This window comes from Homalodisca vitripennis, unplaced genomic scaffold, assembly GCF_021130785.1.
Source record: "Homalodisca vitripennis isolate AUS2020 unplaced genomic scaffold, UT_GWSS_2.1 ScUCBcl_2401;HRSCAF=7124, whole genome shotgun sequence".
Classification (NCBI taxonomy): domain Eukaryota; kingdom Metazoa; phylum Arthropoda; class Insecta; order Hemiptera; family Cicadellidae; genus Homalodisca; species Homalodisca vitripennis.
In genome coordinates, this window is record NW_025778517.1 from 1 (window position 1) to 66,997 (window position 66,997).

General features: G+C 33.1%; 2 protein-coding genes across 2 annotated transcripts; both read right to left on the reverse strand.

Annotated features, from left to right (window-relative positions):
- Positions 1–3,109: 3,109 nt before the first annotated feature.
- Positions 3,110–52,953, reverse strand: LOC124372014 (ryanodine receptor-like). Its single transcript, XM_046830388.1, has 23 exons — positions 52,889–52,953; positions 43,449–43,602; positions 42,649–42,772; positions 40,623–40,827; positions 38,623–38,741; positions 37,220–37,330; positions 35,897–35,999; positions 35,647–35,782; positions 33,904–33,985; positions 32,033–32,196; positions 29,843–30,032; positions 28,695–28,810; positions 27,852–28,009; positions 26,817–27,128; positions 22,151–22,309; positions 21,023–21,238; positions 19,003–19,115; positions 11,839–11,932; positions 11,531–11,700; positions 7,990–8,065; positions 5,887–6,066; positions 4,391–4,467; positions 3,110–3,308 (listed from the first exon to the last, which is right to left on the reverse strand). Exons 2-23 carry the CDS (start codon positions 43,555–43,557, stop codon positions 3,125–3,127), a joined length of 3,198 nt encoding a protein of 1,065 aa, XP_046686344.1. The 5' UTR covers positions 43,558–43,602; positions 52,889–52,953; the 3' UTR covers positions 3,110–3,124.
- An 11,321-nt stretch (positions 52,954–64,274) lies between these two features.
- Positions 64,275–66,499, reverse strand: LOC124372015 (ryanodine receptor-like). The gene is made up of 3 exons (XM_046830390.1): positions 66,453–66,499; positions 65,461–65,552; positions 64,275–64,379 (listed from the first exon to the last, which is right to left on the reverse strand). Exons 1-3 carry the CDS (start codon positions 66,497–66,499, stop codon positions 64,303–64,305), a joined length of 216 nt encoding a protein of 71 aa, XP_046686346.1. The 3' UTR covers positions 64,275–64,302.
- Positions 66,500–66,997: the final 498 nt, after the last annotated feature.

The window sequence follows — 66,997 nt, forward strand, 5'->3', positions numbered from 1 at the left end:
CATCCAGTCTATCAATATTTATGTCCCCCATAACAATTACTGATTTTGATTGTGTTTGCGCATAGTCAAGAATATTAGATATTGATTCTATTGATGACTCTGCTGGACCTCCTGGTGATCTATAAATTCCTAGTAGGTAAAACAGGTGGTTACCACAATTTACAGAGATCATGGCTGCTTCACATACAAATTGTCTACAGAGACTCGAAACATCTATATTCGTTGTTTTCATTTCTGTTAAAACATTCTTGAAGATGGCTACTCCTCCCAATTTCTGTTCTTCTCTACTGAAGTTTGCTAACAGTGAGTATCCAGTTATATTAGTATTTCTCAGTTTTGATGAATTTAATCCATGTTCAGTCAGAATTAAGAGAGATGGTTTTAGTTTCTTGTAGGAGTTGGGTTAAATGTTCTGTTTTATTAGCCAAGCCTCTAATGTTTTGGTGAAGAACTGTTATGACCTTCTTAAGTTTGCCCGGTTTTGATTTTGAAATATTCTGCTTTTGTAACGGACATGGGGTGTTATGGTTTCTTCTAAAAAAGAATGTTGGTGTGAATTGATAAAAGGGATTTGGATGTCTTCTAAGATAGTTTTCTTATGAGTATCAGTATTTTTTAGGTTTTGTTGTCCAAGAAGTGTTTTATAAAAGTCAATATTTTCTGTAAAAAATTGTTCATGTGTTTGTCCAGTTTTCAAGATCCTGGCTGTAATTGGAGGTTTTATATTAATTTGTATTTTGGGCAATGTCCATACTTGATAGGTGCTCTGTTTTTGTGACGGGGTTTGACTATCTCCCCCACTCTTCCCTATTAGCTGGTCAGTTGTTACTTGGGCTAAGCCTTGTGTCGTCACTTGATAGGTGCTCAGTTTTTGGGGTTTGCAGTTTTCTCCTGGAGTCTTTGGACAATGATTTATTAGCATTTTCGTCTGCTGGGGGTATGCAAGGCTGTATATGGTCCGACCCCAGTGGTGTTTGTTTGTTTCGTGTGTTGTATGCAGAGTTGATAAAGATTCTTGATTTCTGCAGTTGTGATCCATGTCTTTGTCGCTTGGGGATTTTTTCAACATCAACGGTTTGTGTACGGTGAATTTTTACTTCTGAGGATTTGATTACTTCTTCAGTTTGGATTTCTGCAATTTCAAATCCAGAGATATCCGTTCTGTTTTTTGATTTAGGTTTATTCCCTGAGAAGTTCTGTTTTCTCTTTTTGAGCACTGGGTAGGATCCATCAGAGTACTGGTGTATTATGGGTTTGACTACAATAATCTCAGAGTGTGTGCAAGTCAATGAGGTCGACTCCTTGTTAGATTGGGCAGCAGATAGCAACGAGCTGAGTGGCTGACCGTGTTTGATTTCAGGGACATATTTTGCAGTGGCTTCCTTTGCTACAGGGGTCTGAGAGCTGTTTGGTTCATCAATCTCATTGAGTGTCACACTGATGAGTTCTGAATTAGCAGTTGATTGTGTGGATAGAGTTTTAGTTTGGTTATCTGATATTTGTGGGATTTGGTTAAGTTTCTCCCCACTTTCTTTTTCTGTAAGTTCTTCGTTTAGAAATGAAACTTCTTCAGAAAGATTTTCATCACCTTCACCTTTATTTAAGTGTGGCTCAGAGTTAAGAGCCAAGGTGAGCTCTAAAAATTCAATCCTTTCCATCAGTTCAATATTGCACCTTTCCAGATTTTCTTTTTCTAACTGCAGTTTTTTAACATTAGTATCTTCTTCTTCTCTGTACAGATTTATTGTTTCCCTCAAGGATTTAATTTCTCTCTTTAGTTTTTCTATGGTATCTGTCTGCATTTTTGACATTTTGTCATTGATTTCTGATGCCTGTTGGTATTCCTCTTTGGTGGTTTTAAGGGAGGAGCAGGCAAGGTTCAAGTGTTCTTCATAGTATAGCTTATTCTTGTTAGCGACATCTTCTAAGCTTTTTATCTTACTTTCATACGCACTTTGATCCTTTTCTGTTTGTTCCTCAAAATCTTCTAGCATTTGTTCTTTGTCTTTAATTTTTTTGAGAAGATGGGATTTTTCTATGCTGAAATCCTTTTTCAGGTTATTAAGTAGTTGATTGAAGTTTTCTATTTGCTCCTCTGAGGCTTTTAGTTTATCTTCTAATTCTGATTGAAGAATGAAATATTTCTCGTTAAGGTCAGAAATCTGTTGTTTTAAGCTATTATTCTCGCCAAGTAGCAAAGTTCCTGCTTCTGCAGCAAGACTTAGGGAGGTTTCCAAGTCCTGGTTTTCGTTTATAGTTAGGTTTAAAATTTTTTCCTTTAACTCTTGTTCACTGCATTCATAATTTGTTTTTGAATCATGGGAGTGTAACTCCAATTTTGTATCTGTCAATAGTGATTTTTTTGCTTCATCTAGTGCCTTTTGAAAGTCAGGCTTTAAGCTTTGATTTTTTGGAATTTCATTTTCAAGAAAGTTATAAAAAGGGAAAATTTCTTTCTCACTACATATAGCTGTTTGGTGAGTACCATAGAAAACTATGTGAAATCTTATTCGAGTTTTTAGTTTTTCTATTTACAAATGTTACAAGTAAACAATGAAGTCAATGTTTCAAAAGTTTTGTTTAAAACATCTTAAAGATAGATCTTAATAAGAACACACAAAAAACACCAAAGAGTATGGCTGCATAGGTATTTATTTATTAGGATCTAACTTACAGAAAAATGAAAATGAATACTAGAAACGATATCTTTTGGTTCTAAATAACTGTAATTGATCTGCTTACAAAATACTCTTTTTCTCCTCCAGAAAAAAATTACTTTACCTCTTAAAATGAGGTAATATAATAAATAAAAACTTTAAATGTTAAATAAAACAAAATTCACATCTAACATTTAAAATAAGCATTTCTCATCCTTCTATTAATAAGTGATATTTCATACCAACACCTCATACCAGTTACCTTGGAAAATAAAAATTAACTTTTTCATATTGTTTGTAGTTAGAAGGTTACACCGCTTAAATTTTTATTGCCATATGGATTCAGTTAAAATTTTTGGAAAGAGATGCTGCACAAGTTGAATTATCAAACTGGTATTAGCTTTTATCCACAATAATATTAGTAAATTAATTTTTTACTTTTAAAAAGCAACCTGTTGCTTTTTACCTCAGAAATAGAGAACCGAACAAGACTTACCCAAATTATGCCCTTCACAGGTGAGCTGGATGAAACGGAACAGAGTGCAGGTGAACTCAGCGTCATGCATGTTCTTCTCTCCAGCCGCTCCTTCCGAACCAACACCCAGACCCTCGGCCTTCGTGTTGCGTTCAAACGCATCCAGATCCAACACACTGGCAACATACAGGCATGAAACTTCTCTCCAGAAAAATATCATGCATTACTCTCATACATTTGTATACTGGCCAAAAACTTGATCGTTGATTATTGATTTTCATAGGGTGATACATTATTATTGATGTTTTAAATTGAGAGTGACTCTCTATGGGGATTTTAACCTGATCTTATTTAAGTTTAGTATTCATGATGGATAATTTACTGCTTTAAAAAATCAATAACTTACTACAAAATAAATGAATTTCATCATTTATAAAGCTTGGGTTTATGACTTTTATTATACATAAATAAACATGATCTGCCTTTCTAATGATCACAAAGATTGTAAAACTGATTTCAAGTTCTTTTAAAGATTCCTTTTTTCGTCAGATTCTGGAGAAAAGTATCAGTGCTATTATCTGGATTTCAATAAATAAAAAATTCATAATCACACAACTTTATTACTTAAACAAGCACAACAATAACACCTATTAATTGGTTTTATTACATAGTAAACGGGCAGTGCTAGACATTAAATACTAGATATAACCAGTGGTGTAACTAGAACTTGTCTTTGGGAGGTGGGAGGGGGAGAATAAATCTGATTAAAGAACATCACACAGAGTACTATGGAATAATTCAGAATAAATCTACATTTGTACTGATAATAAATTAAAAATGAATTAATTATAGGAGTAATTCAAGGTAAAACATTCAACTTCTTTATTTCAGACAAGTTAAATTGATGTTATATGAATATTTTATTTATCATTAGGGCTGGGAGGTTCTATTCCAATCATTCCCATCCTTGTAGTTACACCACTGGGTGTAGCTAATATTGTTGGGATAGAATTTGCAACGCTTAAGTTTGATTTAAAAGCTCTTAAGGATGGTTTCCCAGAGTACATTGAAAAAAATAAAAGTTATTTGATTATATTCACGTAGTAAGATTACAAACTTTTTTATTTCATGACTAGAGTGTGATTAAATTACAATTGTGTATATTTAGAAAAATAAAATATTCTAAACAGTTTGTACACCATTAATTTGTAAATGTAACATAAGTACAAAATTAAGTAGAAAGTAATTATAATTGTACCTGCATGAATTCATCAGACCAGCAATTGAAGTAAAGAAGCCAACATCCTTTTTCTCCTTTAAGTGATTCAGCATTCCCTACAAAATATAATAATTTTTTACTATAAAATTAACGATAACAAGCTTTTTATATTCTTGTTCTTAGGCTTTCGTGATAGGTGTCATAAATAACGTCAATGTCTTCCGGTTAACACTGTGTCAAAACATTACTTAAATAATTATCTTCTTGAAATATTTCAGCCTCAATGTAGAGAGCCATCTTCAATCAACAGATGTAAAACTGAAACTACCAATAATAAACAGTAGTCTGTACAGGTGAGTTGAAGGAACGGAGCTTTCTTGTGATTGGCTCCAGTTTAACCAACAACCAGCCATGACCAAGATGGCTTCCTTATCACTGGTTGCCAACTTTTGGACAATTTAATGCTAATTTTATTGTTGAAGTAATTTTTGTTCATGATTATTTCTAAAGTTTCTCTTATCCCTATTGGATAATAATAGTAATTTTCATAAGTACTTTTATTTATTTATATACATATACATTTATTTATTATACATATACATATTTATTCATATACATAAATTTATTTCGTCAAACTCTAAATTGCATGTTTGGTCTTGAAATGAAACTAAGTTCTAATATGGCAGATTTGTATATTTCTTGATGTTTTGTGTGTCTAATATGTTCACTCACTCATGCGAATACTTAACTTTTTGGCCTCCCAATGTAGACTGAACGCAATGGCTCTCCACAGTGAGGTTGAAATATTTAAGCGAAAAATCGTGTAAGCAATATTTTAAAATGATGTGAACCAGATTACTTTGATGTTAGTTTTTTTTGAAACAGTAATCTCTCTTTTTACTGTACATTTATTATCTCCATCATTCCATTAAACTCAGGAAGTAAGCCATGTGTATGATCTTATTGCTGCCATACTCAATCAAAGTATTATAGAAATTATATTTACTTTCATATCTATATTCACTTTCATCCTTTCCATCTAAATTAGGGTTAAGTGAAAAAAAAGGAAGGTGATAGGAAGAGATTGTAAAATTCAGAGACAACAAAATTTTATTAGCTTAACCTAATCTAATCTCTAGATTAAGATAAACAAACAAAAGGTAACTGACTACTTCGAATCGTGTATACTAAAAAATCAATTAAAAACAAATAGAAGATAGTACGACAATAATTCATTCTTTTTTTGCCTGGAATGGTAATTAAGCTATAAAGTAGGCTGATTATTGAAGGTAACTGACTCTGGTAATATATTGATATGAGCAGGATTGTTGATGCAGCAACTGAATTTATTGTAAACTTAGCTATTCAATATCGCGGAGATTTTGCATTTAAATAACTCCTAATCCAAACCTATAAACTTTGATTCATCAATTTTAAACTGTGTAAATATGTTCCCCCTCTTCCACTTGGTGCAATCCCTTGTTACAAACCTAAAGCACTTCAAAGACAAGTTTTTTAAAAGAGTGCAAGGTTACCATCTGAATGTCAATGTTTCCACCGCGGAGGATGGAGATGCCAAGCTGCAGTGTCTTCATTACCATGTCACTGGGTACACCCTTACACGCAGAGATGTGTAGCAAGGTCATCTCAGCGACTCCACGGTTTGCCAGCCTGGCCTGGTGGAACAGCAACTTCTGCTTCTCCATTTCTTGTTCCTAAAAAAAATTTGTTTAATTTTACTTTAATGTATAAGATTAAATTAAAGTTTGTTGCATTAATCAACTGTAGACAGTCTTACCTGATTCTGTCATGCAAAAAAAATAAACACATTTCTGACAACAGATAGTAATGTTGAAAGGCTTTTACACCCACACCTTGTTAATGAACTTTTATATGTAGCTCATGTGTACATTACATAATACGAGATACAAAGTACCGGGTGTTTATAAATGAATATCGGAGTATTATCACTTTGTAGTTTATTTCACATATAACTTAAATTATAATTAATACATCAAATCAAAGAGTAACTCAAACAGTTTTGTTTGTTGTCACCAGTGCACATGCAGTGATTCCTCCGTCATCCGTTAGAAAGTGCTAATAGCAAAAACGGCGACTCGTGATCAGAAGGCTTTTCGTGTTCTGCGGTTTGCAAAGACTGAATCTGTTGTAACTGTGCAACGTGTGTTCCAGATAAAGTTCGGTTGTGATCCTCTAAGTGATAACATCCATAGATAGTATCATCAGTTTGAAGATACTGGATGCTTTAGCAAAGGGAAGATACAGGATGACCAACAGTTTAGTGAAGAGAGTGTTGAGCAAGTTAGAGAGACTTTCACATGAAGCCCACAGAAATCAGTTCAGAAGACTAGTAGTGAAGTCGCAATTCCAGTGACGATTGTTTGGATAGTTTTACAGAAACTCTTACAACAAATTCCTTATCACTTGCAGTTGTTACAGGCTCTAAAACCTGCAGGCTATGGTTTACGTTCCAATTTTGAAAACAAAATGTTGCATGACAATGAGGATTTTCTGGATCATGCCATTTTCAGGGATGGATCAACATTTCACATCAGTGGACATGTAAACATGTCCTCAGAAAACTCTCATAAGATGGTACAATTACAGCAAGACTCCCCTAAATTGAATTTTTTTTGTTACATATCTAGACAGAAAGTTCACAGACCTTTTCTTTTGGAGAAGGAACTGTAACTGATATTTCTTATTTTGATGCTCTAGAACTATGGCTATTTCCTCAATTGGAAGAGGACGAACTACAGAACTTCATTTGGCAGCAAGATGGTGCACCACTTCACTGGCGTACCTCAGTTCAAGATTGGTTGAACGTCACACTGTACCCACCACTGGATTAGCTGTGAGGCCTAATGACAGGACTTGTTTTGCATGGCCTCCACGTTCACACAAACCTGACGCCATGTGATTTCTACTTTTGGGGATTCAAAAAGAATTGTATGCATGTGCCTCCGCTACCAGCTGACCTACCTGATTTAAGGAACAGGAATCAAGCAGCTGGTGCAACAATCACTCTAGACACATTGATCAACGTTTTGGAAGAACTCAGCTATAGACTTGATGTGTACCATGTGTCAAATGGAACTCAAATTGAACACTTGGAAGTTTGTAGGAATAAACTATTTGAGTTGCTCTTTAAGTTCGTGTATTAATAATACTTTTAAGTTTTAAATACTAAAATCTTAAAGGTGTTTAAACCCAGACATTCATTTATAACACCCAGTATTATAATATAGCAGTTTAATACTTACACAGTTTACGTTTAGAGTGTTTTAAAACGTTTAAAAACAAAGTTGGATTTTGATAAAGTAATCACTCACCATTAATACATCCATAGGTGTTCTAATTGTCCTTTTACGGGAATGCAAGACATGCTGACAAAATTTATGGTAGTCAAGTTTTTTTAGTTTTGTACAGTTACTACTATGAGGAAAACTACTCTCATTTTTAATGTATGAATGAATACAGTTTTAACAATGACATTAGTAACATTTTAAACTAAATTATATATTAAAATTTTAAGCAATTACTTATATTTCCCTCAACACGAATGTTATACATCAAAGACACAAGATGAAGTTTAGTGATATGTTATTTTAACTTACATGAATGGAAGCTTGCCCCTCCCCTTCTCCTCCTTCCTCCTCATCACCACCTTCTTCTTCTTCCTCTCCACAGGATCTGAACAATAAGGCATTTTAAATACCTGAACAAGTTATTAAATAAATCTATTTTTACTGATAAACCTTACTAGATACTCCAGACGTCTTCTTACTGCAGTAAAAAACTGAAGTTTTGCTCAAGCATTGTAAATGGTTAAGGACTGTCCTGGAAAGAGATAATTTAAAAACTATTTTGCCTAAAAAATCATTAGATAGTATTGTAATAACACTAGCCTCATATGACTGGGATAAATTCATGACCCAGCATAAACAATGTGATGCAGTTACATTTTTCAATAATTTTTTTCAACCATTAAAAATGTATTATTTTATTTAAAAAAAAAACTAAAAAAATCAAATGGAAAAAATTATAATATATCAGGAAATGAGTGGTATACCTCAGATTTGTCTGAAATGAAAAGTAATCTTATATACCTTCATAAAGTTGCAAAACGTGATACCCAGTTATGGCAAAGTTTTTTAAATCTAAAAAAAAATTACAGACAAGCTATTGCCTTAGCAAAGCAACGCCATAATGAACATTTTATAAATACAAGCAAAAATAAATGCAAGGCAGCCTGGAAAATTATTAATAGCAACAACTGTTTTTCCAATGCCAGTGATGATAAGCCTGGCATTAGTCCTGACGTTTTCAATCACTATTTCATAGACTCTGTTCTCAATATTAAAGCCAACTTAGACAATGCAACAATTTCTGCAAGTGATTTGTTAATAAAAAGTAATATCAATAAACCCTCTCAATCTTTTCAGTGGGCTAAAATAACATCAGATCATATTCTAAATTCAGATCAAAATATGAAAAACTCTGACAGCTGTGACGTTTATTGTATGTCTAATAATATGATAAAGCAAATAACCCCTCACATTTTGTCTCCATTGACACATTGCTTTAACCTTTGTTTAAAAGATAGTTATTTCCCCGAGGAGCTGAAAATTTCAAGAGTTTGTCCGGTTTATAAAAAGGGACTCAAAAATAAACCAGAGAGCTACCGCCCGATATCCATTATTCCGATTCTTGGCAAACTGTTGGAGGCTCTAGTGCATGAGCAAATTAGCAATTATCTCGAAACTAACAATCTTCTTAGCTCTGTGCAATTTGGATTTAGGAAAAATTGTTCCACTTTTCAAGCTCTAGATAAATTGTTGCGGGATGTGTCTCTGGCTTTGGAGGATAAGGCCTTTGCTCAAGCCACTATGTGTGACTTGAGCAGGGCTTTTGATTGTGTAAACCATAATGATCTTATAAGGAAGTTGGCATATTACGGTTTTGGTCAAATGCCGATTTTATTTTTTGAGTCTTACCTTAATAACAGAAAACAAAAAGTTTGCATTGAGGAAAGCTGGTCTCATGAAGTAATCGTGAAGTACGGAGTCCCGCAAGGATCCATACTTGGACCTTTGCTGTTTTTAATTTGTATAAATGATCTGCCTACTTAAATTACAGCTTCAACCATCCTTTATACAGATGACACTACATTTTTAAATATTAGCAAAGATTTAAGTGAACTTAGTTTAATTTCAAAAAATTCTATTTCAGATGCTTCAAATTGGTTCACAAGCAATGGTTTCTTATTGAATGAATCAAAAACGCACAATATTATTTTCAGTACGAGGACAGTTGACAGTCGTAACTTAAACATTAGTCTCTCAGACAATGTAAAATTCCTAGGAGTATAAATTGATAGAAACATGAACTGGGACTCTCATATTACGTATATTTCTTCTAAATTGTCAAGAGTAGTTTACCTCCTTAGGCGACTAACCTTTTCTGTTAGCACCAACTATGTCAAAACCGCCTACTTTGCATTTTTTCAATCAATACTTAGATATGGGCTGGTTGCATGGGGCAATGGTAGTAAGATCAATGACATACTGATCCTCCAAAAAAAGGCCATAAGAATTATATCCAAATCATCTAGCTTAGAACACTGTAAACCGCTATTTAGATTACTAAACATTCAAACTGTCATAAACCTGTATCTATTTGATTTAATTCAATATATTTTCCAAAATCCAAATTTAATAAAGCCCATTGGTGATACCCATTTGCACAATACAAGATGCAAGAATTTATCAAAAATAAAATTCAATAGATTAAGTAAAACTTTAAAGAGTCATCAGGTACTTTCCCTGAAGGTTTATAACCATCTGTCACATTTAATCCCAAAGTTTGACAAAACACTTTTCTTAAAGAAATATTATTTATGGCTTTTGGAGAACCCATTCTACTCTGTAGAGGAATTTTTCTCCAATAAGTCCGTTTTGTTTTAATAAGATTGTGTTATGTTTTCAATGCAGATCCATCGATGTAACTACAGTGGTACCATTGTTATTTACTGTATGGTTCTTTGCATTGCCAAATAATGTAAATTATTATTAAATTACATTAAGTGCATTAATGCTGATATTGTTGATGTAACTGTGTTGAAACTTTTAACTTTTAACTATCTATGTTGGACTTGGCTACCAGAATATGCTGTATTTATGACTTTGTCAATGATCATGAGATTTATACGACAATAAAGTGATTTTGATTTAGACATATCACAATTTTATGAAAAGAAGTCTATATTCTTTTTACATATCTAAGCTGGAGTTAATTCAATGTGAATGTTGAATTTAGTTCCATTGTGAATTCTGCTTAGTGCAGTACCTGAAACAGAAGGTTCTACACATCTAGTTCTATATATGGCTGTGTTATGTGTAGAAAAGTCAGTTACTCCTCAGTGTTTTGAGATCGTGTCTAAAACATTGTACTGCACTTAATTGTGTACCTGATTAGACAATTGAGAACACCTCTTCACCTAGATTACACTGGATATCTGCTGGATAAACCAGACAGATCTTTATTGTAGTCTAGGTGCCTCTGATGTCAAAACGATGCAAAGAGTTTGTTTTGAAAATCTTCTTCGCCAATTTATTTTGGATCTATTTAATCAGATGCAGATTCTAGATTCCAGAAGTCGAGTCTGTGACAGTGTCTGATTTCCGATGCTGCACAATGCCAAAGATGAAATGCAATGACATAGCCAACCAGGGGATTAAAGGGGTCCGGACTCCCCAAATTTTCATGATTAATATTATTTAAATAATTCAGTATTACTGACATTTACTGCTGAAAGATAGTTGTCAACATTGAAATGGGTCAAGAACCTTTTAAGGAACAAAATTGGGAATGAGCAGTTGACTGCACTCGCCTTACTTTCTGTCCACTACAGGAAAATATCAGTCGTCTTGACCCCCCAAAACTTTCCTGGCTACGTTCTTGAAGAAAAGGAGCTAAATTCAACATTCATATTGCATTCTACAGTTTTCCTTATACTTAAAAACTGTGCAAAATTACCAGAATCACTGCTCAGTTTCCAGTTAGTTATTCATTCTGCCAAAATCTATGCTTGTGTGAGGCTCAGGTTACACTTTAAACCCCACAGCTTTCCAAGCGTGGTAACATGTTCTGACTCACTTGGCAACAATCTCAGCATAGGACATGTAGAGAGGGTCCTCCTGCAACGCTCCACTACGTTCAGTCATGGCTCCTCTACAGAATGTCGTCACCAGCTGTGTCAGAGGGTCCGGCTTGCCTTCGTCCTCCTCCTTATCACCCTTCTTCAACTCTGAGTCCTCGAATGATTGCTGAGGGATGACAGAAATGTCAACAGTTTAAAAAATATTTATGATAATAACACATTCCAAATATAATAAATTTAATAAGAAATGTGACTTTTTTAACGAAATATTAAGTTCACCTAACCTTATAGTAAATTAACTTACTGTCAAATCCTCCACCATGACTTCTTGACCAACGTTTTCTTCTTGCAACCACATTTCACAGTAGGTGCGGGCGAAAATGTTGATTGCACGGTGCCTGGAATATAAGGTTCAATCAACATTAACAGTTATTTTAACTTTAAAACATTAACAGCTCTTTTAACTTTAAAATAAACTCCAAAAAACTGGATTATATATTTTATTATCTAAATTAAAAAATTAATAACTTAAAAAAAAAACGAAATACTCTCCCTGTTTTTCATGATGGCCCTTAAGTTCATAGAGGAATAGAAAACAATTTGTATTTTATAACTGATTACAAATGGATTAAGAATTAATAATAAGGCCAGGCCTTGTTACACAAGACAGTGTCGATAAATTGAAAATTACAATAATTGGCTTTAAACATACATAACCGAATTTACAAGTGTGAATTAAATCAAGATGAATACTTAATTCATAGGCTATTCCATACTCCAATTCCTTAATTAAAAAACATTCTCTTATTACAGAGTATATGGAATTATGTACAAGATCTTATATTACCTTGAGTATATAAAAAGACATGTTCAAAAGTTCATTAATGACAATGAATTACTCATGGATGAGTTGAAATGATAAAAGTATTTAATACTTGTTTCGAATTGTATGTTTCAAAACTGACATGAGATCTGGCACCTGCCCTTTTAATCACTTATCTAAAATTACCAAAAAGATAGTGATGAAATCATCAAAATCATATCTAACAATAGAAATTTTGTTTGTTAAAAAACAGTTCTTGGAATGAGGAGGGACATTTACGTTATGTAATAGTGACGTGATGAAATCTGTGTTTAACACTTTATTCCTAATTCATTATATGCCAATTTTTCTTTTATTTCAATGATTGAATACATTAACTTAATAAGTATCCTTGCTTACCTTCTTTTAAGTGTTACATTTAAGATTATTTCATACACTGAGCATATTGATTACTAACTAAAAGAATAAATATTAAGGTAGATAATCATAACATACACTTAATAAACTAGCAATCCAATTTGGATAGAGTTGTGTTAAGGGCCTACAGTATTTATATCTTTAAACTAATAAAGACAAACTGATATATAACAAGGTTACTCCTATAACATAGAGTAAGTCTCCAGCAGTATCATCTATTGATGTAAATGCAGTTTTGATGTTGAGTATTCTGAAGAAACAAAATATAATTGAGGTAACAAATTAACATTTGTATACATTGTTAATAATGAGCTAGAAACAAAATATGATATATGCTTGAGATTAATTAATAAAATAAATCAACATCAATCAGATGTTTAAAATAAAGTAATGTAGATTCAAGGTGCCATTCTTGTGGTAGAAGTGAGTGCGGTTGCACAACACTATGATTAGTACGAGTCAAAAGCCAATGTGAGGTGGTGCAATTGATTTTAGATTTGGAAGACGTTTATTTGTTTAAGTCATATAACAACACACTTATTGTTGTTTATACCACCAATAACCTTGCATTACAACAGTTAAAAGCTTATATCTCCGTTATTAATTGACTGATTTTTATGTTTTGGGTGTCAAGATGTAGCAAATTGAAAAGTAAATGTAGCAACTTATTTATTATACCTTAAAAATTCTTAATCTTATTAATTTTTTACATCCACCATCTTGAAACTTGATATGATAATGAAATATTAAGTTTTGTATTGATTTGAGACTGCAGGAAAACAAATTGTGCCAAACTGGAGTTTAATCTTTCAATAAAAACTAAACGATACATAGACAGTAAACTAAGCATTTCTGATCCATGTTTATGTAACATCATCTTTTTTATGTCTTGACACAACGAAATCATTTCTGAAATATTTTCGGAGAGTTTGTCAACATCCTTAATGCATATATTAACCTTGAGAACTGACATGAGTAAATACGGAGTGCAAACGTTAACTTTACTGAACTGGCGATATTTCAGTTATTTTTCACTTGATATATTTAAATGGTATGCTGTTCAATTTGAAATAAAATTTCCTAAAAACATCAATTTTGTAAAATGCTTGTGTTTTGAGTTACTGAAAGTCAAACTTTTTCGATGGTTGCCATCTTGAAATAGTTAGACATAACAATTTTTAGTAGACATTAATTACGTTAACATACTTGCAAATTTTGGTAAATGTATCGTGTAAGAGTTTTAGTACAAATCTTTTAACAAAATACACACATGTACATACAGACAGAATACCAAAAACAAACCAAATATAGTTAAAAATGAGTTTACTATAACCATAAGAACGAGCCACTAAAATATCTGACAAGAGTTCCGAAACACCCTTACAAAATAACTTGAGAAGTATTTATTTCGAAAAGAACCACTATTGACCTGGGTAGTGTGTAGAGGGGCTGCGTGCGCAGACAGGCGATGGCAGCTCTCTTCCTTGCTGCGGACAGCACACGTCGCCAACCGGACACGTGGGGCGGCGGCTTATTGGCATGCTGTTAGTAACACTCCACACATCAACAAAACTCACTCTACTATATAAACTACATAACACACAAGCATACGAGTACATAACAAACAAATATTAGACATGTTACACCAGGCGTACCTGCCTGACATTATTTCTGCTTGACAGAGTAAACTTAGGATTTCTGCTTGTACCTGTATTGTTGCCCATCAGGATTCTATTGATAATATAATAATAAAATTCAAATTGTGGAAAATGTTTAATCTTATTTGATTAGCTTAGTAAAAGATCCAGTTTAATTTTTAATGTTATTCAGCTGGGTTAGATAGTAAAACAGGGAATATCCTTTTAAAACATAAATTATAATTAAGAGTTTTTTCAGATGCAAAAGAGCACTTGATACTTCACTAGTGGTGTTGAGTTAAAGATGACATTAAAAACGTACCTATGGGCAATGAGTACTATTAGTCATTGAAGCACAAATGCCTCCACATTGTTGTCTTCAAAATGGTGGTCTCAAAGTGCTTCTTTGAGAGGTCCAAAGAGATGAAAGTCACAAGGTTACAAGTATGGGCTTAGAAGGGATTTTCCAGTGTTACTCATCCTAATGCAACCAATTATTGCCTCTTGATTTTAGTAAATGTGACCTGGTGTTGTCATGCAGAAGAATGACACTTCTAGCCAATTGCTGGTTCCTTTTCCTTCGAAATAATAATTTTGCAGCATCCAGTACTTCACAATAATATTGTGCATTAATCGTGGAGAGAATTAACATCAAAAACACCTTGCCAATAAAAAAATTGCCATTACCTTTCTAGCAGACAACCGCGTCTTTGCCCTCTTGTCACTCTTTCTCCACTCCATATTTGCATTTTTGACTCGGGTGCATATAATTTTGCACCCATGTTTCATCACAGACAACAATGAGATTCAAAAAGGCCTCACCTTCACGTTAGAAGCCACTGGGATATCTCCAATCGCTTGTGATCCTCCAATAACATATGTGGAACCTACCTAGTGGACACTGTGATATCCTAAGTCATCTGTCACAATCCGTTGGATTGCCTCAATGTTGACCTTAGTTAAGCTTGTCCTTGGGCGATGAATGTGGTCCATGTCCTCAACCATTGTGCAAGCAAACACACGAGTTCTTGACAGGATATTGTTACTGATCTGTGCCTTTAATTACTGTAAAATCTCGGTTGGACTTAACCCTTCATTGGTCAAAAACTTTACAGTGATATGCACTTCCTGTTCATTCATTTCCTGTTTGTTTTAATAATAAAGGGGTCTGAGAGAGTTGCAGTTGGTTCCCCCATCTCCCTAACAGTGCATGCTACTTGCACATCAACTGATTGTAGATCAATGACTCCTTCAGATAAACCAGTCCCATTTATATTTACATGCCTTTGTAAATACTAATGGCATATAACAGCATATTCAAAGATAATGTATTACCAAAATGGAATTTTTAGTACCTTGCTTATGTGTAGAGTATATTATTTATTTTTTGTAATATAAAATATAGTAATAATTTAATATGACATATTATTATCACAATCAGAATTATTTCTGATTCTAGAATCACTTATGGAGTGCACCAAGAGTCATATTTGGCTGAATTAAAAGATGTTAAAGAAAGGGATGACTGATGTAACCTGCAAGTTTACTGCAGGATTGCAGATTCTCTGTATAGACTGGATGCATAGGCTCAACCCCTCCACTGTAATCCTGCTGCAAATTATGCAGCCGATCTGTTCTAGAGTGACTTTAGTTGCCGAATAATTAGATATAGATTTGAAACTGACCTTAATTATGTTTTATGGTTCAATTCATGTTCAATATGGTTCCTTTGCATTATTATTCTAAATGGCAACTGTTCTACAATTATTCTTGGTACTGTTCTGCCACTAACAAATTATCCTCCCTAATTATAAGACAAAATATCTGGCATATAACAAATTCAATAATCCAAAGATTAAGTTGGATAAACTGTGAAATGACATTCATAGCATCAATAAATGATAAAATTGGCATTCCAAATTTGCAATACCCACAATTTCAACTGGAGTAAGTTTTAGGCTGTGCACAAAGAGAAAAAAAGTTACAGTAACATCTACAATCTGGACACCTGCAAGGTACTAAATATAGTCAACACATGTAGCTGCTTGTGAGATATTTCTATAGCCAACTGTATTTGTTGTAAAAATCACAGAGGACATAACATCATGTTACAAGGCTCAGTTTGTATACAACTTCAAAGAAACTAAATTAATGGCACCGGAAATTTTGTTAACAAACATCAAAAAAGAAACACTAAACGGTAATGTTAGTATGTTCCTTACTTCTTTTTAGTAGACAGTGTTTAATATATATATATATGTGTGTGTGTGTGTGTGTGTGTGTGTGTGTGTGTGTTATATATATATATATATATATATATATATATATATAATAAATTGTAAACTAAAACCCTTTTAAAATTCTTTTATTTCAGACACGTGTTTCGGTATAAACCATCTTAAGTGTGAACATTAACCTCTAACTAAATAATAAACAAAACAACTAAATATACACATGTGGACCATTTAAGCAGATGTTAAATTTATATGACACAGTTGTAATTTTGATTAGTATTCTGTGTTTAATATTTTTTCAAAGATAGGATTTGTTTTATTTTTTAAATTGCTATTTAATATGTTGTGAGGATCTTTGTTATAATTTAGATAAATATACAAGTATGTATAATGTTAAATTGAATATTGGCTTATATAATGATAAATAGCTACGTGGGAAGAATATTAATAAAGAAGAAACAATCACTAAATGTTATTATTTTATACTCGTAACAAAATTAATAATATTGTTTTGGTTTACTAACACAACATCATTTATACATAGTATGTATGTAAAATAGAATTGAGAAAACATGATTACGGAACAGATTTAGATTTTAACAATACTAATATCTAAACTTGTAAGAGTTTCTAAGAATACAAAACTTTATATTTAAATTTCCTTTTCAGTCAAATACTATTGGTGATCAATTCCTTTCTCATTTCAATGTTAGCGATTCTCAATACTTTTCTTAGTTTTATGTGTGATTTTTATTTATTTCTCAGTTCAGCAATACTAGATTTCAATTTCTTTCTCAGTTATTGTTGAAGTAATCAACTCTTTCTGCTTTCACGTTAGTGATTCTGGTTTCCATTATCAGTTCAGCATCAGTTGCTCAAATTCTTTCTTATTTCACATTAACGGCTCATAATTTGTTTATCATTTTAGTGCTATAACACTTATTTCTTTTTCAGTTGAGAGTTTGGGACGCTTAATTCATTTATTTTTTTCGCATTACTGGTTCTGAATTCCTTTTTCAGACCAGCGTTAGTAGTGTTCAATTTATTTTCTCAATTAATCAATAGTATTTCTTAACGTCTTCTTCCTTTTTCACAAACTATTTTGAATTTCTTTTACAGTCCAGCACTAGAGGTTTTTAATTCTTTTACAGTTTAATCCTAGTGGTGCTCACTACTCATTCTCGGTTAACAAGAACAACCCTTTCTCAGTCTAATATATTTCATATCCCATAGTTTTCAGGTTAGGAGTGAATGATATAAGAAACAAACAACAATGTAATCAAATAAGACAAATAGTGCATCTCATGGATGAATTATTGGAACCCAAATGCCTGGCTATAAAACTAGACAACGTCACTTATAAAAACAAACTTTGTCTTCCATTTCTTACGTCACAATCTAGTCTGTAAATTCTATTTTTGTGTTACATGTTTGAAACAAGAACTATTAGAAAGCTTTTTGATCAGTGATTTGGTGAATTGTCATTAGGTAAATACTTGAAATGTACTTGAAAGAAATTTGAGTGGAATGTCAAATAAGGTATAATAAACAACGTAATTTTGTATAAAAACTGTAAATAAATATTTTTATGATTAATATAACTTTTGCAATACAATAAAGTATTAACAAACACAAGTTTTAGAAAAATTACAAAATTGATTATTTAACACATTCACGACGAGGTGTACTCCATCGGGTACACATTGCTATGCATTTCCTTATTGCGTTTTTATAATTTATCTGCGGGTTTGTTAAATTTGATCTTGCACTTAAATAAATAGGTACCTCAGATTATTGTGTACCCCGTCGGTGCATGAATGCTTAATTTTTTAGGTAAAAAATATTTTTATGTACCCTTTGGTGTACACGAAGAAAAATTGGAAAAACATATTGAAATAATCGTTTTTGTGCAAAATTGTGAAGCCTACATACATTTCTTGTTATACCTTAACGTAAAACGTAAAAAAACCAATTATGAAATCTTGCTTTTATTATTGAAAAATTTAATGGAAAATCAATCAACCAGTCTGGAATTAAGTCATCGTCATGAACGTGTTAATGACCCTATAAATAAATGGTCAATTAATTGCTGCGGCTAGTCTGAATAAAGCTTAAAACAATTACTACCCTAACGGGTTCTAAAAGCAAAACAAATAATATTTTATTAGAATACTGCACCAAAAATTGTGATAATTTCAGTATATTATAAAATATACATATATTTCTTGATTTTACTGTTTTACTGTTAACGTTCTATACAGCAACAATGATAGACACAAACTCACAGACAGAAAGAGGTGTAGGGCAAAAAATCTGCTACAAGACAAGAAAATAAGCAAACAATGAAAGTTTCAGACCTGGGTAAAGCGTGGAGCGAAAGCTGTCGGAAACAAGCTATGACCGCTCGCTTGCGTTGAGTTGACACAACCGAACGGTAACTGGCCTTGCTTTGCAGTTGAGGGTGGTCAATCTAACACAAAGTGCCAACAACGTGCCGCTACATCATTCTATCACTTGGAAGCAATTTAATATACTAAACAAATAAATTAAATTTCAACTTGAAAAAGGCTGTGAAGAAATGAAAACTAAATAATAAAGTATATTTCGTCACTGCATGCTAGGTAAACTTTCAGCCACAAATTGGAAATTATAATTGAAGAAAACTATATATAAAGTAGTTAAGTGATGTCTTACATGACATTGATCAAATCAATGTGTAACAGTGTTTTAAACAAAATAAAATGAGCACTGAGTGTATTTATTGAAATTTTTCTCCTAAAAAGCGTGGTTTCAATATTATTGATCTACTTTATTATTTATTATAAACTATTCATTTATTTTATAAAATTGTTTTTCTTTAGTTGATAACAATTTTATTACTGTATTTTTTATTAATTAACAATATCTATAACAACATTTGTTTGAAAATATGTACAGTTTACTAAATCAAATAATATTTTCAATTTAAAAATTAATACTTTGTTTATTTTAATATTAATACATTTGAGATCATTAAAAGTATTGTGGTTTTGTAAAATGTTAGACAGATTTGTACACCAAATTAATTTTCAAACAAAGAAACTATCTTAAAAATTATATTGATTTAAATAATAAAGGAATAAAAATATCCTGCAAATGATTAACAATGTCGACTTTTACTATTAAATAATCTTATTTTTCAGGTGTAAAACAAACCATTCACTGAGAAAAGAAAATGAATAATGGTTAAGTAACAATAAATTTTACAAAATCAGTTTCTTTTGTTATCAATTTAAATGTGTGAAATTTAGAAAGTAAAACTATTAGTATTATATTTTGGCTATTTATACTCAAAATAAAGTATGAATCTTGGTTTGTTTTGGCTAATCTCCAAAGTTGTGAACTCATTACATACTACTACTGTAGGTTTTGTATTTAAATATGAGGAAACAAAAACTAATTGACGGGTATAAGAAATGATTTCATCATATCAGTGTTTTAAACAAAATAAAATGAGCACTGAGTGTATTTATTGAAATTTTTCTCCTAAAAAGCGTGGTTTCAATATTATTGATCTACTTTATTATTTATTATAAACTATTCATTTATTTTATAAAATTGTTTTTCTTTAGTTGATAACAATTTTATTACTGTATTTTTTATTAATTAACAATATCTATAACAACATTTGTTTGAAAATATGTACAGTTTACTAAATCAAATAATATTTTCAATTTAAAAATTAATACTTTGTTTATTTTAATATTAATACATTTGAGATCATTAAAAGTATTGTGGTTTTGTAAAATGTTAGACAGATTTGTACACCAAATTAATTTTCAAACAAAGAAACTATCTTAAAAATTATATTGATTTAAATAATAAAGGAATAAAAATATCCTGCAAATGACTAACAATGTCGACTTTTACTATTAAATAATCTTATTTTTCAGGTGTAAAACAAACCATTCACTGAGAAAAGAAAATGAATAATGGTTAAGTAACAATAAATTTTACAAAATCAGTTTCTTTTGTTATCAATTTAAATGTGTGAAATTTAGAAAGTAAAACTATTAGTATTATATTTTGGCTATTTATACTCAAAATAAAGTATGAATCTTGGTTTGTTTTGGCTAATCTCCAAAGTTGTGAACTCATTACATACTACTACTGTAGGTTTTGTATTTAAATATGAGGAAACAAAAACTAATTGACGGGTATAAGAAATGATTTCATCATATCTTAATACTAATCTGTAAAAATGTACAATCTACATACAAAGAGTGGTAATCCTTAGGAAGGAAAGATCTGAAACTAAATAACTACAAGATTAGGAGTAAAGTAGTTGAGAGTTACAATGGGGTGCGATAGATGTACAACAGATTCCTCGGAACTCACCATGTGGAGGCCGAACAAGACCTTGGCCATGGCCACGATCCGGTCGACGACTTCGTCTAACTGCTGGGGTTTGGCACCGTCAATCACATTCACCTTCTTGCTACCGAGCTTGCTGTACAGGTAGTGCTGCCATGACATCTCGTCGCCAGGGTCGAGCTTGTCAGGCAGCGTCAGCTGGATCTTGGCGAACTCTACGATGTCGTACTCTGGCATTTTCTGGAACAACGGCAATGTCATGTTCAACCACTACAAAGTGCAAAATCCCATCTTTGATTAGAGATTTTAAATTCTTGAATCATGAAGGAAACAGGACTTTTCTGGACATTCACCATCGTTCAGTTATATACTTGGTGCCAGATAGTACGACAAAACGTGACTACCTAAAATATAATTTAATGTTGATCTTCTGAGCCTCAAGAGAGAATGTGGAGTATGATTAAATCAATCAAATTAAATCAAAATAATCATAATTCATTAATTTGCACATTTTTACATCAAATAGAGTCAATTTAATGAAAAAAGTAGTCAAATTACAATATATAATAGTAATTTAAAGTTTATTATTTAATTTTTAACAAATGCCTAACAAGTTTTAAACAGTATGTACTTACTATTACAAAATGTAATATTAAGGTCTTAAGGGAAAGTGCTCAAATTCTTGTAAAGAATATAAAGTTAATCCTACCAAAAAGCCTTTTAACTTTCTTTTAGAACAAGTAAATTTACTCTCAATTTTTATATAATCAGGAGTTTATCTTAAAAATTGATTTCCTACATATAATTTATTTTGTTTATATAATTCCAAACAGTGATAAGGGATCACAAAATCATTTTTATATCTGGTGTCATAGTGATGCACCACATTACTGCTACTGACGGATGTTTGATGTTCATACATGATAGTTTCAAAAATATAAAGTCCATATATAGTTAATATATTTAATTCTTTAAAACGTTCTTTGACAGATTCAACAAAATTTAATTTTAAAAAGGTTCTGGCAGCTCTATTTTGAACTTTTAGTATTGCATTGAGATTTTCTTTTTTAGTAGCTCTGTTATAATCACATTAATTATTTAATTTGGAAAATTGTCATATGGAATTAGAAGGTTGAATAGACTTGCCCTTACCTTAAGGTACCTGTCCTTGCAGTGCTGCACCAACTCCTGTTCTCTACCCGCAAAGAGATTCAGACCGACGGGCAGCAATCTCTTGAGACATGCCACCATCAGGCTGGCCTGCAGTTCCTTGTCCTTATCTCTCTTCTTGTCTCTATGCTTCTTCTTTTTCTGTTGGAATACAATTTACAAGAATCAGAATCAGAATCAGAATCAGAATCAGAATCAGAATCATTTTATTGTCGTCCAACAATTACAAAATTGTATTGACAAAGTCAAGTGTGATATTAAAAATATCACTAAGTAGGCCTACAGAGCCTAAAATAAATACAATCTATATCTACGTTAAAAGTTTTAAAATTGTAAGTCACTAAAATTATCATTAAAAATCTCATCTACAGAATAAAACGTTTTTCTCTTGAGCCACTCTGCAACAACATTCTTAAACCTACCAACAGAAATTGATCTAGCACTTAATGGTAACTTATTGAATAGCCTAGCTCTTTCGGTTATTGCATAGTTCTGTTGAGTTTTACTTAACCTAGCATATTGTACATCAATTGTATTTTTAATTCTAGTGTTGTATTCATGGTTAAAGCTTCTAAGATTGAAAGAGTCAAGATTTTCCTTAACAAAAACTAAACTGTGTAATATATATATACATGGAAGCGTAAAGTATACCCAGTTCTTCAAAAAAATGGCCTACAGGACTCATTGTCGCTAATTCCTACTATACAGCGTATGGCTTTCTTTTGCCACTTAAAACACAGTCTTGGCTCCACTAGAGTTGCCCCACAGTAAAACCCCATACAGAAGGTGTACATTAAAAAAAGCGTTAATATGCACTAATGACTAGATTAAGACTTGTATACAATTTTAGTTTTTTTAGTAGAAATATCACTCTTGCTAATCTAATACATAAATGGTTTGTATGGATTCCCCAGTTAAGCTTTGAGTCTAAATTGATACCAAGAAGTTTTACAGACTTATTTTCAGGCATTACGTAAACTAAGACAATTTCCTCGGTCTTGTTATTATTAACAGTTAATTTATTAGCAGAGAACCAGAGATAGGACCTTTCCCTCATATAGCCCATAATGACATCATTTAATTTTGAGTCTCTGTCTGATGATAACAGAGTAGTATCATCAGCATACAAAACAACCTTACCAGGGACAAATTTAGGGAGATCATTAATGAAGACAGTAAACAAGAAGGGGCCCAAGACTGAGCCCTGGGGAACCCCGCTTGCTACCCTCTTAAGTCCTGATCTCTGGTCACCTACTTTGACAAGCTGAAGTCTATTGCTCAAATAAGACATAATCAAAGACAAAGCATTGTTCTCCAGACCATAATATTTCAATTTTTTGAATGAGTTCATCATGAGGTACAACGTCAAATGCCTTACTTAAGTCCAATAACACAGCAGCTGTTTCTTTCCTTATTTTCAAAGTTATTCAATACATAAGAGACAATATTATCTACAGCTTTAACAGTTGGACAGATTTTTCCTAAACCCATACTGAGATGAAGAAATCAAATTATTGTACTCAAAATAATATTCCAATTGGTTTTTCACAATAGTCTCTATTAACTTTGATATAACGGGGTACTAGGGCAATAGGCCGATAATTGTTTAAATTCATTTTGTCACCCTTCTTATGCAAAGGTACCGTTATTGTTATTTTAAGGCACTGTGGATATATTCCATCAGTAAGCACCCAGTTTATCAGCTGTGTTAAAGGATAGATTATAACATCTAATATTTCCTTTAATACAAAGTTGGAAAGTCCATAGACATCTTCTGATCTGGAATTACTTAACCTATACACAGAACTATATACATCTCTACTATTTACAACTGTCCACTTAAAAACTACACAGGCCAGGGGGTTTAATACCTGACGATTTCAACATATCAACAGAACTTGCTACATCTAAAATATCACAGCTATTTTTTTAACACATTAACAACATTAATAAAAAAGCTATTAAAATCATCAGCTGTTATTGGGATTTTTTCTTTGGCTTTGTTAGGCACACGACCTGTTTCAGCGTTTATAACTTTCCATGCAGCCTTACATTTATTGTGTGACTCAAAAAATAAACTTTTCATTTGCTCTTTTTTTAGCCAAAATAATTTCCTGCCTATACATTTTCTTAAGCCTACCATGAATTGCATGCACTGAGGATCAGTCCTTCCTTTTTCATGACTTAAGTCTAGCAATAGCCTTATTTCCCTTAGCAGAGGAGTGTACCAGTTCAACTTTAAGCTTTTTGACTTATATCTAGGCCTTACTATGGTTGACAAGACTTTTCTTCTTTTAGAGGGCATGATTCATTCAAACAATCAGATAAAACTTGCAGAAAAGTTTGAAAAAGCTAACTCAACATTAGTTACTGTTAAAAAGATGCTATCCCAGGTTACAGATCTTAACCTATGCTTAAGTCTATCTAGACAAGGTTTGCTCAACGGCCTATGTGTTTCAAATGTACCGTGACTATTTTGAAAATATTCAGAAGATGAGGTTAGGTGTTGCATATTATAATTTAAAAGTAATGCACAATGGTCAGAAAGATGAGGTTGGATAATTTCACAAGGTAAGCATTGAGGGGGTGTAGGTTAGTGATAAAAATTATCAAGACAGGAGGCAAGGCGGGTGGGCTTGGAAATTTTAAACAGACAAAATCAAGAGATCGTAGAATATTTACAAAGTTTTTGCACTTTAGGGTCGTCACTTTTTGGATCCATGTTTTATATCGCCCGCAATTATCATCTTGAAATTTCTGTATTTATTTACAAAGTCAATAAGATTAGCCAGCTTCTCTGTAAAGATGTCGACTGACGAATCAGGTGTACGATATACAGACACAGTCAGTAAGCGCAAAGTAGGAAAAAAACTATCACAGCGACTTCAAATTGCTTAATTTCACACAGGCAATGGATGTCAACAACTTCAAACGCATGTAAAAAAAGTGTTTTTCACAAAGATTGTCACTCCGCCAAATGAAGTAGGCCTACAATAACGAGCAGCTAGTAGAAAACCTGCTGGTTGATAAAGCAATATTTCATCGTCCACACACCAGTGTTCGTTAATGCAAAGTATGTCACAATTGACATCCTCAAGGGAAAACATCCAACTCGTTAACTTTATTTTTAATTGACTGAGTGTTTATGTGCACAAAATTTACATCCAATTTCGAACCAGATATAGATTGAGAAGGAATTGGATCACTCACCCTAACTGCAAACTTTGGCAGGCCTAAGTTACCAAAACTCACACCATGGTTTGATTCCAAAAAAAGACTCACTAGGAACATCATGAGAATTATTCTTCTGATTATATCGAAAACGAGCCACATAAGTCCCAACTGGCCAGAAATCTGCATCATACACTTTTTCCCAGAGGGTAACGGGAACACTAACCTTAAAAGAACTATAACCAGGGTACCTGTTTCTTAAGTTTCGTAAACTCCATAGTTACCGTTAGCACCTTCATTAATATATCTTTTCACGGCCATACAGTCAACATCCTCATCAAACTGGATACAAACAGAAACCTACTCTTCTCGACAACTTTGAGTTGGTCATTACTTGTTGCACGTCCCGTAATAAAATCAGCGCGATTTCGGTTTTGCAGTTTATTGAACTGAAACCAATATTTACACCACGCTTTCTTTTGGCTTGAACTACTTTTGAAATCTGTACGATCGGATTCAAACTTTACTCATCTTCGTAACTGTCCCTGGTTCTGATAGTGAACGTTTACCCCAAACAACAGTGGAATAGGAATTGGCGACTGGAACAGAACTGCCTTGCTTAGAGTTGGGAGACTGAGTATTGTCATGAAGCCTTACAGTTGTTGTTTGCCCATTAACACGGACCAATTGGATCTTCTGCAGGCTTAGAAACTTTTTCCTTCCTCTTTGGAATAGTTATTTCCCTCAAAAAAGCTGTTTGACGGTACAGAATTTCGTCCTGCTTATGCATGAAGAGTTGTCAGAGTTAACCACTGGAGTCAAATCAAAGTCATCATTAATAACCTCACTAATGTTAGTTTCACCATCAGTCCTATTCGAATTATTTACCGAATATAATGAGCTTGTATTTTTAGGAGATGATTTTAAAGCACTAGAATAAGAGGTCCGACTACTATTACTAGTTAAGATATTGCTAATCACTTCTGAATGATCGGTCAGAATTGAGGTTAGTCTAGCGTTCTCGGCCAACAGATCGGTAACCTGTTTACGAAGATCCTTTTGATTCTGAGTTATATCAAAAATCTGGTCTGTTAGAATTCTAATATGCACCGAACACTCACACGAGCTGCTATTAGAACTCATTAAATCATCCCACTGCATCGATCGGCTTACTCACTGATACACGTTTCTCCAACTGCTGCTGCGTACACTCACTGCATTGAAAGTTCGACTTTTCACCTTTGGAGAAAGAGTAATCCTTCTTAGATTTACCCGCACAATCAAAATGAAACCAATTTTTACAATTACCGGTACACATAACTCCTCCAGAGCTATTAGTCACTTTTCTTGGACATCCACCACAAACCCGGGTTCTTACTAGCAGGCGCCATTTTTTCCAAAATATCTAAGTAAAGTGTTGTTCCCATTAAATATGCTAACTAAATACTAAATCTGAGATGAAGTGCTGCGTACTGACCTTTCCTCCGCCAGACGGTACTGAGCCACCCTCTGAGACCACCGCACTCCTCCTGGTGGCTGTCGGCATGATCAGGACCATATTGTCGATCTCGTTGGCGGAGATGAAGTTTTGTTCCTCCTTGAGGAAGTACTGGCTCTTGGACCACACATTGAAGATCTCTGCTACATGGTTGTAGAGGTCTTCTGCCTCTGAGATGTTATTACGCAGCCAATGATTCCTCTGCAGATCTACGTACTTGATCAGTAGTGGGTAGAACGAGTAGATATCGCGGACCAACAGATGCCAGTCTTCTTGTATCTGTGTCTCCACCTACACAGGTAGATAATTATCTATAAACTTCTCTTTGGTTTAAAAAGTTTATTAATATAAGTCGCAAAAAAAGTTCTCCAGATGTAAAAAAAGGATTTTTTAATTATTTTTCTAATGAGTACTACTTTCAGTAAGTACAAAGAATGATATCAGTTCCTTGATAATAGAAAATTATAGCTAAATTATTAGAGGGTAACTGTTATCCCTTCAAACCATTCATCAAAAATAAATTTTACACATACGACAATTTGAATGTTCAAGTCTAATAAAAATAATAATTTATTCTTATTCAATTTTAAATAAAAAGTACAGTGCGATCTCGATCGTGCAGATGTAATTTATCCAGATTTCCATGTTAACCGTATAAATTTAGCAGATTGGAGAGGGTAAAATTTTCAATATTAAATCATTATTTCAATTGGAAATGTAATTTAGTTTTGCATTGTCACGTCTTCTGCATTCATGATAATGCGCACACTATTAAAACAAATTAACAATGTTGCAGTAGGCCTATGAGAAGTAAACGATTATTATTATTTAAATAATTCAGTATTACTGACATGTACTGCAGAAAGATCGTTCTCAACAAAGAAACAGGTTAAGAACTTTTTAAGGAACAAAATGGGGCTTACTCTCTGTCCACTATGGGAAAATATTATTTGTCTGGACCCTCCAAATTTTTTCCTGGCTACGTTCTTGATGGTAATCTTCTGTATAGTGTACCTGTGATGTGTCGTCAGTGGATGACTTCAAGAAGCCTCGCAGAGACTCCTCCTTGTGGAACAGAGTGTCCGTACGCTTCTTAACGCGCTCAGCCAATGGCAGGAATGGATCCTTTAGCAACTCTTCAGAAGAGTTGATGATAATTTGCTGAGTATACGCTACAATGGGAAACACAAAATGAAAAAAATACAGTAACAGATTCATTCTATAACATTTATTTTTACTCTTGGTTTCTTCTTTACATTATTTCATACTGTTAATGAAACACCTTACGTTTAAGTATAATAACTTTGGTTATTTTACATAAAAGCACTTCGCTGAGTAAGAGAATATTTATACAACAATAACATATTTTACATGTTCTTGTTAAAGCTTGTTGATTACAATTTTAGAATAATCTATAAAACTAATTGTTATTGTTCTAATACAAATCAGAAAGCATTGACAGCACAATTACCATTTGTACAACTACCTTTGCATTTGATTATGATTTTTTGATATTGCAAAAATACATACAAATTAATTGTTAATTTACTTTACCATTGACAATAGTTCTGAACCAGAAAATGTTAAATGATAATCTTTCATAACCAGAAGTTATTACCAATTGGAATAGATTATTTGCACTGCTACAAAATTAAAAATCATCTTATACTGATAATCTTATTTATCCATAACCCAATTGACAATAAATTAGAAAATGATTTTCATTATTTCATATAATATTTAAAACTCTTATTATGATTATTTGTTAACTTTTTTGGCATACTCATTATCCAGAATATTTGTGATTGTAAAAAGTAATAGTTGACAAATCAAGTGTTCACATAATCAATAACATACCTGCAATTCTTGTCATCCAAGGGGCATTTTCATTTCCGATGTTCTTCTTAATCATCTTCAGGACATTTTTGAGAAGTTGGTTCATATGTTCACTTGTAACCATTGTAACATAGTTTCTAAAAAGAAAAATACACATATTTTATCAAAGATAAATGTGTGGAAAGAAACTAAGCAAAAAAGTTATTGTTATAGCAGACCAACAAATACAATAAAGCTAAGAATTAGGTCCCAGAATTGACGCTGTTATAGTCCTACCTTAATTTGAACAATTTTATTTATTTTTCCCACATCATTCTGTCTAATAATAAATCATATTGCTTGGAAATAAATTGTGATTTGATGTGATGCCAGAAAAATTCTGAGTCTTTGGTATGAATATGAAATGTTTACTTTTTCTATGAACAATTTTGCACAAGTAACCAGAAAACCTGTAATGAATGTGCATCATATATTCCAGTTTTTTGGTGGTTTAGGTTTTAAATAAGATGATGATAAAATCATACTGAATTTAGTGAAAATAGATATTAATATTTAAAACCTCTAGCTCATAGGCATTGTGTAAGCTCATAGTACCAGTATCTTAATTGTTAATAAGACCACCACCATTGTTGGCAGGTGACCGCTGAGCGATCCTGTCCTTGCAAGCGGCCCGCCTGCCTGGTCATTGGTGGTGGTTCGGAAGTCACCTTTAAGCCGTTGGTCCCCAGGTTAAGTGTTAGAGAGGGCTTCTTAGCCCTAACTTCGCCTGGTAAAATAAGACATTCTTTACTTTACTTTTTTTTTTTAATTAAAATGTAAATTTTTATAGTTCAAACCACTTTAACAATTTAGCTATGTAAGCAATATCTTGACACGGAGTGTCCTGGAAAACTTAGCTGCTCGTTATTTAAAAATGTAACTTTATCCAGTGCAATATGTCTTATACAATGGTTATGTTCAATTTGATTATAAGTAGTGAAACTAGAGGTTATACAATGTAATGTATTATTTTTTTCACCAACAAGTATTTGTAACAATAGTTTTGAATTGAACCTTTAAAAGGTCAGGAATATTGTTATAGTAAGGTTGATGAACCGATGAATAACCATAAAATGTATATTAAGGAACTTTTTTCCTTAAATAATGTTTGGAATTTAAATTGGACATACCCGGCAGTAAGACTAACATTGTCAGGGCCTTGGTTCCACCAGACGGGCAGGTAGGAACACAACAAGGGCATGATGACATCGATGACATGGGGTGCATCCGTATGTGTCTTCTCAGACTCCACGAACTGGTCCACTTCCGCCAGGATGTTGTCAAGAGTTGGCATCGTACTCTCCATTCGAGTCAGGATATCTACAGTGAAGGTAAGATTAAAGTGAAAAATAATCGATCATCTTTTAAATACTCTATTTATCAATTATAAAAGTAAGAATTGAATCCAAATTTTCCTGCTTGCAAAAGCCACAGTATTGAGTTTCAATATAATCCTCCTCTGCACACATTCCGTTGGAGTTCAGCTCCATTTTCCTTTCAATGCAGCATCTGAAATCTGTCACTCACAGACTTTTGCACCTGATAAAACAATGAAAACACCTCTTTATCTAGATTATACTGAATGGGTGTTGGGTACACCAGAAAGACCTCTTTTATAGTTTAGGTGTCTCTGACGTCGAAACAATGCAGAGTTCATTTTGCAAGTCTTTGTTGCTGACCCATTTTTTTATCTCTTCAGATGGAGATCAACTTCAGATTCCAGGAGTCAAGTGTCAGATAATTTCAAATGCTGCCCTGAGTGGATGGTGAAATGGAGCTCAACTCTACATTTTCATTTATCATACATTAAAACATAAAGTTATTGTTTCAATTCGACGTACAGTTTTTATGTATCAGTTTTTTGAGAGAGTTGATGTGAGTATATTTGTGAAAGGACAAAATTGAGTATCGAGCTGTCATTAAGTATTTATTTATTAAAGGTAATAGCCCTTCGCAAACCAAAGATGAATTGGATTCTGTGTATGGGGACTCTGCACCATCATTTTCCACAGTGAAATTTTGGACTGCTGAATTTAAATGTGACCGTAAAAGCTTTGGAAATGATGAACATTTGGGATGTCCAAAAAACTACAACTACCGATGAAAACATCGTCAAAGTTCACCAAATGGTGTTAGACGACTGCCGAATTAATGTACGAGAGATAGCATAGGCTGTAAACATGTTAAAAGAACATGTTTGCAACATATTAAATTAATATTTATTTAGGCATGAGAAAGCATTAAGTGCCGCTTTGCTCATGTTAGACCAAAAACGTGTTCAAATGAATATTTCCAAAGCTTTTTTGGGGCAGTTTAGGCGAAATAAATTCAACGCTGATTAATTATTGTAGATGAAACCTGGATACACCATTATACCGAAACCAAAATAAAGTCCAAACAGTGATCTGCAAAGGGAGAACCAGCCTCAAACAAAGCAAAAACTGTTTTTTCGGCTGGGAAAGTGATGACGACTGTTTTATGGGGTAGTATGGATTATTTTAATTGATTATCTTCAAAAAGGAAAAACCATTACAGGCCATCATTACTTGACAAGCTGAAGGCAGAACTTGCGGAAAAACAGTGACATTTGCAAAAAAAGAAAATCCTGTTTCACCAAGACAACCTGTCTCACACCTCAACGATTGCCATGGCAAAAATTCATGAATTAGGGTTTGAACTTCTTGACCATCCACCTTACTCACCAGATCAAGCCCCAAGCGATTTCTTTTTGTTCCCTCATCTATAAAACTGCGCTCAGAGGACAAAGATTTTTATCAAATGAAGAGGCAATCGCCTTTGTGTACAGTTATGTTGCAGAGAAAAATGCTGACTACTATTTGGATGGATTACAGAGATGGGAGCATCACTGGGAGAAGTGTGTAGATTATACGGAGACTAAGTTAAAATTTTGTTTTTATTTCAGAAAAAATATCTTGTATCTTTGTTAGGTCAGAAACTTGTCAGACCATCCTTGTACATAAACAGAGAACCATACTGTGCAACATCTTCTGGTGACACCAACGCATTAGTCACAATTACTCACTATATGTTTAATAAGTTAAGTTTACTACCCTCAGAATATTTAAAAAAAAACAGCTACTGCTCCTTATAGCAATAGCATAGTAATTTAAACAAGTTAAAAGTAGACGATTTATTCAAATCATTCCTAAACATTAGCTTATGTAGAAGAATGAGGTAAAGATTTAAAATTAAGTTTTGTAGACCACTATTAAGAAGGATGATTTAAATACAAATCTATGATTTTTTTATGCAGATGACTGTTTAGCGTATCAGGTGGTCTGAGCTCTGGAGTACGTTACCTTGAGCCTCGAGGGAGTGTTCTGCGATGCGGTTGACGAGAGAGAACTGGTTGTGTTTATTGAGATGGGGCTCCAGATATGCGACAGGGAATGTTGAGGAGAATGCTCCAAGGCAGGTGCCCAGCTGAGGTCGATGTCGCTCTATTTCAGTCTTCAAGTATTTTCTGTTGAACAAGTTTATCAAATAGAGGTAGGTAATTACAAATAGAACTACGAGGCATGATTTTAAGTACTATCTTTTTTAAATCATAGAAGTCTACCGCCCTGATTTGACAACCACCATGACACGGATATTTGAACATCATCATTGTTGTGTGATGACCCACACACGTTCCAATTCAGAAACAAATTGCTCCCAGCTAAATGATCTGATGAGATTTTGAGTTTGATTAGCTGTATAAAATTGGTCATTGTTGTAGAACACACAGTTCATTTTGTCAGCATGTCACACCATTTTCAGAATTTTTGATGTCTCATAACACTGTATTCCCACAAGGAAAAATATTCACAAGCAATACATCCTTGTAGTTCCAAAACAAAGTAAAAACTACTTTCCGAACCAATACATTTTTATGTTGAACATTGCCATTCGACACTGTAACATGTCAATCACTCATATTTTGCGCCTGTTATGATTTGGTTTAAAAATCATCATTTTTCCTACTGTACCACTCTAGAAAACTCAACAAACTGGCTAAAAGTTTGCTTCTGTGCATCATTACCAGTATTTTTATGAACACAGTTACCCAGTGGAAACACTATTTTTGATCATTTCTAGATTAGATAACATTGTGACTCTCATCAGATAAATATGAAATAGTGCAGAATCTGTTCATTTTTATTTCCTTGCTAATTTTTGAACAAAATCTTCATAATGACTGAAGATAACTTAGTTTCTCATCCGATCATAATTAATAAGTTCTAACTCATTTTCATACTATTTCATCGCTCATAATCTTTCCTCATAAACTTTAATGATAAATTTCTACCGCCTTTACACCTTTAATAATAGAAAACAAGCCACAGCATACATTTAAAAAAGCATGCAATAATTATAAACAAATGTAAACATGGTACAATTTTTCTGTAATGTTTGAGGTTTCTGAACAGATGCAGGTGTACAGCACACAAATGCCAAATGCAGCGCTGCAGTACAAATTTTAAACCAGTACAGTAATACCTGTCATATCTGGCACCTCAGATATCTGACCAGGTGATAAAGGATAAAACGTTTTGTAACAGTATGTTGTGAGAGTAAGGAATGCCACAAGGGCAAGCTCAATCTCGTTCTCATACACTTCGCACAGTGGGGCAAAGACAGGTGAGGGCGAGAATTCCCCTTACGACAAAACCTGATCTCGCCCATATTATAGAAACAATTAATTTGATGAAACTGTGATATCAGCATTGTGGAGTCAGCTTTAAAATATGCATTGGGACAAGTTTTAGTTACTTTTTAATTATTCATTAAGTTAAGATCTGAATTTTAATAATTGTACATTATTGAATGTTTCATTTTTAAAGATTATTTATTATTTTTACCCATTTAAATTATATTTTATTGCACTTGTGTTTACAAAAATAAAAAATACACCCTGCATTAGTTGTTTTAAAGAGCAATCAAAAAGGAAAGTGTAACATTGATTGGATTTGCTATAAATAAACTTACGATCTTCATATCCAGCTTTAATGATATTCTACCTATCCTGTCGCCTCACACCAGGGTTTACTATACATACATAAAAACATACCTCAAATTTCATTTTAAATTAAAAGGAAGAACCCTAATATTGTCTGTGTTGCTTAAAAAAGACTAAATCAAATTTAAATGCACTCTGATGTTTGTTATCTAGTTGTTTCGAAAAGCTCACCTATCATGAGTCAAAGTAGCGTCAATTCCAAGAGTATACAAACTGCCCAACATCTTGTACGAGGCAACTTGAATTTCATCCACTGAAATACAAAACAAAATAGTGTAAGTAAGGAAACTGTACAAATTTTGACCATCTCACAATTCATGATTACGGTTCTGAAGTAGTATATCTTTCATATATTTAAGACACTAGTGGAATATGTTATAATATTATGTGTGAAAATAAACAGACTGGTATGTCACATTGCAATAATGATTCAGGACTTGAGGAACTCTGAAATTAAAACTTTTCAGGAGAGAATCACAAGATTTAGACAATAGTTCAGAATAAAAAAAACACAAATGATGGACCTGTACAATACTGTTGATTCTTGACTCATAGCATTAGAAACTGTAAAATATTCTCTTATTTGTTGCATCAGTTTATGTAAATTATGACTATACATTTTTAACTTTTAAGATAACACAATAATATGATCAAATTTCTCAGCCATTACAAACTTGTGATGTGGTTTACAGATTTAACATGTGACCTGCATCAGTAATAAACACAAATAAATTCAAAGCAATCCTTGGTTTTTATAAAAGACTAATAATAATAATAATAATAATAATACTTTAATCTTCTATCAGTATATTTAAATCACATTCATCAAAGTTTTCAATTAACTTATTTATAAATACTTCCAAAGGTACTGATAGAATACAGAAATACACATATTGCATAAATTAATAAAAGAATAAATATATTGTGACCTGAAAAAATGCATCTATTAACATTGAAAATTTTAATGTAAGTGCCCCATTAAATGGACATTGTATGTTGAAATTCAGTGTATAATTCTGAAGACCTTGAATTTATAGTCTAACTGCCACATAAATTTGGTTGTCACATACTTAGAAGAACAAATAATGAATAGTAACATATCTTTAAGGTTATATGTTTTTGCTCTATGTTGATGCCACCATTTATGTTCAGTAAATGAAAATAATGTTCAGTGTGGCTAGAAAATAACCGAATTAATATAGGTGGAGCCACAGAATGAACACAACAAGGCTGAATATCATACAGCCTGTTTATCTTTCTATACTTGCGACTCTGTGGTGGTGATGCAGTATTAATATAGGTGGAGCCACAGAATGAACACAACAAGGCTGAATATCATACAGCCTGCTTATCTTTCTATACTTGCGACTCTGTGGTGGTGATGCAGTATTAATATAGGTGGAGCCACAGAATGAACACAACAAGGCTGAATATCTTACGGCCTGTTTATCTTTCTATACTTGCGACTCTGTGGTGGTGATGCAGTATTAATTAGCACAAAATGTGACAGTGACTGATCAAAAAATAGTTGTTCTGTAACATACCTAAAATTATAAAGAATTACTCAGAGTTGAGGGACTGATAATTGGTTGGAGTTGTAGCATGATCAATAATTATTGATGCAACATTTTAAAAACACGTTAGTTTGGTTTTTAGTCACTGCTTTTCTTAGGACACGTTTCATTAATAAGAGCTGTTAGTTCTTACAATAACTACTGAATCAGTATTGGAATCAGAAAGTACGAAAGCAGCATAATCTAAAAGCAGAGCTGGGAATCAAGTGATCATAGAATTAACAGCACATTTGGCCTGCTTTTACGGGAAAGCCTATAAAACTCTTTTCTGCATGAAATGGACTTTTAATAAAAGTGTATAAGATGATTTTTTTCTGTATGTACAAACGCCTATACTTACGAAGAAGATCACTTCCATATTCACAGCCTGCCAGATGGTCGAACATGGCAGTCAGCACAGGCAAGATGACATCATTGATGTAGAACAAGGAAGTGGAAGTTTTCAAGTGAGTACCTCTCAAGTGACTGTAGCGTCCCTACACAATCATTGAGCATTCATGTATTTAGTTCTATCATTACTATTGGTATATTTTAATGACATATCAGTATGGTACAGTACAAAGTATTAAGTATACAATTAGAATACTTACATCTCTAAGGTTCTGAATGGTCTGACCCAAGTCATCAGCTGTGTTGTTGAAGAATGTTAACATCGATGTCCTAATGAACTCTGGGCAGTTCTTCACCAATGATCTATAAAAGTCAGAGAACTCTTATGAAAGAAGAAAGAACTCTTTTATAGGTAATTATTTAAATAATTTATATTTATCTATAAAAATATATTAGTTTACGAAACTGAGTTTTGTGAGCACGTATTTTGCAAGTACCAAAAATGATATACACTGTAAATTAACATTTGAATGTATAAAATCACACTTTTTAATAGTTTCTCTGAAGTGAATTGAGGAGGAGAAAGCTAAAAGCAATTTTAAATACTGATTTAAAACAATAATTTACTCTGTTCCCATAGTTGTAATGTAATCAAGATTCGATTCTATAATAAAACTCACACCAGCACTCATAAGAATTTAGAAATATTATGAACAACAGTCAAACATTTTTACGTTTGAATTAGTTCATCATATTAACATGTTATGTAATGGCATATTTTACATCATTAGAAGTAAATTTATGCAATTGAGCTAATTGCAATAACTATTTGAATGCTGTGTATAAAGATTTTATACAATTTTAATGGTATAATCCTTTTACCTTGCTCTATTTTCAGGCTGCACTGTATTAAAAAATTAGCATATTGTTTTTATTTCATCATTAATCAATGGTTAATGGAATGTTTATAAGATAAGCATGGTGATCATTGCATTGTTCAGTTTTATTATTATTATATAAAATTATAGTTCAAGAGCTAGAACCAATTTGCACTGTACAAGCACATGATTTTTCTTGCAAAATAGAGAAAAATTGGTTTTCAGCCACGCTAATTTTGGTGGGGGGCAAATAGGGCAGTATGAAAATAGTTACAAATATGAACCAACCATGTTTTATCAGTTAATAAAATTCTTCTTAGCTTGCAAAATAAGCTTGCAAACTTAAAAAACCATCCTCTTCATATGTCACATTATAAAGACAATGACCTTTTAGTCCCAAAACTCTTAGGTTTTTGACATTTGTTAGCTGATTGAAGCTTTATGTAATCTTACATATGACTTACCATCATATTATTGTGTTAATGGCCATTATGTGACTGATAGGAAAGTATGATTCAACATATATGTTTTAGCAAAATGACAAAACAACTCAATTACATATGCTCTTCTGAAAGAATTTAAAGAAAAACAACCAAAAGAAATGTAATTGATCTCATAACGTTAGAATTCTCTTTGAACCAAACTTAAGATAAATTACATTAGAGGATATAAAATTAGAACCTTTCCAAAGCAATGTTTACTTACTTTCCATCAATGGCTTTGACCAATACTTGAAGGCATCGCACAGTTATGCGAATATCAGCTCCAAAAGCTGCCAGTCGAGAACGCAACAAGCTGGCCAACTTGCAGAACAGACTGAGAAAAAACATTAATTAATAAACGTAGAGTGCATTATAGGGTTTGAATTAATTGTTTAACTATAGCATCAGTGGCTTTCATAAATTTATTTTTATGGACAAAGTTTGGACCACATAGTTCTTGTTTCCACCAAATTGTTGAAAAGAATTTCATAATAATTCCTTAAATATCCTTAAACCAAGATAGTGGTTACATTTAAAAAAAATCTTTTTGATGCCCAAAAGTCTTTTCATTATTAATGATATTTTCTTACAATATATTTCAATATGTTGTGTTTTGTATATCAAGTTTAGAGGACCTATTTATAATTTCTAGTAACAAATCTAATTTGTATATATTTTATAAATTATTATTATGTTTATTTACTATACATGGTGCAAAATACTAAAATTAACTCTTTCACTTCTGGCTTAGTGATTTACTCACAAAAAAGTCACAGATAAATTACTGGAGTTTTTTTATTCAATATCTTTTTAAACTTAGTTTTAATGCTAATCTGAGTGGCTTTAAGAATGGGAGGTTAAGATATAATTATTAGTTTATATATGAAGTAAGGACTGATTATTGAAATGGTACTGATAAATCATAAAAAAATTAGTTAAGGAATAGATTTTTTTACTGAACAGTAATTTAACCTGTAATAGCCTTATGTAGTCATATGTACACATTATTATGTTTAGTTCTCACTTTATTATCTGGGCTGATATGGGTTATACTTGGACACCAAACAAAGGTATGTTGGATTTTGGCAGTTAAAGGGTCAATCAAATGTCAAATTCAACACATTTTACAAAAATTTGTATGGTACAATATATCAAATAGGGCTGTCATACTTTAACATTCCAAAAAATATTTTCTCAACAATTTTCAATAAATTCAATCCAAAATTACCATTTTCTGGTTTTTAATTAGTTACTATTTGCTAATTATGTTTGTAAAAATAATTCAGGTTAACACTCTTACCAAGGATGTACCCAGCGAAGGGGTCCAACAGGTTCAGACCGTCCCAAAATTTCAATTACTTGTACTTATTTAGCAAACGATTAATGTTATTTAAATAATTCAGTATTACTGAAATGTACAGCTGAAAGATCCTTCTCAAAATTTAAACGGGTCAGGAACTTTTTAAGGAACAAAATGGGGAATGAGCAGCTAACTGCACTTGCCTTACTTATTGTTCAGTATGGAAAAAGTCTTCTTTAGTCTCCCAAATCTTTTCCTGGCTACGTTCTTGACTTTTACATTACAGCTTTAAAAATGACCTTTTAAACCTTTAAAGTTCAACTGACCTTGCAACCATTTCCTTTTCCTTCAGAGACGCAGCCCCCACATTGTTTGATGCCGTGGCTACAGCAATGAAATAGTTCCTGTGTGTGCTGAAGTACTTCTCAACCAGAGGAAGAACCACCTGAACAGTTATCAGTATTGATTATAGAAAGATGTTTACTTTGTATTGAATACTATTTTCTTAATTCTGAGAATTATCTCTCATTTAGGAGACTGAATTTGATTCCAATAGCCAACACAATCTACTGTTTTGTATGTCTTAATATTCATAGATAACAGGATTTCACAAATTTACCAGTGTTACAAAAAGTATAACATTATGCTTTGAGATCTGCAATATGATCTCTTCCTTGGATACAATTTGGTTTATCACCTATTGAAGAGGATAGCTTTTAACAGTGAGACTGAAATATGACACGAATTTATCTGTGTTGACAATGTTTTGACACAGTATGAAATGGATATTTTAGATAATAGTCATAACTTGTATACATGATCTGATCAAGTTAATTTAGTATCGATCCAGATCCCCAACAACTTTACTGACTGTGTCTGGTCTGTTGACAAACCAGACACAGTCAGTAAAGTTGTTGGGGATCTGGATCGATACTAAATAAACTTGGTCAGATCATGTAGACGAGTTATGTATAAGAATCTCCAGAGTTAGCTTCTTGTTATGGAAGCTGAGGGACTTAATATCCATAAAATATTTGAAATCTTGCTACTTTGGTTTGTTCCAATCACACTTATTCTCTCGGGTCATTTAACTGCAACCCATAGGATCTTGCTTCTTCAAAAGAAGGTGGTGAGGACTATTTGTAGCGTGGTACCACAAAATCATTGTAGGCCTTTATTTGTTCAAAGACAAATATTAACAATCATTAACCTTTACGTATACAAAATTTTAATATTCGCTAAACCGGAATAGATACAAATTAGATATACCCCAACATAGATTGGCTAGAATTGAATCATCTCACCAGTTAAATGCAATTCGATTTTTTAACAAATTACACAGTTCAGCCAGGAACACTTCTTTATCAAAGTTTAAAAACAAGATCCTTGATTGGGCGCAAAGAAATGCTTTTTTACACAATTCAGGAATTTTTAAACTGTGATGTACATTTGATATTTTAATATTGTAACTCATGAGATTTAATCTATATCTCTTTTATAAATAATTTATTTTACATTTAATTAAAAATACTTTTCACTGTTTTAGTCTTAACATTCAAATCTATTGCAGTGTTAAAATAAATATATTTACTGACAATTCTAATTTGAATTATGTATTGATCAATGGAATAAATAATGTTGACTTTGACTTTGAACATCAGCCATGTGGTCATGAGGGGATTCCTGGGAACGAAAGAGCTGATGCCCTGGCCAACCAGGGCTCAGCAACAATTATGACGGGCCCTCAACCATTCTGTGGTGTTCCAAGGTGTGAATCCTCTAGGGTTGTCTCGAAATGGATTCGCGCGGAGCATGGGAGAAGGTGGAGGTTGCATCCGGGTTTGAGAGTGAGTAGAATGGTATTACAGTCACCTTCCTCCAAGGTGGCCTCAGACCTTCTCTCATTAAACAGATCAATGTCTTCTAAGGTCATTGGTCTCATTACGGGGCATGGTCACCTGAAGAAGCATCTATACAGAGTTGGCATCCTTCAGGAGGATCCGCTCTGTCGAAGGTGTAATGAGTAGGAGGAGATTGCTGAGCACCTGCTCTTTGATTGCCCTGCAATAGCAAGAGAGCGGTATGCCATCTTTGGTAGCTTGAACAGGGGTGGCGAGTTTTCCCAGGAGGACTTGATAGGTTGTTTTCGGCGGTTTGCTGAACTGCTGAAGTTGTAGACTGGTAGGCCTCATGGTGTTTCCGGGGTGCGCAAAAGACCCTTGAGGCTTAAGTGCATGGCAGTAGGCCGCCCCAAGGAAAAAAAAAAAAAAAAAAGTGTCAAAAAAAGATTTACTTTAAATCTCTGATTTTAAAGTATTGTTCCTACCTTGGAGAAGAATTTGATGTCTCTAGTACAGGTTTTGAAGCTGGACCGCCGGCTGAAGGTGGTGGATGGCTTAAGCAGTTTCATGTTGATGGAGGCTCGATCCATGTACTGGATTAGTTTCTCCAGCAGACTGTAGGCGAACCTGAGTTCTCCCGTGGACTGCTGGGCCATCTGCTCGCTCTCCGTTGGTCCTCCGCGGCTAGGTCTGAGACACAACATTACTTACAAACATGATTAGGCTATATTTACTAACCATTGACCTGCATTTGTATATAATATGTTATACATAATATACCCATTAACCACTACATATGTGTATTATAAGTGGTTTTTAATATTTATATGATGCTTGTTATTTAACTATTAAACCCCAGCATCACTTACTTAAGAAAACAAAACGTATTCACTCTACACCTAGTGCTGGACATGGGAGTGAAGAGATTATAGAGTGAGGTAGATCACATATGCGGTATTTATACCTGTAAACACTAACGTTAGCTGTCATTTCTAACAGTAGTAATAGATAGATAAAAAGTTACATAAAAAATGTTTTTAAAGCACCTTTTGTTTTATAAACAATTTATTGTACATTGCAATTTAAGAATTTTTAGTTTTAGACTTTTTTGTAGCCTTCAAATGCAAGTAAAAATACCCCTACCAGACTTTCACATAAACCTCAATAATAAACTTGGAAAACAAATTAGGCATATTTAGTTAGACTGACACAGTAAGAAATTTTAAAGGCCAACCTCTTGCAAAACATTTTGGTACACCCTGTAAATACGATTAAAGATAACTATTGTTTGTGCCAGAATGTACTGTGTAAACAGACCTTTAAATCGATGTATCACACAACCCATGTTTGCATATGAAAAAGCACCTCTAACCTACAAAGTGGACCCTTTCCGGGTATTTTACAAGTTTAAAATAATTTCAATAGATTCTGTGAAGTCGAATTACGAGAGAATGAAAATTAAAAAGTGTCAAAGTTATTTTGTGTGACAGCTACAAACCACACAGGTGGTCTGCCTTATCTATATATATATATATATATATATATATATATATATATATATAAATCTTCAATAAGAATTCTTCAATTGAATTAAACAGATTCTATATTTCGGCTTAAGCCGTCTTCAGGAAATTACAAAAAATATATAAATAGGGCTATAAGAACATATATATATATATATATATATATATATATATATATATATATATATATATATATATATATATATAAATGAATGTTTGTGTGTTTGTCCTTTATAGACTCAGAAAGTATTTGACCGATCATTATGAAAATTTGTATGTATATGTATTTTTCCACGTAGAAGGTTTATATGCTATGCCCATTGATGTAACTCACCACCAGGAGGCGCTGCAAAATATATAAGTTATCAAAGCGCCTGCACATTGTAAACTACAATTACGAGATAGTTGTGTATAATAACCACACACTATGTGAAGGCGCTAAGTTTTTATGGATATTTGTCTTTCAAATGAATTTCTGTTTGGTCCTATTGCTTGAATGTTAGACCACTTTATTATTAAGTACATGTACGTGTACAATGGCTATAAACATACACTTTTGGCAGATTTTCTTGATAGTGTCAACAAGGTAAACTGTACATCGGCGTTGACAATATAATTCACTTGAACCAGCAGAAGTGCTCATACACGAGCAAAGCTTACAAGAAGCGTGCGAAGCCGCAGGGAACAGCTAGTCCTGTATATAACATCAAATAAAGTATATAACCTTCATACATTGTATTAACTTCCCAGTCTAGTTAGTGGAAACAGTAAGATACATTGTATACTAATCTCAAACCATACTTGGAGTGAAAGAGTATGACTTGTAGTAGAAAATGTTTATAATTATTTAAAATCGTAAAAATGCATGTCTAACAACATGTAGGATTCCTTGAGTGTGCAGGTGCCATTGCCAATATTGAATCTGGTTTGATATATACAACATCAATGAGTTACTTCATGCAGTTGATGACAACAAAATGAAACTCACTTGTGCAGTTTGTATCCTTGGTATTGCAGATATTTAAGGAACTCCTGAGAGCGCTCTCTGTCCTTCCTCTTCTCCTTGTCAGTCAACAGGTCATATGGCACCAGCTGTGGGTGGATTCCACCTCCTGAACAGCATGGCACAAGTTCAAAATATTATTCGTATTACGGAATTACAATCATAGACATATGTAAGGGGAAGAGCTCAGAGAGATCCAGCACCCCTGAGATATTTCGAAAGACAAACATTAAATTGTGTCCAGTAGTTTAATTTAGGCTAGAACACATTTTTGAGGTCTTACGCTCATCAATTCCTGGGGGAAGATTCCCGAGCCCCTATTTTAGGAGGGCATTTTGTACCCCCTAAACAAACCAGTGTGTCAGACCCACAGAAATAATTTTCTATATACATCACTCGTTACAATTATAATAATTACACAAAACAAATTTAAAATAATTTATTTCGATAAATTCTATACCAGTTTTGGATAGAACAAATATAATCCAAAACTGCAGCTCCTCGCACACCGATTACGGTGACATATGTTGCAGCAGGGAAATGCGCGATCAAGTACTGTACAAACCGTTCACCTGCCACTTGTCAGGCCGTCATGGCTTGAGATCGAAAGTTGTAAAAAAGGTCCTCGTACTTCTGCAGATTAATTACTTACAATTTTGATTTTACACTACAAAGTTTAATAAAACTCCATTTTAGAAGCGGTTTTTTTTGTATATAGTTCATAAGCACGTTCCATATGATGTTGCATTTTCTATATGTAAATTGTCTGACACAAAGATACTGACCACAAGTGATGAGCTCTTCCTTCTTCTTCTTGGCCCAGATGTCGTGAGAGTTCTCGGCCAGACGCTCGGCCATGTTCTGCATCTCTCTGCTGAGTGTCAGGTTGGCCATGTCGATGGGGTTCGGGTGGTAGTTGAAGGGAGAGGCGTCCGAACCCTGTTAATCATCGTTCTTCAAGCGAACAGAATTCGAGTACAAACAATCTTGTAATCTAAATACTTTTTAATCTCAGACAATCTGTTTTTATTAGCTACATTACTGGCATTACTTTACTGCAGAATTAATCTCTTTACCTCTTTAAAATTAGACAGGGACAAGAAGACAATTAATGTTAAACATAAGGGACTGATGAAAACCTATAAGCGTGTTAATTACGATACACTGTCAGTTTAGTGTTATTTTACAAAGTGTTACTGAACTGTTTTATTAGTTGCCAACATGTGTAAATACAAATCTAATGCTAAAATCTACTTCTCTTTTACTTCAAAATCAGCTGAGTTACATTCCTAAAAACTTTGTTGTTAAACTTAGTTCTGTGATGTTTTACAGACTGTTACATACTTGAGTGGCAGTTTTCCAGATGTAACTTATGAATGGTGCATGTTACTCAATTATTTCCCTACAGCAAATCATTCTTCTGGGAACACTTCAACAAATACCTCATTATATGATATGATTGCACAGTTTATTGATGGTATTCGGTTAGTCATAATTTTAATTTAACAAAAATTAACACCTTTTTTCAAGCATAATATACACAATAGCTTCACATCAAAAATTTAGGAAAATCCTAAAAAATTTTAATTTTTTTCTAAAGAGAAAATTGCTATGATGTTTTTTTTTAAATATTAATATGCTTTTAATAAGTATTGAGTAATGAATTTAAATTTGAAAACTACACCTTTTATTGACAATTCTAATATTATCTGATTGTCTATTGTCTCCATTACCTTGGACCCTGTTACAAATAACATGTGTACTGATCTCTCTAAGAGAACAGGTGAGCAGTGAGTTTACTAGTGGATTGGTATAGATTACAAAAAACCGTTTATTCTGATTCTGATTCTGACAGTATCCAGATCACACATTATATAGCTGCAGAAAAGGTTCTAAGAACTACATTACCATTTAAAAATTACATTTGAATTACAGTAAAAGTTCATGTTTTAATAAAGTTTCAGTTGAATAAGCAGCAATTCAATGTTACTGTTCCTATTTGAGTTTATTTTCACTCATCAGACTTCCCATTGTAATAAAGAATATATATACCATTTACACATTCAAAGGTTGTATAGTTAATTGCATTGAAAAAACCTACTAACAGACAGTTCACAACTGGTAGTGAACAGTGGAAGAGGTCATCTCTCATCTGGACAATCGTTAGACACGCTACTGCAAGGCATGAGGGGTGACCGGAGTGAGGTCTTTGGATGCAAAATTCACGCACCACAGGTAGTGATGATGAGTTGTCACTTGACGCGGGCTTTGGCTTTGAGTCGGAGACAAGTTTAACTTATGAGCTACCTCCTTACAAATGATAACTTGCAGAGTTAGCTGAACGACTGACCCTTGTGCATACCAGTGCACCACACTTCGAATTTCGCTGAAACAAATCAGCCGACCCCGGAACTGATTCTAGCTGATTATAGCTGCCTGAGGGATTAGAGACAAGATCAAATCAAACAAGATTGACCCAAATATATCTTCACAACTTTAATGTATCATTGGGGTCAGTGAGAAACTATTGGGCTCAATATAACACCTTCACCTTAAACACTAGGCAACTGGCAACAAATTTCAATTGTATTTTTATTTTTTACTATCAATGTACAAATAACACCATGAACCTCACAATCGGCAGCAGGGACTATGGGGGGTTCTCCATAGTGGCTGAAGCCAGACTACCTGATCCATTGACTTATGGACGTAGAACTTAGTTAGTTAGACAATAGAACTATAGTGCTGCCACTACACCCAGATGTAAATTCTCCGCAGCTCCTACTTTCTCCATAAAATATCAAAGTTTTAAACTTACTTTTAATAACACCCTAATACATGTATTTTAACTTTCAAAAGGTAATATAGAACAGAATATTTTGTAAACTGTTCTTATAGTAAAACATGTCTTTGATCCTAAAATAAAATAATAATTCCTCTAATAATTAGGATTTTAAACAAACTATTAATATCTACTATTATTATCTATCAATAAATATTTTTGAATCTCCAAACTCAATGACTCTATAGTGAATACCTTCAATCATTATAGTAAAGATCATTATTATTGAGACTTTCATATCGTGATAAATTCTTTTGATCTTTTTCGATTAGTAGTGATTGCAAATAAATTATGAATATGTTTTAGGAATAAAATATAATTTTTACTGAAAGTAATTTTTTCTGCTTCAAATATGCTATCTACAGAAGTTTCAGAAATTAATTTTATAGATATTTGTCATGTACACAAAACTGATGTTACATACACCTATATCGGGAGCACCCATAAAATCTTGAGCTGTAAACTAACTAAATAAAAGCCAGAACTTACAATTGTGTATAACAATAAACTGTTACCATTCTGTATACATATCTAAAATAACTAATAGAATGGAAGGAAATAAAAAAATTGGTGAATTATTTTATATATTACATTCTGATATTCTTCCCTGTGTTTTCTACAATAGTACTGATTCCTGTTGATTTTTTAAACTTATGATATGTTTGTTTCTAATTATTTGGTGATGATCAGATCTACAACAAATTTAGTTCAAATTCTGAATCTTATTTCAACATTTTCTTTTGATTCTCGACTCTGAGTTTGATTCCAATTCTCCATTTAATATACAACATTGCACACTTATTACACCATACTATTGGCTACGCTTTGATGAATATTATTAAATTTTAATTGATTTCTGATGAAAACATATACTTAAAATAAACTAATGTATGAGGGTAGAGTAAAAACTGTTGGTAATAACGAGAGCCAAGTTTGCAGTATTTGTCCTCCCACTGAAACCTGCTGGTTGTTTCTATTGAGGTTTTAGAAAAGATGGGTAAAAATGTAATGTCATAATAAAGATTTGAAAATAAAGGTACGAGTTTGTCCAATTTTGAATTATCATCTATAGAGCAATATGCAAATAAAACATTTTTTGATTAGGTTGAAAAATTTTTATCTGAGACCCTTGAGTGACTAAAGAAAGGATGTAGAGAAAAAGAAAAAAAAACAGCTATGTTTGAATGGAATATGGTATGTGTTTTTGTCAACACTGAAGCCAAGAAAAACTCGAGTTATCAAATAAATAACATAAACTAGGAACAACTTTAATATGTAGTTAAAGATTTATGACTATGACTCTTTTAATCATACCAAGATTAGAGCACTCAACTGCATACATAGTTTGTCAATGTGAGGTGTCCATTTCAGATCTTCATCAATTTTTATCCCCAAGTAATTGCCTCTGTTGCAGCACATCATTTGGTAGGTGAATCACGTGATCTTTTTTGTTACCTATTACGATCTGTTGGGTTTTAGCTTAATTTACTACAAGGCTATTTATTATTGTTGCAGTATTGCACAGCCAAGTTTATTGCAGTATAAGATGTGATTTGTAGATTCACAGGATATTTTTCAGCTATTAGCACAACAGTATCATCCACATACATCAGTGGTGTGGCACATTCCTTAAGGTACTTAGGTAAATTATTAGTGAAGAACGTAAAAAATACAGGACCTAAAATAGATCCTTGTGGAACACCTCTTAAAACACACAGATGAATTATATATATGAAGTTTTATTGTTTTGGATGCTTTTATTTTCTACAACTTTTGCCTGTTGGTTAAGTAGCTCCTAAACTAATCAGATGCTGTATCACATATACCGAAATTGATTAGTTTTTAAGTAGTTCATATTTGTTACATGAATGAGCTGTTTGATCTGTTGTATCTTGTCATGTTAGTTTTTTTTATTTTCAGATCATAATCCTTTATCTTTGGAGTGGATAATTCCCTGTCTTTCACAGCGCCTATTAGAAGATAACATTCCTTTTCCCTTAGAACTCAATTCTCAGATTGAACTGATTTTATGACATTTATGTGTGATGAACTGTACATTGTTCCATGTCTCACTGGCTAATATACATTTAAACTTGTATATGTCACCTTTTCAAAAGATTAATGTTCCTATTTTCACACTTATTGTTTCTCTTGTTAAAAAGTTAACTTTGCAGAACTGCACAGGTGTGATAAAAAATGTCTTCATTAAATACATTTACTGTTACTCCACCTAGCTAAATATGTACAAAAGAAATCCACTGAGGTTTTTGTATAAGGAGTTGATCTGGTATGAGTGAGAGGCATTCTTGTTATCTTGTTATATTATAACCAAGTAGGGTTTCACAGAACAAAACATGGCCTCCTTCCATTTATAGACAATCAACGATAATTTCTCCTATTAGTATGATAGGGACACTCCAAGTTGGCACAGTTTCTAAAACAGCTGAGATGACAAGCATGGAGTCTGGTAATGAACCATTAGTATGTTAAATGCCAATTATGTATACAATTGAGAATTCATATGTATTGGCAGTGAATTATCGTTTACATTATAGCTATTTCACAGATTAATTCTACACTAAGGTTTTGCACTACTACTGAACAGCCTGACTTATAATTGTCTCTTTGCAAAATATTGTAACTCCACTTTTCTTTTAGTTTTTCCTATTATATTTAGAAACCACCCACACGTATGTTAACATAAGTGATAGTGCACGGCTGGAGCGATAAGTGATTGAGTGCTGCTGGAATGAAATCATGTGCTATGTGCACAGCCGTTATCAAGGCAGGGTGGCATTGTGGTCTAAGGCGCTACTCTCAGATGTGGAAGATGGCATTGGAGTCTCCGGTTCTATTCCTGTGCTTGACGTTAGGGATTTTCGTGACCTAGTTTACACTTACTTGAGTCATTGGTCTGACTGTGAGGGAGAGTCCACCAGGGTGGTTGATATGGGTGAAAGTTGATAAAATCAGTGTATTCTTGTATAAATGTACCTGACCCATAACACAATTTTCGCATTTTTTTTGTCCTCACTATTAAAAATATAACCACTTGGTTTGAGTTATTTTATATTTTGGGAAGGCATTTATTATTATATTGTGACGAAAATAATCACTTAAAAATTAAAAAGACCATTTAAACTATAATAACACTGAAACATGAAAAAACCTACGCTAAATCTGGTAGGTTAAAGGGTTTAATATTGTTAAAATAATTGCACACTAGTTGTAATTCCAAAATGTTATAAATTATACTGTATTTACTTAAACAGAAAAAAATTGGTATATGAGGTCTGTTAAAAAAATATTGCAACTTTTGTTTTTTTTTTCCCAAAAATTATTAATTTATCCATCTAAATAAAGTTTTGTCCTCTCCAAAGTAATCCCCATTAGATATTATACACTTGTGCCAAAATGTTTTTCCAATTCTCAACAAAGCACTTCAAAAAAGTAATTTTATGTAGTCTTGTTTTAGCTCCTTCTTCCATGCCGTCTTTATCTCGTCAATCGTAGCATAGGGTTGCTCTTTCATGGGCCTCTCTTCAGTTTCGGGAACAACAAAAAATCATAGGGGGCCAGATATGGGGGAATACGGTGGCTTTGGCATCATTAGTGTGTTTGTTTTTGGGCAAAAACATCGTGCACAAGTAACAATGTGTGAGTAGGGGCGTGATTTTGGTGCTAAAGCCAATTTTTGTTCTTCCAAAAATCTAGGCGTTTCAGGCAAATTGCTTTGTGTAAATTGGCGCATAACTTGCAGACAATATTTCTTCTTGTCAGTTCTACCCTGTGGCAAGAACTCGTAATGCACCACACACATGCAATCGAAGAAAATTTATTTTTTCGGTCTTGGCTTGTGCTGCAGCTTCCATTCAGATGATGGAGCTTTGGTTTCTATATCATAACCATTAACCCATGATTCGTCAGCGGTTATGACCCTTGGAAGCAAATTTGGGTCATCGTGGACAGAGTCCAACAGCTCATTAGAAATGGTAATGCGTTGCTAAATTTTGGTTTGAAATTGAGCAATTTTGGTACGAATTTTGTGGTGACCTGTCTCATGCCCAAAACATCGATAAAAAATTGAATGGCACAAGCCCAATCGATATGTTTAGGTCCTCTGCAAATTCTCTAACGGTGATTCAACGATTGGCCAAAACTATTTTCTTCACTTCATCAATATTTTCGTCTGTTCTTGACGTGCTTGGTCGTCCGGCACGCTGTTCATCGTTCACATCTTCTCAGCCCTCTAAGAACGTTTTGTACCACCGATAAACATCGCTTCGGTCCAAGGTAGCTTCTCCATAAGCTACAATCAATATTCAGAATGCACTCAATTTTCATACAAAATTTTATAAAGATTCTTTGATCCATTTTTTTTGAAAAGGCATAAATCGAAGACGAGCCATGGCAAGTGCAAGCAAATTAGCTGTCAACAATTAACTGAACATTCAAAAATGGCCGAATTTGTTGGAATACTTTTGAAATATATGTACAAACATAACGCTACAAGCGAAATTAAAAAATGAATATACCTAACCCGTGGAAATTAAAAAGGCACGTTTTTTTTAAAACAGACCTCGTAGATACAGCATTTTTATTATGAGCTGTATACCTCGTCACACGGTGTAACCTCAACTCAGTATGTCAAACTGCTAAATAAACAAATTTTTAGCAGAGTGGCTGTATCATCAATAATATTGTCCCTCAACAAAAAATGAGGCCTTTTGCTTACCAAATATACTTGAATTTAAAATTTCAATCCCATTGGGAACTGGGATAAAGAATCTTTGAATCATACTCTCGAGAATCAATAAATTCCATAACTTGAGTCAGAATTGGTTCATTTCTACTTATAATGCTATGTACTACTGGAATAAAAATATTTAAAAAAACTATCTGTAAGGAAGAGAATATTTACAAAAGTGTCGTAACAGAATAAAAAAAATTCAAAACTGTTATTTTGCTACTGTGTGGCTGAAAGAAGAAGAGAATAGGCATATGGGGGGAATAACTTTGTGGGAATACAAAAATAACTATGCACACAAAAAATGTCAAAGCTACCAAAAACTCCTTTACTATTAAAAATAATTATTCTACTACAAATCTGTATTTTCTATCTTTTGTTCTACATTGCAGTTTCTTAGAGCCCTCATCATAAACAATCTGGTTTTTAATGTTTTTTTACAAATAAGAAACTTTTTAAAGTTATCATTCAACACTTTTACTTTTACGTACGGTAACAAAAAATAAACAGTTTTAACATAGTAAAAACTCAATGAAAAAAATTGTTACAATGAAAATTGTAAATAGTACTCAATTTTAGGATGTACACAAAGTTATAGTTACTATAGTGGACGTAGTGTTTGAAATTTACAATTACTCATAAAGAACTTTGTAATTAATTTAATCAAGTTCTTCAAAAACTATTACCAAGATTTTTACAAGATATCTAACTAAAAGTAAAATAAAAAATCTGAGTTTCTGGTAGGCAATGATATACATACAAATGGTCAGAAGAACAAGTAGTGACAAACTAAATTCTATTCCTAATCTTTTTAAAAACACCAAAAAGGCAACTGAAGGAAAGATATCTACAAAAGAATTAATAAATCAAGAGGAAGAATAGATTGGGTCTTCATGAATTTATTTGAAGACATACAGGTAAGTTTTACAATAGCATTTCTTTAGTAATTTTAAATATTAATAATTTTAATATTTTCAATATACACTTCTTCTACTTATTTCATTTCCAATGATTGATGTATGAAAACTTTTGGTTTATTTTCTTAACTGTAAGTTTAAATCTGTTTTAAGACCAACATTCATGCAATGACATACCAATACTTTCATTTATTGTTCATTTTTTATTAACATTTGATAATATTAAAACACCTTTCAAGTTACAAGAAATTTATTTTGTCGGAATCGTTTACATTAGGAAATACGTGTTTAATGAATAAGTTGCGTATTAAGAAGTTTTGTCAGTTTGTAGTGACTATTACTCTCTGTGTACAACTGGCTGTTATGACGATAGAAATTATTGATTTTAGTTTACATTTTACACAATGAAAATAGTAGTTAAGATTCGATTCTGCTTCTTAAATGAATCTATTACTATTTTACAAATTTATGACAATACTTGTGAATCTTTATGTTTCATGAATTATTAACTCCTAATCTAGAATATGTTTTGAGTAAAGAAACAATTTTCAATAAACTACTTGAATTAATTGATATTATGTTAAATCGTGAAATTATTAAAATAAACTTGAATTACAGTCATAAACTCAATGAATATAAGATTGTATAATTTAAAGTTTCCTACAATTACTGGAAAGGATAAACCATCTAAATGTGATGTCACAGATGAACAGAAAAATTAATTTTAATATAATGATGGATACAAAGATTTTATTGGTTTATCATATAGCTGATTTATATACCAGACTGCTTGGTATGTACACACAAATGAATTACTTATCAATTGAAAAACTCAATTTTTTAAGAATGTATTTCCCATATTATGGAACTACTTATAATTTTTACTGTAAGGAAATTACTCCTTTGTGTTAATATTTGCGGATTACAATATTTTGTAAAAAATATCTTCGATGTTTTGAAGTGAACACATTCACAGAATTAAAAATGGGGATATATAAACAAAATTATATGGATAATTCATAATCCAAATATTATTTCAAAAATAGTGCAAATCATAAATCTAAATGACAGATTACTAATCAAAAATCAAATTTCAGCCAGATACCTAGAAAGTTACAAATGTGACACATATGTATAACTTTTTAGCAGTAAAATCAATTTTTTTTGTCTATTACATTCGTCATTTATTAATGCCACATAAATAAAACATTTAACAATAAATTAAGGCTTAAATTTTAAAATTTGGATTGCCCTTTAATATAATAGAAATATATTTTATCACACACCATAGATAAAAAATAAACTTTGGTAAATATTAATCTATTTTATACAATAAAGAAAGTTTAAACTTTGTATATTTTAAATAAAAAATATTTCTTTAGTAATTGATTCGGTATGGCCTGACAAAAGGTTAATTATTTATATGATTGTTTATTTAAAAAAATTTTATATAAAAAAAAGAAAAAATTTCCCTTAAAAATAAAAAAAATATTAAATTTGTAAATAGCGCAGGGCCGAGAGTAGCAGAGTGGACAAACATTTATTGCTTTTAACGTACCTTGTCCAATCTGGTACTAGCAGCATGATATTTTTGGAACACATATCAATATGAAGTTATATATTTATCATGCTGCATTCCGGAGAGATAACTGTTGCCCCTAATTTGTAATTACTTTACTAGCATATGCCAGGGAAGTAAAACCCGCTGCTAAAACTTACAACGTTAGGCTTGGATGGCCTTCGAACAGATCCTCTATTATTGGATGGAATATCAATTTCTGTGTGCTCTAACTGTCCAGCCGATAGCGAGCAGTGCCTTCAGCGACACTCTCACTGGCTCTTTGTATCTCTCTCTCTCCTGAAACATTAAGTTTATTTTGTTATTTTATATAAGCGCAAGATTTCCAAAAAATTGGGCTAGGCAATTTTGCAAAATAAATATTTTTAAATCTAATTAATCTATAAGGCCTCTATCGAAGCGTATTTTTTATACTCTACAAAGTCAGTACAAGGTTTTTAGTAACACAAGTCAATACTAAAATGTCCATGCTGTATAATATGTTAGGTTTTGTGACAAAAAGGTGATTAACTTGCATTATTATTTGTTTTTTGTCAGCCATGTGCCTGCTTCATATGATGGTGAAACAAATATAAATCTCATTCAATGTATATATAGAAAAATGAATGTTTGTGTTTGTCCTTTATAGACTCAGAAACTATTTGAACCGATCATTAAGAAAAATTTGTATGTACGAGGTCCAATCAAAAAGTATCCAACCTCGTTGTGTATCGCGGCTTCTGCTGCCAATAATGAGATAAGATTTGTTTGCGACAATAGTTCCTACTATGATAAGGAAAGGTACAAAGTCTTATCTTGATCCCCCGACTGGTTCGCCGGAGATACGGGTCAGTAATGTACTGATAAGTCAAGTGCGCGTATCGATTTCACTAACTGTGAAGATGACGGAAAAAGTTGAACAATGTTTTGCATTAAATTTTGCGTGAAACTCGGAGAAAACAAAGTGAGACCATTCGGAAAATTCAGCTAGCATTCGAAAATGAGGCAATGAGTGTTTACGCAGATTAAAGAGTGGTATAACCGTTTCAAAAGTGGTCGAACCTCGGCAGAAAGTGATGCGCGTTCAGGCCGAACAAAAACAAGTCGAACACCGGAAATCATCGAGAAAGCAAAAGTTTTGATCTAAGAAAATTGTCGAATGACTGTGGAGGAAGTAAGTACTGAGTTAGATGTCAGTTTCGGATCAGCTGAAGCCAATTTTAACGGATGACCTTGGGATTGCGCCGGGTAGCCGCAAAATTTTGTGCCCCAAAATTGCTGACAGACGAGCAGAAGCAACGGCGATAGGATGTTGCCCGAGGACATGCTGCAATGTTGTGAGGATGATGCGGACTTTTTGACATCGATAATAACTGGAGACGAAATTTGGTCTATGGAAATGACCCTGAGACCAAAAATTTCAGTCATCACAATGGCAGTCTCCCCAGGATCCCTCGGCCAAAAAAAAAAGGGCAAGTTCGAAGCAATGACAAAGTGATGCTTACTGTTTTTTTCGACCACCCGTGGAGTTGTGCACCATGAATATGCCCCTGAGGGTCAACACTGTGAATGCACAGTACTATTTATGTGTCCAACGTCGTCTCCGAGATGCGATTCGCCGCAAAAGACCTGACTTGTGGGCGTCTCAAAATTGGCGGCTACACCACGACAATGCGCCAGCTCATTCTTTCCCAGCTCATTCCAAACTTTTTTGGCGAAACACCGGCACTCCGCAAGTTCCTCAGCCTCCGTCACTCTCCAGATATGGCTCCATGCGATTTTTGGCTCTTCCCCCACCACAAAAAACCATTGAAAGGCACCAGATTTGAAAGTCGAGAAGCAAATTATGAAAAAAACGACGGCTGATTCCATGGCGATGCCGAAAAGTGATTTTCTCAAAGACTGCTTTCCAGAAGTGGAAACGTCGCTGGAATCGTTGTGTTGCTTCTCAGGGTGCTTATTTTGAAGAAAATTAACGCCCGCTTTTTCATGGTAACTTCAGTTTTACGTTGCACCAAAATGGGTAGGATACTTTTTGATTGACCACTGTATATGTATTTTTCCCACGTAGAAGGTTTATATGCTATGCCCATTGATGTAACTCACCACCAGGAGGCGCTGTAAAATATACAAGTTATCAAAGCGCCCTGCACATTGTAAACTACAATTACGAGATAGTTGTGTATAATAACCACACACTATAGAAGGCGCTAAGTTTTTATGGATATTTTCTTTCAAATGAATTCCTGTTTGGCCTTATAAGCTTGAATGTTAGACCACTTTTAATATTAAATACATGTACGTGTACAATGGCTATAAACATACACACTTTTCACACAGGCATACACTTAGGCAGATTTTCTTGATAGTGTCAAAAAGGTAAACTCTACATCGGCGTTGATAATATAATTCACTTGAACCAGAAGTGCTCATGACACGAGCAAAGCTTACAAAAAGCGTGTGAAAACCGCGGGGAACATCTAGTATTAACAGTAGTTCTAAGAAAATCAAACATATTTTAAAGTGGTTTGTAAACATATTTAGAATTTTTTAAATATAACCTGTTAAATGTATTTTACCCAAAAATACATGACCTAATTAATTACATTTAAATTTCAAAAAAAAAATTGTTGAGCAAAATAAAAAGATGATGACATTCAACCATGCATGCAAGTGTTTTAAATTGACAGAATATACTTTGTAAGCAATTAAACATTTTAAAATCCCTACTAAAACATTTAGTATTCTTTACAAAACATTGTATTTTGAGTCATTCAAAAAAATTAACTTAAGACCAAGTACTTGTTTTTGGACTACACTACACATTCCTTCAGTTTTATAGTTCATCAAAATTTTACATTGGATGCATATTAGACTTTTCAGGGTAATTCTTCTACTGTTTTTAAACCATCATTTAAACATTTTATTTTATTTCATATATATAGAATATATATATATATATATATAATAATTATAATAAATATGTAAGCAAAGTCTGCAAGAAAAATTATAATTATTAAACATCTAAAACCGTTATTAATTACCATATTACATTGATGCAGTGTAGATAATATAGAACATTATAAATAAAAATAATAAATAAATAAAACAGAATACATAACAACACATGATGAAAAATGTGAAATTTATAAATATAAAAATGAAGTAGCTAAATCTGTTTTAAGATGAACAACGGCATACTACTCTACTTACATAGTCATTGAGCATATTTATAACGGTTTTGAGCCGAGGATGAGTTCTCTGGGAATCAGACCACTGGTCTCCAAAGACCCAACCGTTCTCTAACTTCTTGCTGGCCCAAGCGTCGTGGTAGTGCTCTGTGAGAACTTCTGGACAATTGAGTTGAGATCGTTGTTTAACACCACACTAAAATGGAAACAAATATAGTTTTTTTACATTCTCTCCAACGTTGAAATCAGGTCTAAAAAATACTTGAACCAGTGTGAATATCATAAACTTATATTGGAGACAAAAATACTTGGCAAGGTTTCATATACTTAGTTTTTTAATGAATTATTTAAGTATTTTTTTATTATGCTATTATGATAATGTACACAAAATTTATCTTCAATGAATAATGAGATTTTCAAAACAAAAGTATTGAGCACTTTGGCTAGATTCCAACATGCTAGAAATGTCGACAAATTGTTTTTTTAAAAATTTTGATTTTAATTTAAACTAGGAGCTATCACAGTGAAATTAATAAGAAATACATTTTAAGCCAAATTATAAATATGAAAGCAAATTTGAAAATACTAAAATATTAGTATGAAATTTTTTTATAAAACATGGTTTGGAAACAAAAATATAAAGAGAAAGATAAAAAAGACAGTTTATTCCACAAAGTAAGGAATGTAAATTCCAACTGCTTGAGAACTGAAAAATAACAGGATGTTGTGGGTCGCTGCCATCCCAAAATCCCAAAGTTGTATTAGGACCTTATCTGTCAGTTTCACTGTATTACACAAGATATGTGATCGGGAAAGTGCGACTCTTGCAAATATAACTATTTTGGAGACAACACAAATTGAATTACTGCTGTGCTTTTTTTATAATGAACTCAGTTTTAACTGAAATTAATTATAAAATGATAGCTTAACACCAGCTTTTGGAATGGGTGATGTAAATGCTCACCAACCTGATTGTTGGTCAATCATTTGAGATTTCTTGGTGCATATTGTGTTGCTAACTGATTTTGTAAATTAAAAATGTAAACAGTATTTATATATAAAATGTAACTGGATATGTGTTTTAATTAAAAAAAGAGATTTTATCATGGTATACAACCACTTTCAATGAATTTTAACCATGTGCTCATTATAAAATGATTTCACTGGTTTATTAATAAATATAAAATTAAAATTTGTTTTCATAAAGACAAAAAATATGTTCTTGCATGATTTTAGATGAAATTATAAAACATTTGTTTATTAACCCTTTTCCATACAAGAGGCCCAAATCGACTTGCTGCTAAATGCCACCAGCGCAAAAACAAAAAGTACTTTATTTATCACCTTAATAAAATACCTTTGAAATTCATTGTGGTACTTTAGTGAGCATTAGTTTTAAAGGCACGTTTTTAAAGCTTTAAAACAGCATTAAACACATAATTGTAGCTTAAAAGATAACTTTTTGTATGAAGTCAAAAGCTAACCAATATGTTTTTTCTTGAGCAACTGGATAAACAGGTCTCGCTAAGAGGACATCGGCACTACTTAATGCGTACAGGAGAGAGTTGACAATTGTACATGTAACTGTATTAGGCACATGCTGGAAAGTTACTATACAATATTAATATAGTGCGTAAATGTTTTGAATCAACAGCTCAGATTGTTTGTAGATGGAATCTAACCTGGAAAAGTGTTTGATAGGCTCAGGATTGTATGGACCATCTGTGGACTCTGCAGCAGTACTCTTGGCACCATAATACTCCTCATCGTAGTTCTTGGACAGAGAGTAGTCAGGGGTCAAGGCACAGCCGATAGCAGTCCAGACATGGCAGAGCTTTGCCAAACAGTTCAGGGTCATAGTCCTGCAAAATGTTTTTTTAGTTAGAATCAATACAAAATACCAAAATATCTACAACAGAGAATAAGAGTAATTTTTGATACACAGAGACTGAATGTGTTAAGTACATCATATTATAAGGCATTATGTTTTGACAATTTTTTAGTATTTTTATTTATAATTTTGATACGTTTTTCCCAAATTAAAAGAAAATTAAAAAGTAGTAAAAATCGGGTAAAGAAAAAAAATCCAAGTAACGCTATAAGGAAAACTAAAGATCAAACTATGAAATCTGTTCTGACAAAAAAAGAAGAGATAAAAAAAATTTAATTACTATGAAAATTTATTAGTATAAATACTAAAAATTTCAGTTAAGACTACTTGGAAAACTACAAATAAAGAATTTGGAAAGAGATAAAAGATACAGATGGCATAGAATTTGTGAAATAAAAAGTTTATCATAAACTAAAACTTATTATGGTACCATAATTTACCATAGTAAAAGTTCCAGTATAAAAGTTCCATTTTAGTGAAACAGTAAAAATGGCAGGAATTATTGGCGGAATTGGTGACATTCGACAACAGTGCAGAAACTTGGAATTCGTATGTTGAACGATTTGAATTATTCGTTGACTGTAACAGTATTAGTGACGACAAAAAGGTTAGTACGTTTACTAACAGTCGTGGGTGATGAAAACGTACAGTTTTGTTTACGAGATTTATGTACGCCGGAAAAAACCTTCAGTGAAAAAGTTTGATGAATTAGTGAAGTTAATTCAGGACCATTTGTACCCGAAGCCATCATTCATAGCTGAAAAGGTACAAATTCAGCAAAAGGAATCAAACAGGAAGGAGAATCAGTCGCAGAGTACATCGCCAGCCTCAAGAAGTTGTCTGCATACTGCGAGTTTGGCGCATCCCTCAACGACTATCTCAGAGACAGACTGGTGAGCGGCATCAGGAGTGAGTCGACCAAGCAGAGGCTGTTGGGAGAGACCACCCAAACCTTCGACCAGGCTGTGAAAATCGTCTGCTCAGTGGAAGCGGCGGAGAAGAATGCGGCGGCATTGACAGTGAACGGCGGCAGCCGGGTCCAGCGGATGGCAGCGCATCACCACCCACATGTGAGAGTCGGCGGCAGCGCGAGCTACAACGCAAGGCACGAAGTCAAGGTGCAGTGTACGTGCTGTGGGCAGTGTGGTCACTATAGGAAGCAGTGCAAATTGTTTGGTGTTGTGTGTCACAAATGTGGTAAAAGAAATCACATATCTAAGGTATGTCGATCTACTGAAATTAGTAAGTTACCAGACAATCAGCTTTCGAAAGTTAAGAAAGGTATATCTTATCAGTCTAATTTTCAAAACAAGAAAAACAAAGATTATAAGATACATAATTTTGTAAATGATAGTTCAGAACTGTCAGATTCAAATAATTCTAAGAATTATGTTCAGAGTGATGAAAAATCTTGAGAGTTATGTCGAGGACATACAGAATTTATTTAAAGTAAATGAAACTCACTGTGAAAGAATTAGAGTTGACCCAATTAAGATTAAAGTCCTAGTGCAAGGTCGAGAAAACCATATTTGAAGTTGATACTGGAGCTAGTGTCACAGTGTGTAGTGAGGATTTTTATGAAAATAATTTTAGTTCTTGTAAATTGTTTAGAAAACGACCTAACTTTGAGTTTCGTACACTAATGAACCTATTATACCTGTGGGCAAAGTTAATGTTGATGTTTGCTATGAGAAAATACATAAATGCTTAGATTTGTATGTGATTAGAGGAGGTTCACATCCTTTAATGGGTCGTGATTGGCTTAAAGTACTGGGAGTTGACATTTCGTTTAAAAATAACTTGTGTGTTATAAACAGACCTATAGATAACAAGGCTAACTTCGAGACAATGACGTCCGAGCTAACTAATCAATTTCCAGAAGTGTTTCACTGAGAAACTAGGTCAGTATACAGGCGAACCAGTAAAACTAAATCTAAAAGAAAATGCTAGACCTAGTGTATTTTAAGCCAAGACCGATACCATTCTCATTGAAAAGTAAGGTAAAAAAAAGGAACTACAACGCTTAGTTGACGAACAAGTGTTAATTCCAGTAAGCAGCTCGGAATGGGGAACGCCCATTGTACCAGTATTAAAAAAAAGAACGGTGAAATTAGGCTATGTGGAGACTTTAAAGTTACTCTAAATCAGTATCTAGAAGTAGACAAGTACCCTATACCTAGAATAGAAGATTTATTTTGCAAATTTACAGCATGGAGAACGTTTCTCTAAAATAGATCTTAGTCAAGCCTATATGCAATTAAAGTTAGATAGTGAGTCACAAAAATTATGTACAATTAGCACGCATAAGGGTCTTTTCTCATATTGTAGAATGCCTTATGGAATCTCATCAGCCCCAGGCATATTTCAAAGAGTTATTGAACAATCTTTGCATAATTTAGAAAGGCATATCAGTGTTCATGGATTGATATTCATTATCACCGCACCTAATAACGAAACTCATGTAAGTAGGTTGCAAGAGGTTTGTAAACGCCTGAGTGAAAAAGGATTTACCGTAAAGAAAGATAAATGTACGTTCTTTGTAGACAAAATCGAGTATCTTGGTTTTAGTATCGATAAAGATGGACTGCAAACCTCTGAATCTAAAATTAAAGCTATAAATCAAGCACCTGTACCTAAATCTGTCACTCAAGTCAAAGCTTTTATTGGCTTGGTAAATTATTAATGGAAAGTTTATCAAAAATTTGTCAACAATCTTGAGTCCGTTGTACAACTTGTTAAAAAATGACGTGCCATTTGATTTGATGAAAAATGTCTCAAATCATTTAGCCATGTCAAGGATGTTTTGACTAAAGCACCAGTTTTTGGCGCATTATGATTCAAAGTTGCCTGTAAAACTAGCAGTAGACGCAAGCTCGACAGGGCTGGGCTGCGTACTTAGTATCATAACCCCTGAAGGCGTTGAGAAACCTATTGCATACCACTCTCGTACTTTATCACCAGCAGAATGACAATATTCACAAATAGATAAGGAAGCTTTAGCAGTAGTATATGGAGTAAGGAAATTTCATCAATATTTGTATGGCCGAAAATTCACATTGTGTACTGATCACAAACCTTTAATTAGCATATTTGGACCGAAAAAGGGTTTACCTGTTTTCGCAGCAAGCCGATTACAAAGATACGCATTATTTTTTAAGTGGATACAATTTTGATGTACAGTATGTAAGGTCAGAAAAGCATGGTAACGCAGACGCATTATCACGCTTACCATTAAGCACTAAACACGTTGTAAATAATAACAATGAACCAAAGGTAGAAAGGTACCTATTTACACTGTATCGCTGAAAGTTCAGTAACCTTTAACTTTTGAAGTTGTAAAAGCTGAAACCCAAAATGATCCTATTATAAAACAAATACATAACTATGTGAATGTAACGGATGGCCAAATTTTTTGTCAGGAGAGAATAGGGAATTGTTACCTTATTTCCAAAGGAAGGACGAGCTAACAGTTGAGCATGGCATTGTTATGTGGGGATATAAAATTGTTGTTCCTAACAAGTTGCGTAGCTACGTATTAAATGAGTTACACGCGAGTCACTTGGGAATTGTAAAAAATGAAGTCAGTAGCAAGATCCTATATTTGGTGGCCAAATATAGATGAAAACATTGAAAGCCTAGCGAACAATTGCTCTTCCTGTCTTATGGAACGTTCTAGTCCTAGTAAGAGTAATCTACATGTTTGGCACTATCCATCTATGCCATGGGAAAGATTTGCATATTGATTACTTGGGTCCTTTCAAAGATAAGACCTACTTGGTAGTAATTGAAGCTTACACTGAGTGGTTGTAAGTATTTGAAGTAGGCTCTAACTTCAGCTAAGCTAGCTATAGAAAAGTTAAGAGAACTATTTTCTAGATTTGGATTACCTGTCACTATCCATAGTGATAATGGACCACCATTTACCTCAGTTGAATTTAAAAATTTCATGCAACTTAATGGTATAAGACATTACATTTTCACCAGCTTATCATCCTCATCTAATGGTCAGCTGAGAACTCAGTAAGTATGCTAAACGTAAAATAAGATTGGCTTTTCAAGAAAATATTGATACTAAAGTAGCCTTGAATAGGATGTTATTTGATTACAGAAACTCCGTTCATAGCACTACTAACGAGACACCTGCCAAATTAATGTTTAATAGACCACTATGATGCAGGCTAGATTTACTCAGACCTAATATAGCCAGAACTGTGCAATTAAAACAGGACAAACAAAAAGAATATTTTGGCGGTAGAAAAACGAGAATTCTATTTCCTAATCAATCTGTATTAGTGAGAGATTATCGCTCTAAAGACAAATGGATAGAGGGCATTGTAATAAAACAGTTAAATAATGTGATGTATTCCTGTTATGACAAAAACTGTGGAGTAGACATATTGATCAGCTGATAGGACTACACAGTAGTATTGTTGACAGTGACAGTCAAATTCCACCATCTCAGGACCGTACAGTTGCGGAGCGAGAGACAGGCGCTCATTGTCCGCCAACTCCAAGCCCAGTCAGAATTAGAAACACTGACCTCACTAGATCAGCTGGTCTCTCCCCCTCCTCACCGCATCATACCTCTCCATGTCACATCACTACCCCTCATTCTAGACCACGTCTTTCTCTACCCTCACTGTTCCTTCTCCTGTCACTAGAACAGCTGATCATACAAAACAGATACCCAACTCGTGTTAGGAAACCTTAGAGAAATTAAACTTGTAAATAAACTTACAGTACATAAGGATGACATTTAATAATGATATGTGTTATTTATATTTAAATGTGTTTATTATATATTTATTATTACACTTGTATTGTTTAATTTATCTATGACTTTGTGTGAATTCAATTTATTTTTGAAATTTGGAAGGGAGGAAATGTAATGTATTGAATTACAATAATAATTATAATAATAATTATTATACATATTATAAATTGTTACTGGCAAGTTAAAGCCACAGCCAAAGACCAACTGTATGATCTATGATGCTGTGACGTCATATGGGGTGATTAGTTTGAATAAATGCCATTGGCTGTTCTCATCACGCCACCAGATCGTACCACCTACACTTCCAGTGTCCTGCCCTTGTCCTCTCTCTCTGTTTACCCTCCAACCTTAACCGAGCACAGTCGATGATGTAAACTAATTCAGTCTTTTATTCCGATTCCCCGTAACCCGTACACAACACAGTACATGTCAACTCTTTAATGATTATTGTATGGTTGATAGTGTTAGACAGCCTAGTTAAACTTTTATGTGATTTAAATAATGTTACACTTTTAGCCAAAGTAGTTATATACTAATTTCACTTCACTCCAATTACCTTCTGAAAAATTAGAAAAAGTGAATTAGTGATAGTTATATTAATCATTTTATAATAAATACTCAATAGGATAACCAATAACGCACATCATTTTATAATGAATATTCAACAGGATACCGATAACGCACATAATTTTATAATAAATATTCAACAGGATACCAATAACTTACGTCATTTTATAAATAAATATTTCAACATGATCCAATTATATATGTGAATTATAAATTAATTGAATTACATTCTCTATAATTTCAAATATTTTTCTTGTATAATTGGAACATTATAAAAATTAAACCATGTTACAAAAGTGGTGACTGAAAAGAAATTGTCAAATTGTTTAATCTTTTGCTATGTGCCTTTTCAAAAATGTGTTATATAGTAAACCTATTGTGTTTTGCTACAAATCTCAAAATTGCTCTAAGACTATAGTTTTACTAAATAAGTAGCAATGTTTGTGTGTAGCTTTAGAGAAAAGAAGGTTTGTTGCTAACTTTGGAGTTCATTTTTTGTGAATAAATTATTGATTGTACTAATAACAAAATTAATAGACATTCATATAAATGACTAAGGGTTTCAAAAATATCTCATGAAATATTACTTAAAAATATTAATTTGTATTGAGATTAAAGATAGATTGGGCTGGTTTTGAACTATATCTTATTGGTGGACAAAGAGTATATAGCAATTGACCATGCAAATAGTTTTTAATTAATTAATTACCTACTCTTCCATAAACAAATGATTTAAAATATGAGTACCCCAGAACCAATATTCAAATTCATATATTTTTATTCATTACTGTAATAGGCTACATAAAGAAAATGCTGATTGAATAGAGTCATTGCATTTGTTTAAATACGATTAAAACATATTTTACTCAAAATGTTAGGGCTAATACAAATATTAGTAATGAAAAATGTAAACAATATTATTATTTGCTGTTGGGAATGTAAAATTAGCTCATTTTTGATACTGAATTTTGCTCTAGCCCTTAACAAATTCTTTGTAAATGTCTTCAGACATTTATAAATTCATGACCCTCTTATTCAGTTTTAAAATATACTGTTTAAAAAAACAATCAACAGAATGCTGTGTTACCATTTTGGATAGAGAGTCAAAGATGTTGCTGAAGAGCATCATGGTCAGTCCTCTTCTCCTCATCACTAGAGGCACCATAGAGACCTTGTCCACCTGTAGAACCGTAGTACTTGGCGCACCTGTCGTAGTGGAGCATCAGCAACTGTGCACAACAAACCGCTTGTGTTAGCATCAGCATTAGTAACCTGGTCCATAACCCTATGTAACCTAGTGCATAATAAACACCCGGTGTGGTATTAATTTTAGAGTCATGTCTTAAACCATCTTTGCTCTTAAAAGAATTAAAGTAACCGGCTCATCATCCGCCTTAAGGATTGGCCTATTTTGCCCTTTTTGACTCTCATCTGCGATATGGAATCGCTCTATGGGGTGGATCCTCGATTGGCAACCTCCAGAGGATATTAATTCTTCAAAAGCGAACAAGAAGAGTTATGGTCGACCTCTCTCTCATTTTGACAGCTGTAAAGATGCTTTTAAGGACCTAGAAATACTTACAGTTACCTCAATCTACATAATGGAGGTTCATTATTTATGCTTCAAAAACAAAAATGGTTGAGAAATGAGGAGGGTACACACTCATCAAACCAGGGAGCTCAGGCATATCACCTACCAGCTCAAAGGAACCACTCTCTACACCAAAAAGCCATTGTTTGTTTGGAGCCAAGCTTTTTAACAAATTTCCCGAAGATCTTAAAAAATTGTAAACCAAAGACACTGAAAGACAGCTACATGACTGGCTGGTAAAGAAGTCCATCTACAGTATGGAAGAATTCTATTGTATCCTCGACCATTTAATTATTGTCCTCTTGGTTTAAATTTATTCTATTGTAATTTATAATAAATTTATTCTTTCCACTATTAATTTATCTTGTCACAAGTATTCTGTTCTCAGTGATCATGAATAAAGATTTTTGTATTCTATATTCTGTTCTGCAGATGGACTAGTTTTTAAAATCTCAGGAAAGGGGTCACGTAATCTTATAAAAAAAATATGCACCTTTACTTTTTGTGCTACATTTTCTTTTTGAAAATTTGTATTTTTAAATATTCCACTACTAATATTAAAAACGCCTCATTTATCACTACACTTAACATACTTGTATAAATACTTAGAAATAAATTACTTAAGTATGTAGATATTTCAAACTAGAATTATACTTTAAGTTTTAAAACAATAACTGCCAGCACATCATCATAAAACCAGTAAATTTAAAGATACATACCCGGCAAAGCAACCGTAGTATATTCTGACAGCTTTGATACGTCCACAGTCAATTTCCTCAGCAATTTCAGCAACATGCTAGGTTGCATTTGGCTGAAAATATATGCATTAAATCAGCTCATTTTGAGAACATCTCTTATAAGTTATAATAAAGATTAGAATAATTAAAGAGCATGGATTGTATTCTGTTTGGAAATGGTTATAATCCAATAAGTGATAGAAATCATTAAGGATCAGGCCATGGCCTTCCTAAAAATCGTGCCATTGTCTATTTGTCTGTACAATAAACTATTAATAGAAAGGTCCTAGAGACTTTTAACGAGTTCTTCTTGGTCAAAGGAAGGTTAATATTGATTTTGGGGTGAAAAGGTCAAAGGACAGTCCGTCCGTCTGTCTGCCTGACTGTGTGATGCCTCTTGATAGAAAAAGCCAAAGATACTTGAATTTTGGTACATTTGTCTTGGTCCAATGAAAAGCTTTATTGATTTTTGGGATCAAAAATTAAAAAAGGTGGTTCATCCATTTGTCAAACCATCTGCATGTTAACTCACTCATTATATTGTGTTGGGTCGTTACTGTGTCATATCGTTTTATTCTTTCTAGGAACGCCTTGGGGAAAATAGTGTATAGTTTAAGCTATAGATTGCTTTTAACAGAACAATTCATGAGATTCCACCACTGATCAACTGATTCACTGATTGAATAATCTCATACGACTGGATTCAGATATTTTTTATTTGTATCTTTCTAGGTAAACCATAAAAAAACATAAAAATAAATTACAACACCCAATAATACTTCAGGTGCAAAGTGACTAAGTCATGCGAGCTGGATTGTTGAATTTCACAATATACTGTGGCAACTTGGGATTGTACAAAATTCACTAACCTGTAATCATGTTAATTAAATATCTATGTTAATACTGAATTTGAATATGTACTAAGTATACTTATCTTATCTACACGGTTAGGAATCCAGAATATAATGACTGACCTTGTAAGGGCAACAAGGAAGTCAGATACAGCCTCTCTCTGACCCATTAGTCAGCATCCTGTTTTCTTGGACAGCCTGTACACAGTATGCAGGGTGGCATCCAGCAAAGTTGTGGCATAGTTGTCCGTCCCTCTGTGGTAGAACTTTGAGTAATGGGAGATGAGTAAAATGGAAGCACAGAGTTGCCAATGTACCGATTCCATCCAGACAGAGCCATGTCCGACTCCAACCCAGTCATTCTCAGGCATACATAAGATGCGAGACATTTACTATGTTATATGAAAACTTGAAGTGGAGAGATAAGTCATCTGAAATCCATAATCTACCGGTGATTTACAGTGAAATTGTTTTTTTGCTAATGATCTGATGGAATTGGTGTAAAAGATTGGTTAAGGCAGTTTCATTGAAAGATGGGCCAAATATCCATGACCATAAATATGGAAACGGGAGGCCTTCAAACAAAATTTTACAAGTTTTTGAGAACTTCTTTGCTTCTGAGATTGTGGACCGGTGTGCTTAGGTTATAAAATTTGGTATTCCCGATT

Bases quoted from the DNA above. Each gene is read 5' to 3' on its own strand.
- LOC124372015 (XM_046830390.1), bottom strand. From the start codon at position 66,499: ATGGGTCAGAGAGAGGCTGTATCTGACTTCCTTGTTGCCCTTACAAG. The intron at 65,553-66,452 runs GTCAGTCATTAT...ATATATTTTCAG, and splicing joins TTCCTTGTTGCCCTTACAAG to CCAAATGCAACCTAGCATGT. The intron at 64,380-65,460 runs GTATGTATCTTT...TGTTGTGCACAG, and splicing joins TACTACGGTTGCTTTGCCGG to TTGCTGATGCTCCACTACGA.
- LOC124372014 (XM_046830388.1), bottom strand. From the start codon at position 43,557: ATGGCCAACCTGACACTCAGCAGAGAGATGCAGAACATGGCCGAGCGT. The intron at 38,742-40,622 runs GTAGGAACAATA...ATAACTGTTCAG, and splicing joins ACATCAAATTCTTCTCCAAG to GTGGTTCTTCCTCTGGTTGA. The intron at 11,933-19,002 runs GTCTGAAACTTT...CTTATATTCCAG, and splicing joins TCGCTCCACGCTTTACCCAG to GCACCGTGCAATCAACATTT.